Here is a 72,089-nt window from a genome sequence, read left to right as displayed (position 1 = left end):
TATATTGGCTAGAAATATCTGAAAGAGGACTTTCTGAAACCCTCAAACCTCTGAACAGACAGTACCTAAAGAAAAACAAGCTCCACCTCATTTAATAGCAAGGCATTTAGTATATATTTCTCATACCATGAAATTTCATGTCCGCGTTGACTTTTAAGACTATGTGACAAATGTATCCAAGACCACAGCTCAGATGTTCTTAGGTCATATAAAATCAACAAATGAAGAAAGTGTATTACACTAATGATTTACCTCTTTTAATCTCTCTTTTTCACAGTTGCATAAGAAAGTCCCAAAGAGACAACTGTACAGGTGATCCAGAATGGTGATCAAAAACAACTCATTGAATTCAAAGGCTGCAGGAAACTGAAATTAAAAAAAAAATTGGTAAAATTACTTTAAACTTTTTTTAAGCAGTGTAGAATGGAAGAAACTCAGACATAAGAAATAACCAAAAGATTCAGATTTTTTTTTTTCTTATTTAGTGATTATTTTCAGGAAAATCCAGCAATTTCAGTAACTCCCATTGCAATAATACACTTCACCTACATACTTCTTTATAAATACTACTCGGAGACAAACCTTACATTCATTATTCAAGTACAGCAGAACACAAACACAGAAACATTAGCTAATGTGAAACTGGTGACACAAAGCAATCCATTTTAAGGAGCTCTAACAGTATTCTGTTCTAACCCACCCCAAGCTGTCTTCAACATATGCTTTATTTCTCTTGTTACAGGACAATAAATCATTTGGGGAAAAAAAAGAAAAAAGATGACATTTAAGTTTTATTTCCTATTCTAAAATGCAATGAATTGGGTAATAAAGACTACTGCACACACAATGTGCTTAGCATACGTTTAAAATGTTTCTTTCACTTTCTATCCAAGTAAGTTACTTTTCTCCATTTCACCCCTTGAGTTTACCATCAGCTATGTACAAGAAGCCTTTAATCCCTTCTCTTTTATATCAGAAAGTAAGTCCTGTACATCTGAAATGAAAGAACTGTTATTCCACTGAGCACCACTAGGTATTTTATTCACAAGCAGAGGTTACCTGACACATTCTAGGAAAAAGAGTTAGAAATTTGAAAACGCTCTAAATGTTTAAGTTATATCTTGATCTGTACTGTTCTAAAAATCATAAAGAAAGAAATTAATGCAAACTGCACGAGCCGCTACCTATTCAGATGGAAAAGGTCCTTCTTCAATCAAATTTTATGATAGGACTACATATGGCAACTGCTTGATGTGTCAAAATAACTTTGCGCTCAGCATGACAAGGGTCTCAAACACAGATACGGAATGATAAACATTTAGGAGAAAAAAAATTAGAAGACTAAAGGAAAATTTAAGAACTAGCATTTCTCTCATTCTCTCAAGAAAGAGAATGTTATAAGAGAATAATTTTCAGGACGAATTAAACAAATTTTATTCATTCCCACTAAAGGAGTAAATCTTTACAGAAGTCTAAAACACAGACTCGTAAGGAAGAATTTCCTGCTTTATGGAGAAATCTCCAGTCAATATTTCAGATCTGAAGCAAGCAGTGGGCTGGTTTCTGTTATGTGCCACTGAAGAATACCGAACACCTTGGCATGAGTCACTCAAGAGCTACTTTAAATAAAAAAAGGAGATGACAAGTATAGCTAGGAGGAATAACACAGCAACTGGGACTGCGGATGAACTAGCTCAGCCAGAAATTCCTCTTCAGTGTCATCTGTGATTTATGAAGGGCAAATGTTTATTCATGTTGAAAGTAAAGAGTTGAATAACACACAATGGGTGAGCTTGTATTAAAGCCAGAAAGAGCTAAGTTTTAAGCAATGTTTTTTTAAAAGAAGATTGATTTAAGTCAAACTTTGCAAAAACATTCTCTTTCCAAGACCTCTCAAGCTAAGATATACCAACTTTCAACTGAAAATTTTGAGTAAGGAAATTATCAATAACATGGCTCACAAAATGAATGGGAGCCTTCCTTCTGACTCTGCTACGGGTTACACACCATTCAACAGCACGGCGTGCTCACACTGGGGCTTCTCTCCCAAATCACTGTTTTGTTTTCAGTCACCTAGCCATTTTTTTTCGTAAAACATATAGGAACTTAAGATGATGAAACTCTCTTTTTTTGGTCATGTTCAAAAGTTATCACTTAACAGCACTTCTTTCTCTCTAGGAGATCATGCTAAAACTCAATTACAATACAATGATACTAACAACACAGCTATGATTTTTAAAAAGTATGAACAGAACTTGATAAGCAGGAATGCCAAACAAAGTCAGGAGAAAATTCAGGGGGCCTCAGACCTCAATCTCCTCCATCCAGCCCAAAGCAGCAATCAGATACAGAGAGCAAAAATAATTTGCAAAGGAACAAAATGATATTTGGAAATAACTTTGAAGACAAAGCCTCTCCTAAAGGGACTCTCTTTAACTGAAAGCACTTAATGAGCCTTGTCACATTAGGGTTCTGTGTGGTGACGGGTCCATACTAATCAGATAGATGCCGACATGGACGCTATTCCAATCCAGTGAAGCATATTCAAAATTCCATACATCAGTGGTTGCACTCCAACTAATTTATTAATAAGTGATAGCACTTTATTGAAACCCTGTCCTGGATACAAGAGTTGTACTGTTGGAGCTGCTGTATCAAGACTGTAAAGCTTCTATCACTGCTGCTGAAAAATCACTGACCTAAAAACGCTTTCCTCTGTAGTTCCAAGCCCATTAGCGTCTGTTTGAAGATTCAGGTGGAAAAATTCCCCAAATGAAAATTTACTTCTTGTCACATCCACTAATTGTGGGAGAACACATGGGTCATTAAAATCTCCCAATTGATGCTGCTGGAGTTGTTGGGGGTTTTGTAAAGGAGGTACTTAGACGAATTCTCGTTTTTAGAAGTCTGATGATGCCAAAGCGGCACCTGATTCAGAGACACGAAAAATAAACTTGCTTTTTAATCAATGAACCCATTCTCTACTACAGTAACATTTAAAGTTGAAACACTTTGTGGAATAGCTCTTATGATTGTGGAATTGGACTGAATCAGGCTAACTGAACATAGTTATCATAACAGAGCACACTACTGAAAATAGTGAAAAATGCATCTCGGGCAAGAGATGACAGCCAGGAACAAAGAGGATGCAACTCTCTACCAACTTTAAACATACCTTCCTCCTATGTGGGCACTGTGCAGAAGCAGAAAGCTACCACTTGAGCTGCAATGCTACCTGCAAATTTTTGTTTTATTTTTAACAGGGCATCAGTATTTCATCAGATCACATGTGGCCTTTGCAGTTTGACATTTGCTGTTCAAAATCAACAGAATTTACTAACAGAGGAGGGAAATCACTTCACCACATGTTTTTTATTAAAATCTGGTATCAAAGTACTCTTCTCAAATTCTCTATTACTGTGATGAAGACCATAAAAAACAAGAGAAAATACAAGGCTGTCAGGGATTAAGTTTCGTTGTCTGAAGTTATCTGGGAATTTGTAGCTTGGTGGGAAATTAGAGATTCTCTTGCTGTATGAAGTCGACTGTTTTAAGAATGTAATTCACAGAATGCAAAAGAGAAAACTTGCTTGCTTTGAGCCCATGCCCAAACCCAAGCCCTTACACCCTCCTGCAGTCATTAACACTTATTTGTGCTTCAGAACATTTCACATATGTTTACCACGGATTCTAAAGCACGAAATCAGCACTGTTTTATGAGCAAGTGATCTATGTAAGGATAAAGCAGAATCCTGTTTTTCATAGGTCCCTGTCAAGATAATCACAGTCTTTACATCTATTCTCTAGGTGTTGAAGTCAACTAAAAAATAAAAATAAGTGGGCAAGAATTCTTTAAGAATGACCTTTTCATTTTTTTTTCCTGCTGTAACATTAATGATTTTTCAGTGCCACTGCTGTTCATAAATTTCAGAACAGTTTCTGGATCCAGGTTTTGAACAGATGTGGCATTGGCAAAACGTTTCACAGATTCTCACAGATTCCTCCCGCCTCGTCCCTTTTTTTTTTAAAAAAAACTAACAAACTACAGGGAACTAAGCTGTTTATAGCAAGAAATAGGAGGCAGCAAGGGAGATCACAAAAATAGAAGAAGCTGCTCTCAATTAAGGATCTCCCCAGAGGGCTTCCTTTCCTTCCAGGTGTTTAGAACTGCTTCTCTTTGCTATTGTTATTAGCTTTCCTTCGAGAGAGGGGCAGAATTTTTCATTTATTTTCTCCAGCCACACTAAACAGTACATTAAAGCTGAAATACAGATGCATTGAAAGAAAAAGTCTTCAAGTGACTCTAGGCAAGGGCCCAGTATTACAGCAGGGACAACAGTTTTGAATACAAGTTTTGGAAAGTATGATGTAAGTTTTTAAGAACCATGTTCAGAACAAGAGGACTAAGGTAAGGGATCTGGGAGTGCTAGCATCATACGGAACCAGACTGTTACCCTCCTCTCTTCCAAACAAATAACATTCTATACAGACTTCATTATAACAGCTTCTACCATAAGAGCACAGATCTATGTCAGTGTTCAAGGAGAAAAAAAAAAGAGGAAAAAAAAAAAGGAGTCACTCACTTCTGATTTATTTGGAAATGAAGCCTTCATGCGGACAACGTATTTCAGTATCCCCATTAAAGAACAGCAGTATAAAAGCTCAGAAAAGTCTTAAGTTTATGCTCGTGGAGGTACAAATAAGGAAAACAAAAGCTAAAGCCATTCTATAATTTAACATATCCAGAAAAAAAAGAGCATTTTAATGTTTTGATACCTTAAATATCACTAACTTCAAAGATCACTCCTGATCCAGATGTAAAAGCAGCATTGGAAGTAAGAAAACTTATCTTGTACGTTAGGCTTGTATGAGAATAGGCTTGTACGTTAGAAATGCTGCCCTGTACGCACAATGATGCCAACATGAACTTACATTTCACATTTGAGACATACGTAGAAGAACCCTCTCCTCCCCCCAGTTCACAATCAGCCTGGATTTTTCTTGTTTCTTAAGGACAATATAAACCCATACGAACATTTACTCTACCAGTGAATATGCAATGCAAATCATTTATCTCATCAATAACCCTCATTTATGCACTCAGAGAATCCTTTGAAAGCCTATTTTAAACAAAAAGGATTCCTGGTATTTTGGTTTCAAGTTAATACTTCTACTCTTAGCTCCTCGTACCTCACTCTGAGCAAAACGTTTCCTTATGTGTGCATGGTGTCATGAGTCACACAAAGCATGACCAACTTCAGGAAAACATGCTACTGCTCTGCAAAGGAATGTGTTCTCCTACATGAATTACATTTCCAAGATAAAGTCCAAGACCTCATAGAAACATACTCTTAACCATCTTACCTGCTTTGTCATTTGCCAAACACAGTCGATGAACTGAAGGAAAATGGGAGATCTGTCTGCATCAGCATGGTCATCATCTCCATGTCCTACTCGCTGAAAGACAAAACAAACTTTTCATTTCAGTCCGGTGTATTTACAGCACCATCCCAACACTCTAAAGCTGAGTAACTCTTAAATATGTTCCAATCGTGAACAAGACAAGCAAATCTTCTGTAATGTTAACCTGTATTTTTCAACTACCAAAAATGCATCCCGGTACTCACTTACAGACATGCCTTTGCTGCTGAGCAAAGCCGGAAGGACATTTGGTCAACAAAGCTGTGCCAGTTGTTTCCCCATCTTTCACTGCACAGCCATTTATATCTACCAGTGGGTCAAACTGGTAGGTATTTACTAAGACTGTACTGAAACAATGATTATTCCATATCCACCTGCCATAACTACATGTCATTTCTCCTAAACCATCTTAGAGTCAGAGCCCACAAAATGCCATAACAATTTATGTCCTAATTCCCCACCAGCCCATGTGTTAAATAAGCACTTCAACCTTAAATCAGCGTAATGGTTCCACTAATTTTACCTTCTAGACACCTTAATTGTTTTCCTTGTTTCTCCATTCATAAGACTGTTAAAGATGAAGCAATGTGTTACAATGCCTCTTCCTCATAAAAAGCCATGTGATTTTTTTTTTAACCATTATGTTCAAGCCACTTAATTCCTATTTACTTTGTATTATACGTATTATACCTCACACAGAGATTTCCTGTTAAAAATGAACAGGTCTCAATTTTCTGACACACTCACACCATTAAAAAGGATACCAGAGACAGTAACTAAAATGCAGCACAGTACTGTGAGAAAAACATGCTATTCAAAATAAAAGGCTTAAAGGTGACAAACTGCACGCTAAATCTTTCAGCTTACCATTGCAAACCGGTGTCCAAAACTTATCCATTCCTTCTCTATAAGAACTTCAAACCCCTTGATAGTTCTGTAATAGCTGTCCAGCATAAGCATAGCCAGCGCAGTAAGCTGTGCAGTTCGATCCCAACCATCACTGCAATGTACCACTACAGATGTTTTACCAGATTCAATTTTATCCGCAATTCTTACTGCTCCGGCAAGAAGCATCTTAAATAAACAAAAATAAACAAACAAGCATATTAAATACTAACCAAAACTGTAAAAAAAAAAAAAAAATTCTAATTTTACACCTTAAGGTTAATATCTTTTAAAATTTCAGGTTAATTACATAATCATCAGGACAACATTACTTCAAATTACAGATTTCCAGATGGTGGTATGCATGCTCCTAGGGGTACAAAAACTCTGCTACACAGAGTGGTTACCAGCTCTCCATTATTAGTAGCACATAGCGAAAGAACCTGGGAATCCCTTCTCTAAATTCAATCTGAAATTCTGTATCATGATGAAAAGACACAATGTCTGAAGGTTCAATGACTCAAATAGTTCAAATAGGCTGAAGGTTCAATGTTTTCAACATTCATTTTCACAGTAATCAATAACTCTTCCTCAGCTTTCAGTTCTCAACTACTAAGTTTAGAGAAAGGGACAAACCACTCAGCTAATCTAAAACAAAACACAACCCGAGCAAACCCAGAAACCCCTGGCTGGCAGCCTGCGCTGATGTGTTGGTGCCTGATGTAAATATTGTGTTCAACCCATGAGCAGACCCTTAACAGCGTGGATTCAGAAGCATGCAGGAGAGCAAAGGATAGAGACGGCACAGGACTGAGATCACCTGTGTGAACTTGTCATTCTTCTCCCCCACAAAAGAAAATCTCTCTTGTTCTCTTATGCCGCTCTGTTGTTTTGTAAAAAACTTGAATAACCTCTCTCCTGTGAAGATTTGCCTCTGTAACATGACCTATCATGGCACTGAAAAATATGTGAAAAAAAACATCCACTGGAATAGGACCACAGGAGAAATTCCTATTCTGCATTCCAACATCAGAAGATGGAACCTTCCAAAACACTTGCATTTTTCCCTTCCCAGGCATGTAAAAACATCTTCTGGGAAGTAGGAAAGCCAGCATCCACTGGAGAAGCTGTGCACAAGACCAGTCTTCAAAGCTATTTCAAGAAACATGCTTTAGAGACAATTTTCAGTGATTATATCTTTCATTGATCGTATCTTTTACGGTAAAATTGAAGGATGCCAGGATGGAAATATCAGGAAACAATACAAAAGCTTCTATGGGAGAATACAGCTTGTGGTCTGATACTAGTTAATTGCCAATTACTTCACTTACAAAGCTCTACTGGACTAAAAAAGTGCAAATATTAAAACAGTTTGGTCTTAAACACATACAGAAAATTAATCTATATAACACACAAGTATGCAATAGATTGCTCTAAGCTGTCCTAAAGAGAACACAGATGCCTCTGAAGGAGTACAGCTGAAAATGTAAGGATAGAACAGATACAGGCAATAAGCAGAGAATGGAAGAGAGAAAACAGAATTACTATTAATTCAATAAATGTCTGTCATGTAGGTGAAACATTCTATTCTGCTTTGGACAAAAGCCTTTAGAAAACAGCTTCCTCCACAAACTATTATTATTCTTTCTAGATGTTTCAAAACTTAGCAACCACCACAGTATTTCAGTTAGGGCTCCTAGTGGAACACTGGCTTTGGATTGGTTTAGAAAATGAGAATTGGTTTAAAAATAATTAATAGCACAAGTTGTACCCTGAAAGACAGAAAATACCCTGGACGGCATGAGGAAACATCCTGGGTGTGCAAAAAGCACCAAGTGACTCTACTCCTGCTGTTACTACTGTCTTCACACACACAGAACGTTACTGGTGCCGCCCCAGACACTCCTGGACCATCTTCAAAGTGCTGTGGGTGCCTGGTGCCAGCAAGGTGAATTTCCAGTAATGCATCACATAAACTGAGACACGATCACACTGATCTGCGCCCGGAAAACAGAAGATGCATTAGAGTAAAGCAGTGCATTTGTTATTTGCTATTACAGGCCAAATCAAATAGGCAAGGAAGGCGAGCAATTCTTGGACAAAACCACAGGGAGATACTATCAATGCTGTCAACACAGTAATGGCAGCTTTTAAGAAATCAGGCTGCAGTTTGCGCTGTCAATACCATAATGTGAAGTACCATGTAAGGAACAGATTAATGAAGAATGTTACATGTGTGTCAACTCTTTAAAACAATTTAAATGAAATTTCAAATTGCTGTGCTATTGTCATCTATGCAACAGTGGTACCGAGGTCCACTTCTGACACCATCTAAGCCCAAGGACCCCACTGAAGTCAATGTCAATAAAAGGTGATCACTGGCCCAACTATCTCCACTTTTAAAAATAGACTACTGTATTTAAGGCCAGGCTGATGAAAAAAGGTTTCCAAATATTCAGATTCCCAAAGGTATTTGAAATAGTCCAGCTTCAAGAGAACAAGAAAATTAAACTGTTCCCAAAAGATTATTAAATTTGTTTAATTCTTCATTTAAGCGTTTGCTCCCTCTACTGGTTCTCCTGCAGCAGTTAGCAAGCACTAGTTAACAGAAAAGTAAAACTAATGAACAATCCCAAAAATGCTTTGCATGAGTGACATTTGAGCCAGTTGCTAATAAAACAAATTCCACTCCATCCATATTCATCATAAACAGAGCAGTGAATGTGGTAATGAAATAATCTATCCTAAAAGCATTTCAAAGGTTAGTGAAACAGACTGTAAAACTGAGTATGGTAGTGATTTATTTTAATATTATGTTAAATAACAGAGCAGATTATACATCAGTAGAGCACTGACTATAAACAGCCCGTGAAAATGTAGGTGCCTGATGCATGAACACTAACACCGCATGGAAGGAGGGAAGGATGAGAAAGACTGCAGAATTTATCGTCAAGTCCTTTTGGCAGTTGTTCAAATACAATCTGAAGTTCCCAGGGCGTTCTTCCAAAAAGCAGGGATAACCCTGGACTGCTCACAAACATTCCCTCTCAAGAAAATAAAACATTGTCCAACACTAAGTACTATACTGTGCTATCAGGAATTAACTCATTACCCACCAACACATAAAACTGGAAATACAAAGCTATTATGGAATGCTTAAAATGCTATGCTCTAAGTGACCATTTTAAAACCAAGCTTTTTTACAAATTAGCTGATCAAAGCAACATCCTTAAAACTAAACATTATTTTAGTAATATTTTCAGAAATGCAAGTTAAAAACGTATTTTAAAAAACCAATTGATTTTTCACATCAGAACTGTCTTACCCTTATATATTCCAGCCAATGTGTGGAGTCCACATTTGATAACCACCGAGTCTCATCAATAGTAGGATAAACTATTTCTTTAAGTTTACGCAGGGATTCTCTCATTACGTGTATATTATGAATTTCCAGAAAGACCAGCTCTGCATTTGGATAGGCACTTTCACTTTCATATCCTCCACCTTTTGCCTGTCATTCAAGAAGTAAAAACAGACGAAGAAAAGAACATGTACAGGACTTCAGTATAAGGTTGAGACAGTTATTTTGGTCAGGTTTCAGGATTTTCTGAGAGAAAGGATTATTTTAGCACTAACAAAACCATATTTTTGGCATTTGTTTTTCTAAGAAGCACTACAGCATTTTTTTTTAGGTGAAAGAAGTTCTAATTGTAACAGGCTACATTTGACAATACAGCCATATACCCTCCCCTTTTTACTAGTGAAACCTCTGATCTTCTTTACCGTGTCATTTCTCAGCTATGTCTTCATGCTGCCTTCAATTCCTGCCAGCCTTTCCAAAATGCTACAAGCAACTTCCCTTTCTTCCCATGACCTCTTCAGAGACCTTGATCTCTTTTCCACATCAAGTTCTCCTCATCCTCATCTCTCACACAATCTTCAGCCTTGTAATAAAGACAGAACTACTAGTTATGATACCAACCTACCTTGTTTGTATCCGCAACACTATTCTGTCTGGCATCAAAGATGATAAGTTTATGTGACTGAGCATTGGCATCCATTATCGTCTGCAAGTATTTTTCATCTTCTTTGCAACGCTTATCATTTGGGCCTACCGATGGCTGACTGCATCGTGTTATTGTCGCTTGGCTTTCAGGATGAATCCAGGATAACACCTGGAATAAAAGAAAATTATTTTAGTTTACTACACTGCTATAAGAGCAGCAGGCCGGAGTGCAGTAGACAATCACACTGCCTACATGGCCTTATTTCCCGGCAAATCAAATGCAAACTTAAGGACAAGCTGATGTAAAACCATATTGACAGCACACTAGCACTGCTCATCCCAAATCTGAGCTTGAAATACAAAGTGATTCTAAACATCTTAGCTTTTATTTCTAATAAAAACTAAGCCTGCTACTGCATCTTACTGATGAGAAAAAAAAAAGAACACTGGAGGAAGAAAAACTGCTCCCCTGTGGAAGTCTATGGACCGGTACACTACCTTGCTAAGCACATCTGTAGCACGAAAACTGTCACCATTAACATATTTCAAGGAGTTCTTACGCTACCTGCAAAACTTGTCTGCTCTCAAGAAAACCGTTATGGCTGTAACACATTTAAACAAAAATTTATTACGTGGCATGAAAACCAAGCAATTAGACTCACATTTGAGTCGCTCTCTTCAGTTCTAAACATGCCAAGTCTAATTCTTCTTTCTGTGCCCCCTCCTTTCAGGAAAAGAGCCAGCCCACTGTAATTTAAGTTCTTATAAGCTACAAACTTGTAGAGCACTTATATCTCCTTGCAAAATTTTCACTTACTGGAACTCTGCCTTTTGCTCTAAATGCTGCCACTTTTGAGAGGTCATCATCCTTTACACTGGTTGGCACAACGAGAACAGCAGGATATGTATCACAAAGCTCATAGGTGCTGTTAATTTTGGATATTTTCCAACTCTCATTGGGCAAGCCCTGCAGGAAAGCAAAACATTTTTGTATTTTTTAGGTTAGACCTTTACAGATCTGATTTTGGGGCTATGAAAATTGTTATAGGCTACGTACATTTTTTAAAAAAGTGTGACCACATTTTTCTTTTAAATAAGCTATAAACTCTAGGTCTTCATCGTGAACCATAAACAAAACCACTGAAAATCTTTCCTATTTATTATCTTTAAAACGGATATGCAAAATAACCATTGGATTGGCTGCACACTCAGGTAAAAAGTTATCATATAGTGAAACAAAAACACTTTTGCAACTAATATTTGTCATGTACAATGACAAACTACAGTTACTCTTCTGTTTAATGCTGCTTATTCAAAACCAAACTTTTCTACTTTCTAGAAACAGCACATGGAAAATGTGGATTTAAGAATGCATGTTAAGATAGACCAATTTGCTCAAGTACTCGGCCCCTGTTATGTCCATCAGCTTTAGCAGGTGCTCAACATTCTCAAAGTCGGGCCACTTGCATTTTCTTACATAAACACGAGACCTAGACAGTCTCTGTGTGTAGCCAGAGATGAAAATGATGAGTTTTCTTTAATTTTTTTTCTTGTTTAAATGGCTCTGAGGGAGATGGAGAAAAAAAGTACACCAAGTACTTATATAACTTACCTGCCTCTTATATTCTGCCATCGGATCATATACTTTCCAGCCATTAACAGCAAACTTTTCTTTATAGCTGAATGCAAAAAGAGGCTAAAGACGAGAAAGCAAAGGCATAAATTACTGTCTGATGGGCTGTATGCACAGTAAGCTCCAAAACACCGAACCTTCTAATACTTCAAATGTAACACTTCGAAAACTCTTCAACAGCAGACAAAAAAATTTCAGTCAAAGACTGGACAACACTGTGCTAGAAAGAAAATGAAGGACAGTTTCCTCTTTCAAGTATATGCTATATAATTAACAAAATCAAGACAGGAAAACGAGTTTAAGTTACTTGTCTGTGATCATACACACATCAATGGCAAAGCCAGAATAAGCAAATCGGTCTCCTACCTCCCAACCAGTTCCTTACCCATACAATCAAATGAGATTGCATTCTGCAGCTAACTAATAAGATGACTAATTGTTCGGACAGAACTTCCAGACTAAATTATCTACTGCAGAAAATAAGAGTCGATACATACATATTTTTAATCAGCAACATTAGGCAAATCTAGATCTCAAGGGTTATCTACAAATTAACTTCACCAATAACAGGTCATTGCATAATGTTTTACGAATTAATGCAAAAAGGAAACGGGCTCAGAGTAGCTTGCCTGCTCTGTAACAGATTTTATGAATCAACATTTCAATGTTTGTTATACAGCCCTTGAATTCCCCCACCTACACTTTCCAAAAAGAGGAGAGCCAGTGACAGCCTTCTCTGTATCTTAAGACTTACCAGCCCATTAGAGACAGGAAATGCACGTGTTACAAGGTTTTCAAAAATCTCCAATCTGTTCTGCTCTTCCTGCTTATAGGCCAGCCGCAAATTTCTCATATCCTGTCAAAGGTAAGTTACACTATTTTACTCTATGACAAATTAAAAAAAAAAAGCAGTTGTAAGAAATTTGATTGAAGGAAGGCACGTATGTAGCACTAAGTCACTGACATCACCTAACCCACATTAGAACAGAGTTCTGTACATGTTCATACCAGATGACTAGGATCGTCATTAGAGTTGCTAAATATAAAAATAGCCATTTTTCCTTTGAATTCACTCTTGAGACAAAAGGCAGAAGTGTTTAAGGCTGCAAGTATCGTAAGAGGAATTGAAATATATAATCTAAATGAAGCAGGGTTCAAATAAAGGGAACCGATTAGACAGAAAAACAGCACGTGTGCACGCAGATTCCTCTTACAGAAAAGCGAAATTAAAACACTTTAATAGTAATAAATCTCTACCCTGCCATACCTTGCAAACTATTTCTATACCACATGAGTTGTCTCCGTGGCTCTGTACTCCGATTTTTTCAACTCTATTTATGACTCCAAGGGGAACATCAACCACAAAAGGTGGATCCTGAAATTTGTATAGAAAACAAATGAATTTTCTTATATCAGGAGGAATAAAAAACATATTCATGTACGTTTCATTAAAGTCAACTATAATTCATGTTTAATGGACTGCTGTGGAAGATCATACTTCACTTAGACCAAATTTGTCACTTTCTGAAATCTAATTCAGCAACATTCCTACCTGAAACAATACACAGACAGATAGCGAGGTCTTACCCTTTCAACACTTTTGATATACATTCTGAAGTCCGTCACTGTTAGTGTACCACTGACTGCTCCCATAAATGGACAGATATACATAACATCTTTAGCTGGAAAACAGACCAATTAAAGCTTTGTTTTACTATTACAGACATTTGTTCCATAAAAATCCATTTCCATTTTAAAATAGCACAATTTATGCAGTTCCATAAGATTCTGATGCTTGACCTCTATGGGAAAGCCTACTCTTCAGATGCTGTTGGGACTGGAAGAGCTGTCTTTACCTCAACCACAAAACCAAATTCCTCATCCCACCGCTCCTCAGCAACTGCTGAGCAACCGGGGCTGGGCTCAGCTAGCAGGAGCTGCAGTAAGGGCAGGCAGGTAACAAAGCACCTTGCCGGCATTCTTAGCTGCAGGCAGCTCTGGTCCCTGCCCTGGGGTGTGATGCACCCACACTCACCTCAGAGAGAGGATCCAACTGGCCAGTTACTGATGTGTACACAACTGACCTCCAAGCAATTCAGTTACATGCCCATACCTTCATTTTCACTTTTAATTTAAAGAGCTAGTATTCTTTCCCAGCCCAGCACTGTGCTGCTAACGCAGAGTTTGTCTTCACAGGCCAAAGCGAAATAAATCTCATTAAGAACTGAAAACCAAGTTTTCTATAAATTCATCTTCTTTGCTATCACAATTTTGAAGCTCTTGAATCTATGAAGCATCCTTGGCATCCCCAAGCAGAAATACAACCCATACACCTACAAGGAACAAACTAACCCTTGAAAAAAAAAGATTTATCTATAGGGAGCAAGTCATCCTCTGGAACTGATTTCTCCTTCCTACATTCGGATTTAAAAGACAAAAGAAATCCACATCAAATCAGCTAAGCTAAAGTGGCATTAAATTAAAATAACAAAAGTCAAAAGGAAACAATATTCTGTTTTTAAATAAACAAACTAGTGATTTAATAGTATTCAGTGTAGCACTCCATTGTATGCGTACCAATCACTTTGATTGATTCTCCAGGAAAAAGTGGAGCCTCTTCCATCTGTGCTAGTTTGTTTCCATCCCGCAGTGCCTGGCAGAGATCCAAAACCACGAGTAAATCTCACTTTCCATCTGTACTACAGCAATACATTTTGATGCAAAGTGCTTTTACTACCAGATTACTGGAACACAAGAAGTGTATTTTTTTTTTTACAAAGCACAACTGTATTAAACAGTACCATAGTAAAAAAAAAAAAAACAAACAACAAACAACAAACACAAAACTTGGTATTATAAGTATTACGCAGACATACGTGTTACTAACATACTAGTAATAAAGCATTTATGCAACAGTTAGTTTCACATGCTCGCTACATATAGCATACAAAAAACACGAACAATGAACCCAAATGTGTAATTAATAGTTTGTTAGTCTTTTGTTACATGCAGGTATTATTTTGGGTATTTTATCTACTTGAGAACATTTTAAAGCGCTTTTTTTTTTTTTCTGTTCTTAATGTTGTTTATTTAATATTTGAGTACTTTCATCTGAGATTTATATGGCAGAATTTCTATTTATTTAACCTTTTAACTTTGTATTTTTGATAAGAAGTCAGAAGCACCCCACAACGCTCTATTTCAATCGATACCCTACTGAGACTGCCACAGGTTATGGAAGAAGTTCATTATAGGAATTTTGGATCCAGAAGGTCAGATTAAGAATGAAGTAATAATGAAATACAGAAGAACAATTAGCAATTTTAAAATAAGTGCTAGTTCCATAAATTTTCATTTAGGTAAATGGCTTCATTCCTGAATTATACAAGATTGATCCCTCAGGTCCTTCGCTGGCGGCTAAGATTTACAATGTACTAAAGATTTTAATTATGAATAAAAGGGATTGTGGAACTTCTAAGGACCATGTGAGAAAGTCATCTCTCTCAGGTCAACATGTTGAGATATTAAGGTTTCCATTTTTTACATCGTGAAGTGAGAATAAATATAGCGGGCTATGTTACAGTAAACAAGTAACTCTTCCCTTGTATTACAGCTCTGATCCACATACAAATAATTGGCGGGAATTGTCTGGCTCTAAACAAACTACACCAAGCCCTCCTTAATCAATAATTTCTAAAGATATTTAAATTGATCTCTGGCTTTAGATTTTCTTGGAAACTAACAGAATTTTATATTCAGCACCCAATTACAAAAGATGATGTGTAGAGAATTAGCCAATACTTACAAACTTGGAAGGATGGATGTGTTCTGTCAGACAGGGGCTTATGTGCAGTATTACATTTTAGACTACGTGACATTACATGAAAACCCTACCTAGTACATCACCAGTTAGCACACTAAATACTTTCTATGGATTCTTTTGCATGAGAAATATAAGATTTGTATGTACTGGACAAGTACTAATATATAGTACCTTGCTACACAGTTAATGAATGAAAGATGAGTAAAACTTGCCACCTGATCAGGTTCTGCTTCAGAATGATAGCCATTGTGTCCATCCTGAATCTCCTGCATTGCATGAGGCAGCAGTGGGGCAAGAGAGAAGTAACAGGAAAAAACATGCAGACAACAGGTGAAAGGACAGAATCTTTTCTTTTTTGTTTCCCTTTTTTTTTTTTCCTTTCCTTAAAAAGACAGCATATACTTTAACTCCAGTTTAGCTGTTCAAAATCTTCCACTCCTGGCACAAACAACTTTCTACAGAAAGGAATCCAAGGTACTAGCACCACCCTTTTAACATTGTTTGGCACAACACAAAATGAAAAATTTACTCCCTTTTTCACAAAAGAGTCAGTGCTGGTAGATAAGAACATAAAAGTATGTACTGTCTTTTTAAGACAAACAACCTTATAGTGAAGAAAATTAATTCAAAGTATGCCACATGCTTATCAATAGAAGAAATTGAGTACAGCTTGCAATGGTAGCATTAGGGGAAAACTCATGCAATCTTTCAAGGAAAAAATAGGTCGACATCAAATAGAAGTATCTAGACAATTTAAAAAATGCTTTACTGTGTAAAACATGTTCATTGAACTTTCAGTTTTATGGTTTCACATATCTTCAACCTAGTCAGTAACTTTACAGAACCTAAAATTACTCCTCATAGCAAAACAGGCAAACAATTCACATTTTTATGTTAATTTATTTTTGCATCATATTGGCAGCAATTCCTGAATATTAATTGAATCTCTTTAAAAATATAAGATCCCTATGCGCTCCAGAGTGAAGCACAAATGTCATAGGGTCATATGAAGTAATTTTTTTAACATGTTCAGCCAATTTTTCTTGTGTCTTCTCTCTTTATTAACTGGAGAGAAGTTGTGTTCATGACAGCCTATTATTCCCAGTTCACATGCAAAGAACTTCTCACTTGGTGGACTGTAAAACCAGCCTCAGTTTAAATTTGCAAATGTTTGTGAAAGTCAATTTTTCTTTTTACAGTATTTCTACAGAACCCTCAAAAAAAGAAAAAACTTAGAAGAAGGACTTCAGATATCTTCAGATAATTTAAAGTGTACAAGAGTTAAAAAAGTTATAATTAGTTAAAAAACCCTTTCAAATTATAAAGGACTCCTAACATTTACATATTGGATGAATTCTGTTAAATGGCAATTACTTAAATTTCAGACCATAAAAATGTTCTGAAATTAAAGCAAAGTAGATAGCGTGATCTCTGGAAGAAAACCAGAAGGACAACCAGCAAACACACCAAAAGATTTTAAATAAATGAAAGAGAGAGAAGCACAGCAGATGACTCAAAGATCAAAGCCTTTACAAAGAACTATGAAAAACTGAACGAAACCATCAATTTTTGTTACTCAACCCAGACCAATTATTTCAAGAGCTATCTATTTTAAAAAGAAGAAAAAGATCAGCTTGCAGATTTGTATGATTGGACTAAACACATAATCTTCAAATATGTAAACAACAGATGAGAAAAAGAAATCATTCAGACTTCATCCCTTGGTTTGGGACTAACAAGAGGTCTTTGTTTGAATAAAAGTGTTAGACACATTTCATGAACGACGTCAGAACACTATCCAGATCATTTCTCACTCTATAAATGTTACTAAGAGAGCGGGACAAGAAAACAAGGCATGCCCTATTTGTATCTCAACTGAACAATGGGCAAGACCTCAAAAATTATCATTAAAAAGACGCAGCCCATTGCACCAGTGTCTCACTTCAAACCTAACTTTCAATCCTACTGCAGGGTGGTAACAATTAAGCTAAAACATGTACAAAGGCAAGCACGAATTGGTATCTTATTTAAATAGGATAGACAAAGACGTAATGCTTTTACCGCTAATAATCTTCAGCACAGATAACACGTTAGAGCTGCTAATACAGTACTCTGTAGTCCGAAGCATGTAAGCCTCAGTTGCAAGCATCCATTTTGTCAAAATTAATGTAATAAAACTGAAGTTAGTATTGCACATTCATAACATAATTTAAAAATACTGCTCTCTTACACATTGACTTTTATTGCTCATGAAAACATTGTAATGTATATAAAGCGTTTCTATGGCAAAGAAGCTGTTGCACTGCATAGCAAAATGGTCTGACTGCTTCATAAAAACCATTAATGAAGTACAGAAGAACGCTTGACACACCAAGATCTCACACAGCACAAAAGACAAACAGGTAGGAGGCCATTTCACTGCTAGCCAAAGGTAATCTTACCCGTATAACAGGCCTCCTGTACACCTGTTAGTTAAAATATAAAATGTTATCCAACAAAATAGACTGTTTTGATTTGTTAAAGATACTATATCTTACTTCATTAGATTTTCAGAGGAACTCTACTTCCAAACATTTTCATTATAGCCAGATTTTGAAAGAACAAAACAGAACTACACAGGTCTAGAATTGTTGGGCCTAAAAACAATCTAGACACTCAATTTCAGTGATGTAACAAATGCCAAGCTCTTTTGAAACATTCATTCCTAATCACCCTTTCCTCCAGTTACCATGTGCTGTTGTGAAGAGAGAAGAAAGAGCCTGGTAATCCTTCTAGGTGGAAGACAATAAGCCTGCAGTAACAGCCATGCAGTATAACCACCATACCTTTTAGATTCAAATGGCAAAACAAGGATAGCGACAACTCTTCTCAACTTATTTCTGAAGGTGTCTGTATTCAGCTGCTATAATCTGAGCAATTTTCATTTATATGAACTATTCAAGAATAGTCTCCAGGCAGAGAGTCTGTCAGAGAATACGTACACAGCAGAGTTCAAACTCAGAGTGAGATCATGTGGCTGTAGGGTTTAGCTAGCAAGAGCTCGCTCAGTGCTCTCCAGTTTTGATGATTTCATTTGCAGCCCCTTCGCTTCCACTTGATTCCCCCCTCCCCTAATCTATGTTCTGGTAAGGTAAGTTACACAGAGTAACATGAGGAACACCATGAGATATAAGAATCATTATATTTACCTGGTTTTGCAAATATATTGATTGAAACATTAAAAAAAGGATGAAAGAAAGAATAAACCACTGAGTTCCTAGTGAATCCAGCAGAAAACAACAGAATTGCCTGACCAGTTCCAGAAGCAAACACTCATCTGGCCCTACCTGAAGTTTCTGAGTTGCTGTAAGACAGTCTCTAAATGCAGCAATGTGATGTAACCAGAGGCAATGAAGACCAAGAAAATTGACAAGTGTGCATCAAAAGAGAAAGGTGTCTCAAAGGAAAACTGCGTTATAACTGGGCATCATCTTTTTACCTGTGAATTCCACAGTAACAATGAATAAGCCAGCCTGTTAGGGGGACTGACTAAGCAACTAATTGTACCGCTGAACTTCTGCAGAAGCTAAGTGCAAATGAAACCCTGTCCTAAAGCCACTTCACAAGATATCCATCCTGAACGTAACTAAAGTGACCCTAGGATAAAAAAATCCATGATGTTATACACAAATACGGCATTTCAAATCACAGCAATGCAATGATGCCAAATACAATTTATACACAAAAATTCTGAATACCACCAAGCTTAATTTTTTTTAATTTCTAAGAAAAAGATAATTAAGTAGAATTTTAGTCAGGCATTAAAAGACTTATTCCTGTTAAATAATATTCAAGACGAGTTTGGTAGAGAGAAGGAGGCTATTTAGAATTAAAAAGTGCTCTTTATTCCAGAGGACTTGTGTTGTAACTCAGAGATAAACTGAACACCAAGCTTACACACTTGGATTTTACGAACGTGAAGTCCTTGATCTACAGGGCAAATACAACATCGACAGCTGTAATGCAAGGTTTCCCACAATGTTTTATCAAAGATGTTAGCCTTGACCTGAAATAAGCATTTGCAATTCAGCTGCCATAGTATGGAAGAGCTACACTTTTTCAAGAGTATAAGCTGCTGACTCTGCCAATAGTGTGAAACTGTGAGGTGAATTTTTAACTAGACCATGGTCAAAAACATTTTGTGGATTCATCTTCAGGCTTGGGCTGAACCTGACCTGCTGTCACAGAACCTAAAATACGCTGTTTCTGGACAACAAACTTTTTAATCATTGAGCATATTAGAAAAATACTTAAAATCTAGTTAAAACCGAAAAAAAGATAAAATCTTCATTTGGCCATTTCGCCTGAAGACCATGAAACTGTTTCAAATCTAGGAAGAAAAAAGGATCTAGATAACAGCAGCCTGGGTTTCTTAAAGGGACTTGAAACAGGTGAGTTTTGTCAGTTTGTAAGAGAAGGAAAGCTGCACATGCAGCTCTTGAACTGTTCAGCTGGCTGGCTGCATATAGGGAATGGCAAATGAGCATGACAGAACAGGGGCAAAAAAGCATAAAGGAAACTATCAGGAAACCCACACTGTGCAATCATTACCTTAGCGACAAAAATGTTGCTGGGAGGGAATGAAAAAGGTGATTTGTTTGTTTGATGTTAAATTCTCTGTCTCTGGTGAAACCTCATGAAAAATGATAGTCATTTATGTTCTTTGCACGGTAACAAAAACATATGCATTTATTTTGTGTGAAACCTGGAGAGCTCAATTCTGTACTCTGAATGACACATGCTACAAACAATTTCAACCTGTAACTACTAATCTAGTTTACCAAGATTTTTTAATGTAGTAATCAAAATAAAAGACACCGCACTTTTGGCATTTTATTCAAAACGTTGACTTTTAATTTTCCTCTCACCTCTCTCTTAATTTTTGTTCTGTAGACGTCAGTGTCCACTATGCTAAATATGGAGGAAACCACAAAGAAGATTCAAAAGACTCCTAGGCATAATGAGATGTTTCTAGTTCTGAAACATTCAAAGACCACTTAAGTACTTACCACCTGATAACCAAGGTAGCAAGGACTTTCCCGATCATTCACCCTTTTATCTTAAACAAATCAATGCATTCCTCAAGACACTTACCCTGTAGTCTCTGGACACACCTTCCGATGGGACAGACCCTGAAATCTGACTAGAAATGGTTGCAGCTATCAGCTGCTTACACCATTCCACATGGGATCCAGTCGGGCTACAAAAACAAAATATTTTGAATTATTTAGAAGTAACTCAACATGCATATTGAGAATAACATAGCAACTGAGCACACCCAGAAAACAAGACCACCAATGACCAATAGCATCACAAAAATTTGCTCTGTTTTGTGGGCAGAATGCAACTATTTCACTGATCAAATTAGGGAATAGGATTTTACTAGATCTTATCAGAGATGCAGAGCTCTCAGTAGGTTAAAAGCGAGGTTAGGCTCCTAGGAACTTATAAAAATGTTGGTTTCCTTATCCAGTGTAATTTTTTTAATCATTCACACTTTTTTTCTTAAAGCCATCCATGGAATGAATTTGGCCAAGTAACAGGAAACTCCTTACATTTTCCTTTTTATTTCTTGATGATTCAGTAAATCCTCAAAATTAAATTACTCTATGCTAGTATTTAAAAATTTAACCCACTCTAATGTCATGTTCTACATTAATATTAAATGTAGAAAATACATGTTAAAGGTAACTTCTAGTTAGCCATATTTTTTTCCTATCCATAAAATAAGCTCTGAATAACCTTCAGGATGGGCCTTTCCATGCCACAGCAAGGAATTCTGCAGTGCAGGGTGTTCGTAAGAACCCTGAAGACAAAGCAACTGAACAGCAGAATTACACTCAATCCCAGCCGATGCGTTTTGAGAACAGTCGCCTGAACTAGTGCTGCTTAAAAATAACGTAGTACTGAGAGTGAGAAGCAACCACACAGTTTGTTGCCAGCCACTTTGAAGTGCGCTGGGTCTGCTTCAAAACAGGCCAGCATCTGACGAAAAACTGGGAATGCCAGAGGGAACTGCTCCCTCAGTGCCATGGCAGCCTCAGCTGATGCCTTAGATAACTGCCATTTCTTCAAACAGTTTAGTTGGGCTCTTCTACAGGTCTAATGCTTATTCAGAAGTCAAATACAGAAAGAACATTTCCATTTATTTTTAGAATTCACTCATAAACTAGCTTTGGGTTCTGTGAGTATCCCACGACGTCGAAGTGAATCACTACACGTGCATACCCAGCACCCAACAGGTGCACCACAACTTGGACATGAAGAGGGCAGGATAATGGCATAAAATTACCAACTACTGCTTAACTAGAGCTCTTTTCTCACATTAGCTCTGCCAGCACAGGTAGATATAAGGTGAAGATGCACGCAACCACATCATACCTGAAATGAAAGCTCTTTCAGAACTTTCCCAATAAATTTTAGTAGCTTTCTCCCCACCTGCAGAATTCTACACAGTACTAGATCATAAAATGTTGCTTTGCAATTAAAACACATCTATGGATATTCCTGCTGAACAGTGAAGATACCACTCAGGTTAGTGCTGAACTCGAGTCCAGATTCACTTAGAGAAACTTTTCACTTAAGTTTTGCAAAAGAGTACATGAGCTAAACCCTCCAGTAGCCCTTTTCTGATCTCATTTATTTCTCCTTCTCTCACACCCCTTAATTCCTAGTGCATCTCTTCAAGGTGTGCCTAAGTTTGTTTCCAAATAAGCATTTACTTGTTAATCAAGAAAAGGATGTATTTTTCTGTGGCTTATCTTCACCCAGAATCACTACATCAACGAAGTTAGTAACAGCAGGAAAAGGAATGTGGATGCAGGTCCCTCTCCTACAGTCAGTGTCTCAGGATGTATCAGTGTACCACAGGACACTGATCATACCAATGTGACTTATCACCACCTGTCAAGCGGGACACATACTGGTACATGTCTTTTCATTCTGCCTCATCTGAGGGCATGCACATTAGCATAGCCTGGTACAACCATACTGGCAAATCAGTAAGTTATGTGACAAATGGATGCTGTAACTTTACCAGGGTAGAACAAGATTAGGAAAACAAAGAAAGATGAAAATTAAAATGAGAAAGTGCATTAATAAGGAATAAAAAGATGCAAGTTTTGGAGATAGAAAAATGGACATCTGATTTCCATCTTCACCAGAACAATGTAAAACTCCAGGTTTCTCCTAACAGAAAAAGAGAGAGAATGTGGAGACTGGGACCTGGCACTGTTTTTTAAATACAGTTTTTTTTTTCTTTCACCTGGATGAAATTTCCATTAGTTTCTACTCCTTGTTTAAGGATTTTTAAATTCACCTCTGAAGCCTCCCTCCAGCTGGAAACCTGCAAAGGAAGGAATTACTCTGCCAGCGGCTGCTGAACTACATGGGGAACACCAAGCTCCTGGTACCCAGCCCCAGTGAAGCGCCGCTGACCTGCAGCCAGCCGAGCACCTGCCGCCGCGACACAAAGCCATCCCCAAACCTACGGACACACCGACACGGCTCCGGCACAGGGACACCTCTGCAGATGAAGTACATAAACGGCACGAAAAAAGAAATCGGGATAAAGGCTTAAAATCTGAGAACGGCCTCGCTTGAGTTTGCGAAGAGGAGAAGCTACGCACTGCCCAAAGCAAGCCGGGCTAAAATCCTGCGGGCAGCCCCAGCCTCCGCAAAAAAGATGACGTTAATGACGAAAAACACACAAGCAGGAAACTTTGACGACAGCCAGTTCCCTCGCCGAGGAAAATCTGGCGTTATCCCGCGCGGCCACGCAAAAACAACCCCCCAGATTTGAGTTCCCCGGGCTGGCCCGCTCCGCGCCGCGGCACCCGCCGGCGGCGCCGCTCCCGCCCCCGCGCCGCTTTCGGGGCGCGGGGCGGCGGTGGGGAGCCCGCCCCAAGGCCGGGGGAGCCCGCCACCGCCTCCCGCCGCCCGGCCCCGCGGGGAGGGCAGGCCGCGGCGCCCCCGCCGAGCGCGGGAAGTGGAGCCCCCTCTCCCGCCGCTCCCCCCCCTCCCAGCCCGGGACCCGCCCTTCGCCGCCGCCGCCGCTCACCTGTCCAGCGTCTCCGTGCTGGCCTGCCGCGACCCTGCCCCCGCCGCCGCGGCGCCCCCCGCCCGCACGGCTCTCCGGCTCACGCCGCCGCCCTCCACCGCCGGCCCCGCCGCCGCCGCCCGCTCCATGTTTCCGGCCGCCGGCGGGACTCGCTGCGCCGCCGGGATGGCGGACTCCCGCCCCTCCGCGGCGCCCCCCCGGCCCGGCGCGGCCCGGCCCTGCCGCCTCAGCCCGGCCCGCTGGGGCCCCGGCGGCAGCCGAGAGCTGTCACCTGGCAGCGGAGCTTACCCACAGGCCTCCGCGCCGCCGGGAGGGCGGGCAGCGGCCCCGCGCGGCGGGGGAAGGCCCGGCTGCTGCCGCCCCGCGCTCCGGCCTCCGCGGGCCCGGCCCGGGGCTGGGGGCGGACAGGGCCTGCGGGCACCCCCTCACCCCCTCCACCCCCCCACCGCTGGGAGAGAGTCACGGAGCTACGGACCAGGGGCGGTGTTCCATTAAAACGGCTGTCAGAGGCAACGAGTTTAAAACTGACATCTTTATTTTCATTTTTCGCCTTCACACGTATACATGGCAGACGGATGTTAAGCTCTCCCCCCCCCCCGCCGCCCCAAAGTCGCTTGACAAATCCCAGCCAGCTCCAGCGCAGTCCTGCAGTACCCAAGGAGGGCAGCCAACACTGTTACCTACGGAGCAGTAAGGAGGACGTGAGGAAAGTCCTGGTCAGTTATAAAACCTGTTTTCTCAAGCAAAACGCTCATTGTGAGACAAAAAAACTGAACTCAAGGCAGTTTAAAATTACATCAGAAGGAGGTAGTACGCAAACCATTTCTAGGGTATACCCATAACAGTGATGCTGGGGTGGATAAGGCATAAGCAAATAAAGAAGGCATTCAAAAAATAAACTTTCTAAATAAGTGACTGAAGCCCAGCACAAAAACTAGGTAATCTCCTCGGGTCCATGGAAGTAAGAATACAGAAAGATAAAAACTACAATAGCATTCTAAGATGGCAATTTCATATGGGACACTGGGCATTTATAGCTGTCAGTGTTCACATCCCCGCCCTGCTTTTTTACCCCTCCAGGAGAAGGCACTCAAGGCCTGGAACTCTCTCATTCGCCACCTCCAAAGCTTCCCCAGGTTTGTTCTTGGCACAGCTCAGGGGTCAGCTCTGCCCCTGGGCGCAGGGGGCTGGAGGGGCTTGCAGACACAGCAGATGCGCACAGAGTGACAGCCCAGATCACACCTCTGAGGGGGGAGAAGAGTTTTCTGTTCACACTGATCAGTTTGTATACCTACATTCACCACTTTACCGTAGGATTTTCCAGAACGTATCAGATTAAAAACACCCCTATGTTTGCCATGTAAAAACAGAATTAAAACAACTATCTGTTGACTTGAAAAAAAATCCAAGCCCACACAGAGCTATGTTAGAGAGTTTCCAAGACTGAAATTTGACTGAACCAGTAATATGAAGAATGTTATATATGTAATGAAGTAATAATCCTTTCCATTATATTACATGTTCCCAATGCAGTAGGTTATCATGTAGTGTTTACACAGTAAAAGCTATTAGATTTTCTGAACTTCAACACTGCTCAGAGATGTCACCAATATGTTCAACTCAAATACAGAAACTTCAAATATTCTAATAAAAATAGCTTTTTTTTTTTATAAACCACAAGTAAGTAGAAGGCAAATTACCAGAGTATGCATAGCTTTCAAAACGTAGAGTATATCATGAACAATTGAGCATCCTTCTTCATTTACCTGATGTAATTCATCTTATTTACCTTAACAAGTCAGGATTCTGGGACAGTGTTGTTATTTTAGAAACACATACTGAAGAACATTGATGGGAGAATGAAATTTAGAGGACAAAAATCATATAAATCATGTGTGTTTAGAACACACATGCCACGTGCTCAGAGCTTCCCTGAAAAACAATAGTGCAATTCAGTGTATATACTGAATTAAATCAAGAGGCGGTATACTTTTATTCCTTTGAAAAAATACTGTTCTAAAAATATTCAGATGTCCTCTAAATTTTGACTTATTTTATGGAACTATAGCTTTAAATTTAGTTTTCATATGCAAAATATTTACACTTCATAAACTTGCAGAATTTCTAATAAACTATATTATATATACTTACACAAAACTTAATTTATATATAATCCTATTTCATCTTGCAGATCAAAACTCACCACATGTACAATAATTTACAAGGACAGAAGCCTCAAGCATCAAAATATCTCCTTTAAAATAAAAATATTAGATAGAGTCCTCTACAGATTCTGAATTGCAACATTTCCTGGATTGCCTGAATATCATTAGACTTCTGAGAATATGCAAAATTTTTATTAAATATCAAGTAGCAATGTTTGTGCTGTCATGAGAAATGCTTGTGACTATTTAAAAAATACCTGAAAGGAACAAATTAAAGGTATAAAAGAAGCCTCTGAAATGAAGGCTTGAAACTAGAATTCACTGGAAGGTTCAAAACAAGTGCACATACTATATGCAGATCTTGTCTACTGAAGTCCCTTAAATACTTAGGAATAAATCCGTTGAACAACAGTTAAACAGTAAGATATAAACGCACAAGTTTTCAACAGTATTTGTAACTGAAAATTTTTGCCTACTTTGGTATAAAAGCTCTTTTAAAGAGGCACATTTACTTTTAAAAGTCAAACACAAGCTTTAATACTATGGCTAATGCTGGATATTTAAGCAATGTCTCCATGGGTCTGTTTTTGATTTATATAAACCTTCTTTAGAACCATTTTATCCTGTATTAATCCAGAGAACCAATACCACCAACAGTGATAACTTGTAATATACTTTACAGCTGAACAGTTAGCCAAAACGGGACTTCTCAAAATCCAGTACAATTGCCATTGGTTAAAACAAAAAGTATAGTAAAAAAATAATTTTTCTTTTATTTTCATATGTACTGAGCTATATGAACTTGTTAATTAGAAGCATGTCAGTGAAATCTCTTCCATATTTTTGTTTATTTCAAAAAAGGAAAATTTGAAATTCTCAGGTAACCAGAAAATTTCAACACTCCTCTCTGAAATCTTACAACAGAATTTATTTTTATCTCATGAACTCCACAAATGTATTCCTAACAGGAATACACACACACCTAATTTTACACACTGTGAATATCCCTATTGCCATTAATGTGTTTATTCACGACATGTAGGATTGAGCATGAATTTCCCTACAGGAACATGATCTACAATGTAATAAATTAAAGCATTCTTATGAGAACAATAAATCAATTTCATTTCAATTGTACCAGACTTTCCAAAATAACTCTTAAAGCCCTCCACAGCTAGAAGTTGATTAATAATGTTCCCAGTCCACAGGTTCTGAAAGGCACGTAATTGAAGAGCTGGTTTTGTTTGGTGTGAAGTCCTCCTCAGATGAGCACAGTCTAAAACCAATTTGTGTTAGGACAGTCTAATGTAAGGCATTAAAATATTCCTCTTTATGCTATAGACCTTTGTTAAGCACCACTTGCTATTACAGCATAGAACGAAGCCACCTTTTTCTTCAAAAATGTGTTTGTACTTGGGACATCATCTGTGAGGGAGATGCTGATGAGGCTGATGAATTTGATATCTTAGAATTACTTGTGATCTGTAGTTCTTCAAGTCTCCTTATATAATCATCACGTAACGCAAGGAGCTCCATGTAACGCTGCTCCACTGGATTTGGCTGCTAGAAAGAGATTTGTATTAGTCTTATCACTTCAGTCCAGCTACCCCTACACAGTTCGGCTGCTGTATATCTGTGTTTTTCTGGCATGACTCAGTATTTGTAGTTTCCAACATACATAACAAGTTGTAGCTCAACAGAAAGATTGATTTCTATAATACACGAGCCCTCTGCCTTCCGGTTGTTCTCATCCAAAGAAAATCTTTATACAAAACAGTTCTTTCTACCTCAATAAAATCAGCCAGCACTTCCTGGAGCATATGGACTTAATTTTCTTATCGTGTGGAATTCTCATATCGTGTGGAAGATAGGTATGAATACCTTGTCTGAAGCTTTTCTCTTCTTGCCTTATTAAAAGGTTTTAGATTCCAGAGGTCAGATGTCTCATCTTCCCTAAAAACAGTGTTTAGCCAGATGATTTTAGCTACACTGATCATACTAAGATGAAATGCATGTCTTCAGTTTAAATAACTTCCCTTACTGACGAAATATACTTCAGTTTTTAATAGTAGATTTGCAACTCCGTGTAAATAAACAAGTGACAAATGCAAAACTTTCAGCGAATTCTGTAAGCAAACCTGAATCTGTTCAAAATCAACTGCCCTAGCTTTCAGCAGGTAACTCACAGAAAGAGCATCTTAACTGTTTCCATTTTAAGCTTAGCTTCCTTTTTCAAATAGAATAACGAAACAAATGGAAAAGTAGTATTACAAACGCCCAAGGCAGGTACAGAGCCTAAAGTTACTTTCAGCTCTGTACACCTACAAGAAGTCGCTGCTGTTTCACAGTTAACTGCCTGTAATTAACAGCTATTAGCAGTACAGTTTCAGAAGCAAACGTAAACGCCTCACCAGTTCAAAACCAGCTGAACCAGCACTCTTACGTGCACCACTCACTACGCATCCCAGATGAGGACAGCGATGAATGTCGAAGCAACTGTGGAAGTTGGATCAATGACTGACTGTAGTTACTAAGATGATTAGAGATGTAGGGTTAATGATGTTGCTAGCGACAGGCCAGACTCTTCATTAGACTGAAGTCTGATGCACAACATGCTTCTGCGCAACGGCACTAAGAAAGGGTACCCCAAAACTGTTTCATGCCACATATCCACTATTCAGTTGCTTAAGTCAACATGAATGTAAATTCCATGTGCAGCAAGAAAACGCCACACTGCTGCATTTTGTATATAAAAATGGTGAAAACAAGGGACCAGCAGTAGCAGTGTAGAAGATTATCACACGGGTTTGCATTTCTAATAAGTAACTCCTGCCAAAAACCTTTCCTGAATAATGGCAAAGTGCATTTTTAAGTAGATTTACAGCTAATTTGCATGCCCTACAATCCTTCACTTTCTAAAATAAACCTTTGGATTCACCTTTTGCAAAATGCCCTCATCTTTCACAGCAAGCAACAAGAGCTTTAAAACTAGAACTTCAAATTAAAACTGGCAACAAGCTTCTAAGAAAATACAGTAAACTGCCTGGCTATCTTTCAGCCTCTAAAGTGTTGTAAATAATACAGGAGATCAGCTACGGAAAAGGAAGTGCATTGCTTGAAAACTCCTGATTCATTCCAGGGGCTGGACTGTGAAGCCTGCTTCTGTCAGAGAAATTGCTCCTCTATCTTCTCCTACTCAAAACTCCACAACTTAAGGAGGACACATAAGCCTCTGTACACTCTTTACATGGCACATTGCTGAGATTTCTAGCAAGATTGTAACAAACACTGAGTCTCCATGTATTACAACGTTAAAAGCAGAGAGCCAAACTATGTGTAACTCGATAAAAGCTTTTCTGGGCTTCCAATCTGATCCACTTGTATAATTTTCAGTAACAGCTTTCATCCAACAGTTACACAGCAGAAATAATGTTGGGTCATCAAAGTTAGATCAAAAAAAAAAAAAGTATCTTGCCATTAGCCATCAATGCAGATAGCAGTTTTGAAAGAGAAAGGACCGAGTAGCTCATCTTCATTTGTAAAAGACTAAGCAAATACAACTAAGCGTGTTTGTGATGCTAATGCCCGAACTCTTCGGGGATGACTAAGCGTTGCCATTCACCCTTTAGCAGCAACAGACTCCCTTAAAACACGCTCCCCTAGCCCTGTCCCCCAGAAAAGGGGCTAGAAAGAGCTTGAGGATGACGGGATACTAAGCAGTGAAATAAGCTCAATGTTCTGACAAGAGCTGAGTGAGTCAAAAAAAAAAACCCCAAACCAAACGAACTGAATAATCATTTTCACCTTTTTTTTTTTTTTTCTATCTTAAAAACCTGAATAGATTACAGGTACTATTCTACAAGACACAAAATCCTATTTACGAAGCCTAAAAGCATTTTGTACATTACAGAGAATTTACTTACTTGTTGCCGAATTCTTGGGTTCCACCTGATGTAGTAATTGACCCACAGCTCTAAATGACGCATACTGGCTACCGGATAGAGTGCTCGATTTAGCTCTTTAGTATAAAAAGGATTGGTGTATTTAGATTTTTCACTGTTTATCAAAGACCATAACGACAATGTTTTCTCAGTCACTTTCTAAAATGAAATTGAAATAAGAACAGTAAATATTTGCACAAACTCAGGAAATCCATCATAGAAGCCAAGGTTACATTCCAAAATTAATACACTTCTGATTTACTTAAAAGCACAATAAGTTACTGTATTAGAAATACTTCAAAACCAGCACTTGACAAGTATTTTAGTGACCTCATAGTCTTTAAGCTACTAAAACCAAGAAGTTTACCATGCAACTATTCTATAATGAAAATAAGTCAGTCCAAAACCAGTCATACAATGAATATAACCAAATACAACCGAACCCAAAACTTCCTGTAATCTTCTAGAGTCAAGATACCAATACAATTAAACAACCAGTGGTTTGACTAACCTCTTTTTCTCTAAGAGACTCGCTGTTATACAAGAAAGTACCAAACCGGCAGCTGTACAAGTGATCCAGGATTGTAATCAAGAACTGCTCATTGAATTCAAAGGCCGTAGGAAACTAAAAGCAGAAAAGACAAATTCATCCTTTACATCATAAAAGCAGGGAGAGATGCACATGCCCTGGTTAAGAGGCTAAAGGTGGTGTTCAGAAGCCTGAATACATCTACAAATAATTTTTAAGATAATACTTTCATATACTTTAAGCGTTCAGATGACCTGAGGCGTTCAACTTGCTCAAACTAGTTACTGAAAAGAACGCTCCTCAAAGTGTTCTAACTGCCTTTGGTTTCTAAAAAGAAGAATGAAATACAGAATGGTGACAGTTACATTTTTACTAGCAAGACAGAACAAGATATCCACAGTGCACACTCTATAGTGCAGCACCATACAGGAAAATAAGGGTTTAGCTCCTAATCCTCGGCCCTAAAGGGACTAAGTTTACTGCTTTATTCATTACTTATTGAAAACACGTTTAAATCACAGCACTCAACAGCTCCCAAGCTTCCTTTTCAAGCTTTGGCAAAACCACGTTTGTCCCTGTAGTTCAATGGGGAAATGAAACAGACCCCATTAAGGAAGTTGGATGCAATTCCTGTAAAAGCATTCTGCTGGTGGGTCACACCTCTCAGTATGTTTCCGAGAAGCCCATATCCAAGACACACCAGCCTTGTGTGTGTAGCCAACATCGTATTAACCAACATAACTAAACTTTTAGAAACAGGGTAGAGAGATGGTATGGTTTAAAAGTAAATACACTCTTTTTGACTACACTATCAGAGCAGAGGGTTGCGCTGTCCTCTTCAAATACTCTTTTTTTTTTTTAAAGATCTAGGTTTTTAATTCAGTAATCTTTTAACAACGTTACCTTCTGAAGAACGATATAACATACCTGTTTAGACATCTGCCACACACAATCAATAAACTGGAGAAAGATGGGCGATCTGTCTGCATCAGCATGATTTTTATCACCGTGGCCTATTCTCTGAAACGAAGCAATACAGCCTCCTGTTAACCAAAACAGTGTATTTGATGGCCAATAGTCATTGCTTCTTATTTTGCACTAGAATATTAATGCTTCTGTAATAGAGCAACCTGTTCTTACAATGTCAAAATTAGTTATTGCACAGAGGAGGAGAGAGATTCAGATATAGAGAAACACTGCAAAGCTGTTCCAATGATGTCTGAGAGAAATTCCAAAGCGATAATCGGTCCTGCTATAAAAACCTGCTAGTTACAGGACAAGCAGAACTGTTAAAGCATCCACTACTTTGCAGATAATCAGTGCATATTTTGAACAATGTTTATGTAATAAGTTTGTCAAAAGTCAAGTTATATACTTTGTCGTCTTCTGTAATTTATGCCACTTGAGAACCTAGATCATCAGACTGTCCACACAGATTCTTCTCTTCCCCCTCCAGACTTGAACCTAAAGATTCACCCTGAGGTAGACAGTGAACATGAGCGAGATCAAAGAAACATTCATGTTCTCGACATAAAATTAACACACATTTTTAAAGTTTGGCTGAGCCGCTTATTCCGAGAAGTCCAAAGTAACAATCAAAGGAATTCTCCCCACAGACAAAAAGTAGGTTTGGTAAAAGCCGTTTCCTTCCTTTTCACATTTGATATCTGAGAACAGATAACAGGGAAAAAAAGATTCTATTAACTCCGTAATTCTGCTTGAATATACTTGCCTTGGAGGAGACAAAAGAAGAGCAGGTACGTTGAATTAAGACGCTGTCTATCTGCCTGTAAGATAGCAGGCTTAATGTCTTAAGGACATGAAAAATGGTAAAACCAGGACACTGCTCTGTACAATGACTTGCAAGATAGTTTAATAGATTTGAATGGCAGGTAGAGGGAGATGAGGGATCGAGGCTGAACTCAGTCAACACTAGCAAATTACTAGAAAAGCACTATAGGGAAGACAAACAAACTGGCCTCCTTGCTCTCCACTTTTCATGGTTTAAAATACATGGTTTCTGTTAACAGCCATACATGTGTTCAGTAAGGAGTGAAAGTCCTTCCACTTTCACTTATGGTTAGCAGTTTTACGATGTCTGAGTATTTTCCATCTATAATTATGTCTATGTCTCACATTTCTTATATTAGAATGCACTATTAGAAAGACATCCCACACAGCAAGCAGTCTTACCTGGATAACGCACTAAGTTCACTACACACAGAAAAGCTGAGGTAGAGAATTCCTTTTCAACAAGGAAACTTACTGTGTGCTTCATTAGACAGATAATACAGACAGGAACTATTTAGTTAAGTATTATTTGTTTAATAATTTCTATTAAGTTTAATAATTTGCAATATTCAGTATTATTTGTTATTAAAACATCCAAATTGCAACCCTGGTTACGTGAAAACATGAAGCTTGGTCTAATCCAAGCAGTGTAAGAAACATCCTACTCCAACGCCCCACTTGAAGGAAGGCATAACAGCAATAGTTTCAGAAGGGAGGTTCAGGAAATGCTAACTGCACCGAAGTGCCTAGTCCTCACTACTAAAACTCACAGTTCTATAAAATTATAAACAAACTAAAACAAAGCACAAAGATCAAAATATTTTCTGCTTGCATTATCTGTTTTTATCACGGTCATAGAATAGTTTAGATTGGAAAAAACCTTTAAGGTCATGAAGTCCAACCTTAACCCAGCACTGCCAAGTCCACCACTAAACCACGTCCCTAAGCACCACATCTACATGTCTTTTAAATACCTCCAGGGACAGTGACTCAACCACTTCTACAGAACATTCCAGAAAAGGACTGCCTTCGCTACAAGCTAAACAACTCATCAAATCAAAATATACAGTACTCTCAGAAGACAGCAGATAGCTAAAGGACAGTGGCTTCAACCATTTCCAAAGATTACTACCTGAGTGAGCAAACTGGGAGAAGAAAATGGTAGTTTAAGAAAAACCAAGCTATTTAAATCACCCTTATTGCTGCTACGTTGTCAGAGATGAACCAGTGGACTGAGCTAGTCATCTGGAAGGGGTGTAAAAGTCCTACCTCACTTATAGGAGAAAAACATCATCTGTTGAGAGAGAATAAACTCCTTTGATTACTCAAACCAAAACCAATGGTTTAATAAAAAGAATCACAGATTATTCAAATTTATTCATAATGGTGATGGACACAAAGATCTGTCTTCTTAAGCTTTGCGTTAAACCATGACATATGCACTAGGCTACAAGTCTCCCAGTTATACAATCTAATTTTATCTGCATCATGACTATAATGTTTTTTTTTAAAAATACAAAACAAAACGCAAGAATAAAAAGGCAAGCCAGTGCTTTCCTGTGGCTGTACCAAGACAGAATACTTCAAACGTTTATATAACACATCACTACTAGACTACAGGTAAGTACACAAACAGCTGGACTACAGCAGATATCACTCCCAACAATCAAAACAAATCTCCTAAACATCAAATCACCTCTAGGATGTCAGATCAAAGACTGTCGCAGCCTACAAGCACACTTAAATGGTGACATGATTCACGCTGAATAGCTGTACGTGAATTTTCAAATAACTGAGACACCCTTGCAAATGTAAAATGGGCATGAAATACACACATAGGTGTATTTTTCCATTTCTTGATTTTTCCAAATTGCCCGTTTTCCCAATTTTAGCAATATTAAGTAGTATCTTTAGAATACTCCACTAGGGACTAATTGTTCAAGTAACTTCTACTGAAGGTGTGGAAACTTCTTACTATGAATTAACAAGGTTCAGCATCAACAAGTAACACTGCTGTAAAGCTCCCAACTTGTTTTATGTTTATATAACGCAGCACACTCTCCCTGGCAACCTATTCTCCTTCTCCACATTCCTCGTACGGATTTCCTGGTTAAATGGTTAGCTGCCAGATTTAAGACAAGTTCCACTAAGACTCTGAAAATTTTCCGAACACAAACACCCTTGACTTTGCATTATACATGGGTAGGACACGAAGGACTTGCTACAGACAATTTCTACTTAAGTTTCCAAGCATCCAGAAGCCAACTGAACAGAACTAGAGCCAGCATTACCAGTGACAGCCTCCTGAGAGCTGTTATGACAAGTTCAGAACATCTGGGAGGAAGCATTCAAAACATGATTTAGAAGACATTGGCCAGACTCCATCTGCCTCTCATGACATTCAAAATAGTCCAAAGGGAGGGTGAGGGAGAAGCCTCATGTCCCAGCCTTATTTGATCTTCTGAAAAGTTTGGGACAACATAATTTTCCTGCCTTCTCATTTTCTTTGCTCAATAACCACAGTAACCCTAGCAATTCTGTGTTTTTAAAAGGGTGTTAAGAACAAAACGCATGTTCTCAGAGAAAGAATAGCAAAAAAATATTAACGAAACAGGTCTAAAAACAAAGGCTCTGCTCAGATTTACCTGGAAATGTTTTCAATCAGAATTCCAAAATAACGAAAAGAATTATCAAACCTCAACACAATGAGTAGTTTAACATTAAAAGCTTTTTACAATGTTAATGTCGCATGGTCCTTGCAATTATCTTCTAATTCTTACCGATGCAAATTTGTGACCAAAGCTTATCCACTCTTTTTGCACGAGAACTTCAAAGCCTTCAATTGTTCTGTAATAGCTGTCTAGCATCAACATGGCCAGTGACGTTAGCTGTGCTGTCCGGTCCCAGCCATCGCTGCAGTGAACCAACACAGAGCTCCTTCCTGAGGATACCTTGTCGGCCACTTGAATAGCTCCTGTCAAGACAAGCTAGCAAAGAGGAACAGACACCAAACACCACAGATTAGTGTTAGCATTCTAACAAAAATAAATTGATTTCTTTGTATCTGCACATCTCTATTTTTATACAAGAAATTTACTTGATCTCCCAGAAGATTCTTTTCCAATTAACTACACCAAGTTCTTTAGATCCTTTAATGGAAAGAGTATCAATTGAGAAACAGATTGGTTCCCTAATCCCTTAGTAAGATCTACTTCATCTCACGGAAAATTCTTAAAAAATGGGGCAGAAAACAGTAACCTTGATAAACCGAAGAACATAAGCTTCTTTTTTAAATAAAAAGAGGATTTACCATAGGATACATTGTCTAAAAAAAAAAAAAAAAATCTGTATTTCATTTGTCTCCTTCCTTTTGAACTAAATTTTGAAATATCTCAGTTGTTGAAACAAAGGAACTTGTACCCTTCTAGTATGCTTATTTTCCAAATAATTTTATTAAACAGGATTCATCACATAATCTCTAAACACTTCTGCACAGCTGTACTTCAGGGAAAAGGTTCAAAGGTCAACTAGTAAGAACATTGGTGCACTTAAATATTGCATTTGTGCTACAAGATGAAAATTACAAAATATACAAATAAATTTACAAGACTTATTTACAAAACCGTAATTAACAATATAAAGTCACAGATACACTGACAACTAAAGTAATTACTAATCCTTCACAATGACAGTTATCTGTAGTCCTGTACTGCTAGAAAACAAAATAAATCAGTTCACACATGTAACTACCACCAGACTAACAATGCATTCCTCTATTAAAGACTGACATTTGACTTAAGGCAGACAAATGCTGAATTTCACCTACTGTTGCTTAGTAATGATATCTTGTAAGACCCTCTAAGACTAGTTGGCAATGCTGGTTTTGTAGTCCAAGGAGTTTGATGTGTTCCATATCAGGATTATCTCAAAGTCTAGCAAATAAACCAAGTCTGATGCAACAGATTTGGACAAACGTTACTTCAAACAAAGCTAACTACCTTTATGTGCTCTAACCAATGGGTTGATTCCAGGCTCGACAACCAGTGTGATTCTTCCACATTAGGATAAACAATGTCCTTCAACTTCTTCAAAGATTCCCGCATGACATGAATATTATGTATGTCCAAGAAGAAAAGTTCTGCGTTGGGATATGCATCTTCACTTTCATATCCTCCCCCAGTTGCCTACAAACAAGAAATCTAAAATTAACTTCAGTCGTATATACACTGTTGTAGCAGCTTTTCAACAGAAAAAGAAAGGTTTGAATTTTATTTATACTTTATTTTGTAGCTGGGCAATATACAATTTCAGTTGCTTGTTTAAAACATCAGTCTCAGACATAAGCTTTGGAGGGACAAATGCTGGACAAGAATACTTGGGGGCTTTCCTCTGTCCAAAAGGACAAAGTGTATTAAGTATAGCACAGGTCCAGAAAGACATTCAAGTTGCTCCAGCTAGTCTAGTTCCTTTGAAAACCTCAAGGGAGTAACCCTAAAAGGGAAAATTAATTGTTTTAGAGTAACACTAGAAGGTTGGATGTACTGTTGGGCCTGGAGACCTTTGAATAGCATTGAACTAGCCAGGTAAGGGACAGTGGGCCAGCATCACATCAGTCAGGACTCTGACTGCTCTGAGAATAAAAAGACACTTGTACCTTCTTCATTACTTTTGAGATTCATGGTGGAAACAGCTTTTCCTTGACCAACTGACACCACAATGTCAATATTTTTTTCTTCATTTATGTTCACTTTTCCCACCAAGGATTAAACAAACTCATGATTCTGAATACAAAAGAAATCAACTTACTTCCCGGACAGATTATTAAAGTTAAATTAAAATTTAAGTACATCCCACAAACCAGCAATTACTCATAACATAACTAGATCACCACTTCCAGGGAATAAAATTCTTTATTTCTTTGTTTCTGTATCAATCAGAAAGAAATTCAGTCAAAAGGATTTGTCTGTTTCTTTACACCACTAATTCAAACAAGAGCAAATCTCAGGTTTACCAGTGCAAACCTGCTACCAAAAAAACCTCAAACAAAACCCCCAAAAAGTCTTTCCTGTGTTTACACTGCCTAGTTATTTACCAATAACATTGAACTGATATTGAAATAGATAAAAATGATAAAATGTTTGGCCAAGAAAAATTAAAAGAGTTAAGAATAAGCTATGTATCATTTAAGAATTAAGTTCAAGAATCTTAGATTCTGCCTCCAAGAAGTAACTTAGCAATAACATTAAAGTTTATGTTAACTTTTCTAACAAATTTTATTGCCAGAGTAGACATGTATTTAGATTGTTAAGAAATTAAGACAGCCACATAAGCAGAAAGTCTACTCTACTGTTGCTCTCTCAAAACGTTTACACAGCAGAGGATGTGCCTGGCCACAAAAGGAAGCAGAAAAGCCACACATATTTTAGGACACTGTCCCACCAATGAGATTTTTCCAAAGACAGCTGCAAAATCACAGCATTTCCTGCAGGCAGCAAAAACATGCCATGCCGTGAATTGTGATAAATAAATGTTGCCTTTATAAGCCATTACAGCCACCAGCTACACATCAGACAACAACCTAAAGTACAGCATAGCCTTTCCCCATTAGTACCACCCACATTTCTGCATAGTAGCACAGCATCTCTGCTCTATGCTCTCTCCGTCTGCAGACGCGTGGGGGTATTCTCAGAGCTGCCAGGCCCTGCACTAAAAGAAGTAATGATTGTATTTTTCTCTTTCCTTTGAGTATTATGAAGTCCTGGTGAGGAATGATTGTAATTTAGCATAAGGGCTGCTACAACTCCTACTGACTGTGTGGTCTTGCCCTGTGCACTAGGAACACAGGAATGCATGAGCAGCACAGCCCAAGAGCTTGCTTATACCAGCCTTCACAGCTCTTCAGGAAAACTGTTTTCAGTGCGAATCAACACTGGTTTGCGCTCTGTACGTCATTGTCCCTCAGACCCAGAAGCGCACGCTACTGCTTTTACTGCTATGATTATTTCATATTTAGACATATCAGGAGTTAATGAAAACACATGGGTGAAATACATAGACCATTTTAAAAAGCTGGAAACTGTGCTTCATACTTCAATAAGTACGTGTATATAAAGTGTGCTCATAATACACCTTTGAAATAAATGGGGTAAGAATTTGAGTTTGCCTAAGAACTGGGGAAAAAAAATTATATTAATACGATAATTGTCATTTCTTCCACAAGGCAAACAGAAGGATTACATATTTTGTTCACCCACAAAAATTCAGTGTGCAGAGAATAACGCAATCTGTAGAGCAAAACGCACGCATTGAGGCAGACCCTCAAAATGCAAGCCATGAGGCTAAAACCTAGCCAAAGAGCTCCTAGAACAGGCTCTCTGAAAGAATGTGTGCTATGAAAAAAAAAAAGTCTTATTTCTTGCTTAATGAATTATACTCTCTTTTATAGTGAAGAGAGCTGTAAAGGTACAGAAACGTGCATTTAAGTTGCACAGAGCAAAGCACTAACATTATTGTCCCTCTTGAATTCTGAAGCAACTTAACATTTGTTACACACAAACCTCTTAGAGGCAAACAAGTTTTACCATTTCATATTCCTTTCAGCACAAACATTGAAGAGGACTCATTCCACTAAATTAGCGTTCATTTTGTGCCAAAAAACTATTCAGAAGCTAGAATTCCTTCTCTCCCAGATAAGCAGAGTCATGGTTTCACTAGGATCTCAAACCCTCTTGAGCTCATATCTCGCGTGCTCTTCACTGTGCAGACACACAACTTGACTAGTAAGTGCTGAAGAGCACGTCCACTTCATCTGTGCTTCAAGTTCAGTGGGTGAGGGACTACCCTAGGCATGGAGGGAGTGAAGTTGGTACATTCTCATATGAAGAAAGCATTAAACTTGTGTCCTTCACCTTCCCTACCTAGGCTTTTCATATAAACATGGAGCACATCTGTGTCTGCTGTGCTCTATGCCAAACGCAACACCGAGGCGCTGTGACTGGCTTTGTCTCAGTATGCCTGAACAATCTGCTCCTCACCGGAGTTGGGGGGGGGGGGGGGGGCGGGAAGAGGGGAAATCAAGGCACAGGGACACCTTTTCCTCTTGAAAGGTTGGACCAGATGATCTTTTGAGGTCCCTTCCAACCTGGGCTGTACTGATTCTGATCCCATTTAGGCTTTGATCGCAGATTAGCAAAGAAATGGTCACTTTGTCAGATGGAAACACTGCTTCCGTTACTGCACTTACCAACTACAGGCGCCTAGGGAGGAACAGGTATTTAGGCATCCAAGATCATACCCATATTGCTGTTTAGAGTGCAAACCCCCAAATTAAGTTATTCATCACTTTATTTGCTGGATACCTGGATAGCTCTGAAGTAGTTCATGTAATGGTTAGGAAGAACCAAAACAAAGGATGCCTATCAGTGGGCTTGGCTTTATGCACACAGGCTTTCCAGGACAGAATTTTCTCAGAGGATATGAAGCAGAGCTGTGGCTTCCACAGAGGTGGCATGTCATTCCAAGAGAGGACGCGCTCTACAGCTCAGCCTACATCTACCTCACAGTGCAGAGTGTAGTCACTTCTGATTTCAGTCCCATGATAAGATCTGTGCTTGACTGACAACAGACAGGGTAAAGCGTGTCTGGAAATTCACACATGGTCCTGAAACCCTGCTTATGACCTGCTTGAGGCACTCATGTCACTCATGTCCTTAAGCCTCAGTATTTGATTATGCACATATATTTGATGATGTAAATTTATCTACATTAAGATTACTATTGTACCGAAAAACATCCTTACAGAAAACTTCAAACTAAGTCTCCTCCCCAGCCCCCTTCACAAATAAGGCTATTAAGCATCTGTTTACCTTATTCGCAACTGCATTGACATTGGGCCTAGCATCATAGATAGTCAGTTTTGAGATTTGCCCATTAGCCTCCCTGATGATGTCAAGATATCTTTCATCATCTTTATTCCGCTTGCCACTCATTCCAACAAGGGGCTGACTGCAGCGCATAATAACAGCTTGAGTCTCTGGATGAATCCATGACAAAACCTAGTCACATGTTAAAAACACATTAGAAATACAGTTTATTAAAAAAATCATAACTTTAAATTTTAAAGTCATATCCTTTAAAACAGGTAATATGAAAATTAACACATTAATCTCTTCAAAAGATAACCCCCAGACATCTCAACTGCTTCCACTTTAGTCTCATAAAATTTAATAATAATAATATTTAAAGGAGTTAATTCTCTTACATATTTAACTTATACTGAAACTATACTTACCTAAATAATCCAGTGTATTTTAATATTTTCCTACAAGTCTTGGGTTGCACAAATTGTACAGCATCAATTTACAGGGGAGAGCAACTGATGTCATCTATCCAGGCTTGTGCAAAGCCTTCAACACTGTCCCACACAACATCCTGGTCTCCAAGTAGGAAGGACACGGATTTGACAGATGGACCACTCAGTGGATAAGAAATTGGCCGGAAGGTCACACTCAAAGAGTTGCGATCAATGACTTGATGTCTAAGTGGACACCAGTGACGAGTGGTGTTCCTCAGATCAGTACTGGGACTGGTGCTATTTAACATCTTTGTTAGCGACGTGGACAGCAGCATTGAGTGCACCCTCAGCAAGTTTGCCAATTACACCAAGTTGTGTGGTGTGGTTGACACACTGGAGGGAAGGGATGCCATCCAGAGGGACCTTGACAGGCTGGAGAGGTGGGCCCAGGCCAACCTCATGAAGTTTAACAAGGCCAAGTGCAAGGTCCTGCACCTGGGTCGGGGCAATTCCAAGCACTGGGTGTGCTGGTGGATGATAGGACGAACATGAGCCAACAGTGTGCACCTGCAACCCAGAAAGCCAACCATATCCTGGGCTGCATCAAAAGAAGTGTGCCCAGCAGGTCATCTACTGTACCCATCTACTCTGCCCTCGTGAGACTCCACCTGGAATACTGCGTCCAGCTCTGGAGCCCCCAACACAAGACAGACATGGAGCTGCTGAAGCGAGTCCAGAGGAGGGCTACCAAGATGGTCAGAGGGTTGGAACACCTTTCCTACAAGGACAGGCTGAGAGAGTTGGGCTTGTTCAGCCTGGAAAAGAGAAGGCTCTGGGGAGACCTTACAGTGGCCTTCCAGTCCCTGAAGGGGGCCTACAGGAAGGCTGGGGAGGGACTTTTTATAAGGGCCTGCAGTGACAGGACGAGGGGTAATGGTTGGAAGCTGGAAGAGGGCAGGTTTAGACTAGAGACAAGGAAGAAGTTCTTCACCCTGAGGGTGGTGAGACACTGGCACAGGTTGCCTGAGGAAGTTGTGGATGCTCCATCCCTGGCAGTGTTCAAGGCCAGGCTGGATGGAGCCTTGAGCAACCTGGTCCAGTGGGAGGCATGCCTGCCATGGTAGGGGGGGTTGGAACTAGGTGATCTTTGAGGTCCCTTCCAACCCAAACCGTTCTGTGATTCTATAAAATAATTCTGAAAAGCAAACTGGAAACAAATATAGCAATGCCTGCTGAAACTGAGGAACAATTCAGAAGAATGAACTCATTGTAGAAACGGTGACTAGGATGCTCCAATTCTACAAACACAACTCTTCCCTTTTTTCGATAAGGAAGGAAAGTTGAACTTTTCTGCAGTATCTTGAATGTTTCCCTTTCTCTTTAAAGTACAGTTTGTTCCGCAGCCCTCTTTACAAAGAGGCAGCACTGGAGCAGAGTGCATGTTGACTTTGTTGTTTTTCTGAGCCACAGGGAACTTACCACAAACAAGAGATAGCGAGCTGCCCAGGGAAGAGATTGCAGGGCAAGAGAATAAAGATAAGTACCCTAAGAAGCAGACAAAAAAACTACAACATCATTGAACAATATTAAGAAACAGTATTGTCACCCAGTCTGAAAGTTGTGTGTTAGAGTGAAAGATTTAAAAAAAAATTCCTCAGAAAGTATTCACTCTGAAATACAATCCTTAGTTGTATATCTAGAAACAAGACCTGTCAGCGTGTGTGGGGGTGAGTATGATTAGTTATTTCCTGACAAGAATAAAATTACTATCACCAAGGAATTGACTCTCACTGTACAGGCATACAAAAAGCCCTGTCATGAATTTTGGAATGACAGAGAAGATACAGGTATGTTGTAAGAACTCTATGCACACTCTATATATTTCACATATATATTTTATACACATGTGTGTGTATATATAGTAAATTTGTAATTATAGGCCTAGCCCGTCAGTAAATACCATACCTAATAAATATTTATCTTATCGAGTTTCATATGTGTTTGAAATTAACTGAGATTCAAGGCAGTTTTCTGATATTGGCTAAGAATCTAGAACCTCTTCTAAGTTTGCAAATTGAAATATTAGTTAAAACACATTGCATTGTGATAGAAAGTAATATTTTCTGTAGTGCTGTAAAGAGCTGATACATAAAAATTCTCAAAGACTTTTAGTTACAGAAATGCACCCAAAAAGTCAAATGGGTTTATCTTAAATTCCACAGCCCAATTTAAAGGACTAAAAAGCCCAAGAATTCCCTACAAAGACTATGCATGAGGTCTTACTTTAGGACTGACCACAGGAACAACGTTTAAATGCCAAGCAGTTTACTTACGAGGCTAACATTTGCGATCACTTTTTAGGTGCATCCAACAATAGCCAAACTAGTACATATGGCAGTTGAAGGCTCATACTTCATTAAGAAAAGTGAATCTGCAATGCTGGCAGCTGTTGCTAGCAAAGTCAAGCTAAACCCAACGAAGTTTGAATGGGTGATTGTTGTGGGGGGAAAAGGGAAACGTGGCTTGGCCAAGACATTAGTTTCAAGCAGTAAAAACAGCCAGCCAATCAAAACTATTTTGCTGCAACCGTTTCCAAAAAAAGCATCCCCTGTTTCATGTTCAGCAAAGAGTTGTTTGGATTTGTATTTAAAACTAGCTACACTATAAGGTAACTTTCATCACATAATACTCACCGGGATTCTATTTCGGGACCTAAAGGCAGCAACTTTCTTGAGATCGTCATCTGTTGCATTATACGGCACTACTAAGAGCGATGGATATGTGTCACACAGTCCATAATGTTCATTAATAAAAGTTACTCGCCACCGTTCATTAGGCAGTCCCTAAAATGTAACAGAAAGTTTTTCAACGTATTTTTGGCTGTACAAATAATAATTCTGCTCTTGAATTTTACATGACATTATGGCCACATGGTGGCAACAACTTACCAATTTAATCTAACTACAGTGCTATTTCAAAACAATAGAAGAAAAAAAGATTAGAAGTCCACACAGAACAACTCATGGCTGATGGATTCACAGCCTTAAACAACTGCACAGCTACCTCATACACACAATTCTATTATGATGAGTTTCAAAACAATGAATAAAACTACCAGATGTATTGCTTCAGCTGCAGGATTGAGCAAAGAAAATAGCTTTCTCCCTCAAAGCTCTGCCTTTCTATTTTGCCTGCTGAAAAGGAACTATGGTGCTGAGCAGGAGGAAGTCTCACTTCAACCTTTCTTCCCTGTAGCCTGATACTACCTCCAGGTTGAAAATAAGATTCAGGGTAGCTTTTTTATTGAGAAACAACAATTTTTAGTTGCAGTCTGTTCAGTAAGGCATTTCACAAACAGCAGCCAGGAAATTGAGAAAGACTGATAAGCCCTCCACACACACACAGTGGGGTTTGTGTGGGTGTTTGTCTTTTACCTTTTTTGGGTCTTAGGCCTCTAAACCTTGTACCAAAAAACCATGGAGGAAAAAAAAAAAACAAAACACACAAACCAAAGGAAGTCCTTATTTGGTTGCTACTTAGGGTTTTGGCTTTTTTTTAATGTTATATTTAAAGCAAAAATAAAATTCTCTAGAAGACATCTTAAAATTAAATACATCATCCTCTTTCATTGACATTTTTCCAGAAACACCTAAAGAGCAAGGTAGAATACTGATAAACATATAAATAAGTTCTGTAAAGCAACGTTGTTTCTAAAATAAGCTGCTTTTTTTCCCCACTTCACTTCAGGAAGAAGCAGACCAAATCAAAGATCAAATCAAATCTGTATTTAGGACACTGTAGCTACATATTTGGCGCATTGTCCCCACCCTCTGCTCATTTAACAGTAAGAGGTGTCAACAGCTTCCTTCAAAGAGCAAAGACTACCTTCCTGGGACAGTCTAATTTTTTTAAAGGTTCCAATTTATTTCTTTACTTTTTTTCAAGTTGTATTTTCATCTTCTCCCATTCTCAGCTCCCCCACAAAAAAGCCGGTAAGAAAAATGTACAAACAACAATTCCTCTATGTAAGCTGTCAGATACGAAAGCACCAGGCAACTGTAACTTTAATAACTCACTTGTCTCCTGTATTCAGACATCGGATTGTACACCATCCACCCATTTTCGGAAAACTTTTCTTCATTTGCAAATGCGAAAAAAAGCTGTAGGATGTAAAAGAAGCTTATTACACCAAACGGACTGAAAGGGGCAAACATGAGGGCTCCTTATCAGTTATACCCTAAAGCCCGCCACAAAATGACTTTTCCATGCCAGCCTCATTCTCTTCATTTACATCTGGTATTTGTAAGACGGCAAAGCAAGGAGCAAGAAGTAACAAACAATACAGATCTCCTAAGGAAATAATGAAAATGTGACAACAGTTAAAATAAGAAGTGCTAAAATAATAAAAATTAGAAAGCTTAAAGTGTTGGATTTTTTTATTGCCAGAAGGTTGAAATGTTTTTAAATAGTTCATATCAGTTTATTTCCCATATTCCACATCCTCACCAAATAAACTACTGTTTTCTCACAGAAATTTCTCCAGTAGCTACCACTGCAATTACTACATAAAATATTAGTCACTAAGTTGAAAGTGCAAAAAAGGTTTTAGTTGTTATTCATTGCCGTTAGCAAGCAGCCTTCTTTCTGCACCCCCTCCCCAACTGATCTTTACTAAGAGAAATCCAGTTTACTGTAGAACTTCATGAAAATTAAAAAGTTGCCACTGGAAATGAAACAAAATGTGTTGCTAGCAAGTTACACTATCTACTTTTCTCTTGCTTTGTTGCTCACTCTTAAGACTTATGCAACACAGCATCCTCACTCAGGATTCTGACAACTTCCTCGTACCTTTTAGGTTCTCCTTTCATCCAATTCCACGTGGGCGTATTACCTAACTAACCCTTTTTTTCCTTGGTTTGCTTTTACAGTTTATGATGAAAGTAAAAGTAATGTTTATTTTAAGAATCTTCATTGAGAAAATTGATTTTGGTGGCTTATGAATTCTTCAGATGCCAACTAGAGCATGAAACTAAGTTGTTTTTTTTTAAAAAAAAAAAAAGCGCAGAAGAGAATGTGTTGTCTTGAGCTAACTGAGCAACAGCAGCCCGAGCAGAAAGCATTCAAGAGCCCATCATAGCTCACTTGTAACGACAAAGCTGAAAGTCTCCTACCTATTCAAAGACCTTAAAAGAAGAAATTGAATGCTGAACTGAACATCCCAAATCTGCACCATTGTCACAGGTGTAGACCTGAACTAAGCAGAAATGCAGAAAACCTGGTAAGCAAGAAAAAACCCTGTGGTTCTAAGGTGCCACGATTACATCTGCAGAGGTAAGGCAATGCTTCGTAAGTGCACCATAGGCCACATGGAGGTTTCTTCAGATCTGCAGGAAGGCAGACCCTAACGGCTCAAGGCAATTCTGTTTAGCCTAATGTGTTACAATGGTTTAAACAGTAAACAGCTCTAATCAAAACACAGAACTGAATCCCTCCAAAAAAGGAGACATATTTTCCTCAAGTATTTCAAACCAACAAGTATTTTAAAGGGATTTTACTGCTCACACAAGATACTTTATCCCACTCGTTTTAGAAACTAGCATTTCAAATTACATCAGTATTTTAGAGCAAGTACATTCATTGGCAAGTTTGCAGAGATAAACAATACATTCCCAAGTTGTGTTTTCTGAATGTCTTCATCATTTTTAAAGGGGTAGGCCTTCAGTGTAAGTAACATTACAGATTCTTTTGACTAAGTAAACTGCTGTCAAGTGGGATAGAGGGAGAGATGAAGAAAGGAAAAGGAAAGAGGTGAACATTAACTTACCAGAAAAAAAAAATTCCATTAGAATCAGATGCAAATATCAGAAGTTAAGCAGAAAAGCTGAAAAAGGTTTTTCGTTTTAATTGCAAACCAGGAATACAGCAAAACAGGAATATCACTATCTAAAGCAGTAGATGCAACTGATTTGCTGAACTATTAATAAACAGCTACACAGGAGAACCATCCCCTCCTCCCCAAAGGAATTTGCTATATCCCAACGAGCAGCTATGCTAGGAATTCACCAAGGAGCCAGAGACAAAGGAGAACCTTCTAACAGTTGGAAACAGAAACACTGGAATCCTAACAGATCACTTAAAAGATGTCTCAAAGGCAGGAATATGTAATTTAAGTTGCTACTTACTCCAGGTTTCTGGTTAGAACTGAAAAATTACCCAGCTTAAGCCCGATAAGTAAAATATATGTTTAGTACAGTGCACTGTGATAGCTGTTACATAGATTTTACTAATAAAAATAAAGAAGGTGCTGCTCCAAACTAGAAATAAACAAACAGCAGCTATGCTGCTCATGTCACCCACAAAATAATCCACAAGAAATCAGATGAAAAAGTGTTTTCACCTTTTAAAACCAGGGTTAAATTTACTATGCACGAGGAGGTGATGGACAGAAGTCTTTCTGAAAGAACAGTGTCCTATGTGCAAGAGGTTTCATTTAAAAAGCTTAGCTACAGCAGCTTTACCACATCTGCCACAAAAGCTTTCAGTCACACAACCACAACTATTAAAGTTGACAATTAAGCTTCATCAATTCTGTTGACATTCCAGGTAGTGCAAATTCTTCCCGTATTGCTCAAGAAAAAAAAAAAAGATCAGTAGCATGGATCAACCAGCAAAAATCTGAAGTCTAACAAATAACAGAACACTACAAGAATGCAAAGGTGTACTGAGCAAAGTTTGTGCTTAGATTTTTATATCAGCAATTCAGAGAAAACTCTTTAAGTATTCTCCAACAAGAGCAGTATTTAAAAAATGAACAGTATCTACAAACCTGAAGACTAAAAATTATTTTTCTTCTGCAAGAGTTAACTGAATTATAACAAAAATTTATATATGCACATTTATGTGTGTACTGTGTACTGACTGTATAATTAATCTGGTTACTACTGAAAGTCTTACTCACTGTACAAAAGAGACTGAAGATTGGAATCCTGCCCCCACCACCCCCAACAGCCTCTCACTTAAGACCTTACATTTCAAGTCTTGAAATACTCTGTGAAGATGGCCTGAACTTTAGTCCAGGCTAAATGCTACAGTCTGAAATACAGCAACATCCCTACCCTACCTTAGGCCCGTCTCTCACAACAAAATAAACAAAACAATATATAAAGCAGTTTCAAAGAGTAAAAATGCTTCCTTTCCCACCCTGACAATCATAGCACGGTTCCATTCAACAATATACAGTTAAAAATAATTTCTCAACATAAGACTTTCATACATTCATATCCACTTAAGCAGCTCATTAGATAAAGGTAAAATTTGTATACCTCTCTACATTCCAACATGACACAGCAGAAAAGTCAGAGTAGGAGAACGTGCATTTAAAACTCTGCATACATTTACACTAACTCCATACAGTTCCACATAATTTCAAACTACAGCGTAACAAGCAACCCACATTTATAGCCATTTTAATACCAAAAATCATCCACTCAAGCAAACATAAGATATATGCCTGGATACAACTGTATTTTCTTACTTGTGTCAGTACAAGCCACATTTAGCACACATTTGTGCATTACTTTTATTTACTAGAAACAAAACGTGATAATGAGCAATGTGACGTAATTTATACGGAACAACATCTTCTGTGGAATCGGACCTTTTATTATTCTGATGCATCAAATCGACAAACCCCATTACAGCGAACAAATCACTGTGATAAATACATATTTAGATCACAGAAGGGTTTGTTATCATTCAGGTAAGCTTCACATCTGCACAAATGACCCACATATTTCCATTTTTGTCCTACATAACCCAAGCTTACAGATTAAACGCTGTATGTTTGTATCTGTATGTCTCGATTAACTTAACATTGCTGAAGCTTTCACATCACAGTGCACGTAATCTGAATGTAACTCTACAGTGCAGCAGGCAAATGGGACAGAAAGAAATTACATCATTTACCATATATTCTGCATAGGTTCTCGTATCTTTTGACGTAAGATTTGAGAGGTACTATCTTAGTAAAAATACATGGCTTAGCTTTTTGTGGATACAGGCTCCTTCACATTAGTGCCCCTCCCACACACACACCCCTCTCGTGTCAGGATGAAAACAGGGAAGTCACTTCACTGCCCACAGGCATTTATGATGGACCAGCTGGGTGTGTATTTATAGCCTTCAGAGTGCGGAGGCCAGAGGAAGGCTGGAGAAGCAAGCTCTATGGCCAGCTACAGGAACCGCATGACCCCACAAAACAGAAAAGCCCTGCCAGCCTCTCTCAGTGCATCATTCCGCACACAGGCAAGCTGTTCAAATACTAGAGCACAATAAACAGTTGGCCAGTTCTGCTCTGTGCCTTCTTCACACATCTTTCACTCCACATCTATGGTTATATCCCTGCTAAACCCTCCTTCTCCCCAAACAGTATTTTAGGTACTCTGAGCCTCCACCCTGACCTCCACACACAAAATTCCATCCCCTTCTCTCATCATTAATCCTGCCTCTCCAAGAATAAGCACTTCTCCACAGCTCCTATTGCACCCAGCCTATTTTCCCAGGAATTAAATCAAGTGCAGCTTCATTAGATGTGTTCGGATTTGACAAAACGGTTGGAAATTTTAAAAAAATAAAACCTAGACTCAAGAGACATTCTGCTTCAGAACAATATTGCAGCAACATAAAAGTGTGGTTTGGGTTTTTTGTGTTGGTTTTTGTTTGTTTGGGGTTTTTTTAGGGGTTTGGGGTATTTTTAGATCACGAACAGGCTTTTTAAAATCATGAACATATACTCAGAAAGCATACCTGTGCTTTGTACAGGTATACCTGAGCCAACTCTAGACTCATTTGGCTGGATGCTAAGTACAAGCAACAGTACAAGTTTCAGGTTGACTACCTGCTCAATAAATCAGTGTTTCAGGCAGCGAGCCTGAGCTGGCCTCCCTCCTCTCAGTGCTAAGACCAGCTAGCTGAAAGCCACTTGAATAAAGCATAGATTTACCTTAAGTTATACTGATTATTAGTTTTATCTCAGATCTTGGGTTCAAAGAGGAATAGTTTGCAATCACTTCCAATATATCGACCATACCTGTTCTAAGTTTGATGGAGATCAGTGCTACATGCCTGATGGAAGCCTATCAATTCCTTTTAGTCTACCAACTAATTAAAAAGCAGTTTCAATTTTTTTTTCAGCTGCCATGGGAAACAGAAAGAAGAAAACAAGGAATGCATCAAAGAGACAAGAAATAAAAAAATATAGTAAGCCACCAGTGACAAAACTTATGGGGTGCAAGCCTTGTGACTTATCAATAATTGTAGTTGGTAAAAACCAAGTAAGACTTACAACACATCAGTTAAGATTTTTGCAAAAGCAAATCACAAGCCTCTCTGCATAGAATGGAAGTAGGGATTTCACTGCAGATCCATAGTCTTTTAAAAGATGATGACTCCTGGTTCACTTAAAGCAGAACTCTACTACTTCACTTTAAAAAAGGCTTTCAAATCTTGTAACATTTTTGGTAAGATACTTTTTATGCTTCACCGTGCAAATAATTCTGTTTATTTCCTTGCAGGTGCTAACCCGTAATTTCAACACAGCCTCTTTTTCAGTCCTCCTACAGACTCAGTGCTTGCCTTCAACATTCAATTTATCATTTCCATTTTGCACACAAAAATAATATGTGATACGCTGGTTGCTCACAACACAATGTAGTTCTGCAAGATAAAGGAGAGAGCAGCTGCAATCTGACAATACATTTTGGCAAGCAGTCTGTTTACAAATAGTTACATATTTACTCTATGGATTCAGTACATAAATACATTCTACTTGCACATGAGTATATAACATATATACAATCTGTTAAATATTTGACCAATCTTTATGCATTACAAAAGAAGCAAGCATCAAAACTAGAACAAGGTGTTACACACATGCAAAGAAAGTCAATTGTTTTTTTCTGTTTCTAACTTATTGGTTTATGCTTTTCATATATCATAAATCACTAAGCTTTTACTCCGTGAAAAGGCTGTCAGTTTCTCAGTGTGTTTAAAAATAACGATATCATTATCCTTGCCTTCAATATGCCATTACTACAACTCAGCCAGTTACATCTTACCTGTTCATCTAAAAACTAAGGGCAAACATTGCAGTATTTACACAATTAACTTCTGATCACTAGCAAATATGGTAACCTTACAGCATTACTGCACTGAGACTGACATAAATCATTCAGAATGAAGCCTCAAGTCAAGATGTTTTTTGCAAAATCAAATGCTCCATGAGATAGGCACCTATGCCAGGCCTCACCGCCACCTAAAATCATCTTTGTAGATGCAATAGCAACACTGGCACAACCTGACTCTCAGACATTTTAAATTGCCAGGATAACTAGCTACATCAGGAGTGGGAGAGGTCAAAGTCAGACAGCATGACTACCAGTGTCTCTCATCAAAACTGGCATTCCCACAAAGCTATTATGGTTAGAAATAAATACGTATCATGCAGGTATTATGGTGGCGAATAATCTTATAAAAATGATGATGTGTAGTTTCAAGATAAGATCAGGAAGTGAAGCAGCTGCTATGCAGAAACTAAACTACAGAGACTAAATATATCTCATCTTCTGTGGGGTACTACAAACAGTCAATTTTGGGGGGGTTGGTTTCTTTTTTTTAAAAAAAAAAAAAAAGTCTTAAAAACCTTCCAGCAACAACTTTCTTTCAATTACCACAAGTTTGCAAATGCAACAGAGGATTATGGAGAGCAGCTGTTTGTTCTATATCAACAAAGCCATCAGTCAGATAAGCTATCAGATTTCACATCATGTTATTGATTCAAAGAGATCTGAACCCAACCTATGCTCAAACAGGAGAGACACAAGAATCAGCTTCTGGAAGTAAGCACATAGGACAATGCTGAGACACTGTCCAACAGTTGCAACCAGACCACAGGCTCTCAAACACTGCTGTTGGGATGGCGATGGAGAAAAATCTTGAAAGCAATTAAGTACGCTCCACTCAGAAGTAATGTTTTGGGCTGTACTTACCATCCATTTGTCTGAGAATGGCACAGCATGAAGAAAATGGAAGCAAGGCATCTCTAAAAGTTTTTGTTTAGCTCTAAGTTTCACTACAGCTAAAAATCAGCCAGATAAAAATCTGACATAAAATATAAAAATACAGATAAAAATCAGGACAGGAACGATTTAGGCCTTTATTGTCCTGATGATGCCTTCTTTCCACTGCAGAGCTGCACAACCATCAGTGTTGCTGAACTAGCTGAAGATCAAGGAGGCAGTTCACAAGGTGGTCTGAGCAAAATTACCAGTTTAACACTGCTAAAAAGGGGGCAGCCCTCTTTTTCTCTCCTGCCTGCTCCCTGTTCCACTCACCTGCCCTCTCTTGCACTGGCTCTGGTGCACACCGATTTCAAACCAGATCTCAAATTACTAAAAGTGGCACACAACTAATTCAGAAAACATAAGATTTTGTGCTGGATAATTGAGCTACATTGGCTTACTTGGCAATTATACAACTGTCAGTTTGGTATAAGAGGAATAATCAACCACATGGCTGGAAGGTAGAGAGAAGGAGACCAGAGAAAAGCAGGAGCTCGGTGTTTGAGTAGCAGAGGGCTGCCATCTTCACCCAGCTGTCATACAAAGCCGTAACATATTCTTTACAAAAGATGTCCCTGACTGAGCTGGCTGCATGGTCAGAGTGTCAGCATATGTTCAGAGGAGAAGGCCGGCACGCACAGCCCAGACCTACAGTTATATTCAGACAGTGAAACCTTGTTCTAAACCAGCCACTGAAAGAGGCAGACCCACCATTCCTCTTCATTCACACCCACCCGTAGATGCCCTGAGTCCACCCTCGCATCGGGCTAACAAGATTGAGGAAATGACTCAGGGTAAAGCTTTTATTTTTTTTTTCCTTGTTTAGCTTTAGTGCCTCTCAGTTCCTGATCTGGTTCACCATGCAGCAACATGAGGGAATCTGCCTCGCAGGAAATATTGAAGAGTAGGCTTCACCATGCCCGGGATAACAATCTAAGCCTTACTTGCAACAGGAGCCTGGACCAGATGATGTCCAGGAGCCCCTTTTGACCTAAACTTCTCTATAATTTGATATTTCTACATATAGCTTTCTCTCTCTTTTCCATCACCCTTTCGAAGTCCGTATACCCTGCTATGCTTTCAATCATTCTCTACTGCAAGATGCATAAAATGCCAGCAGTACATTTACAGATACACTCACTTCCACAACAGTTTTCTTTGCAAGTACAACTCCTCACACCTACGCAAATGTAGAAATCTCATTTCATTTCTTAAGATGTATTCATCAACACTACAAAATATTCTAAGCAAAAGCATTTCTTTTTCCTTATGCTTTCATTACACAGACTGTTTGCATACAGAATGCAAAATTTCTGCAAAAACGTTTTAAAGAATTAAATGTTTATACAGTCCATTGACTGACATGTCAGAGATAGAAATCAGATTCTTGCTGCAGCCTCATATACTCAAGAATTCTCTGAAAAAAGTTCAGTTCCAACATTTTGTGAATACAGCTCTTACAAAATTATCCGAAATGAAAGCACCTCAATAAAATGTAAACTTAATTTTATAAAAAGACAAAATAAAGCATTTACTAAAGGGTTGTCAAAATGATCCACACCAAGCACAGTACACAGATTTCAAAGAAACAGAAGATAAAGGTTAGTTAACAACATTGTCGCTCAATTCCTTCCATAAGATTTTTTTTTTACCTCAAATAAAACTGTGTAAATTCATTATTGTATTAGCTGCCTGTTACATTTTTCATCTGTTCCATCAATAAAACAAGTGTTATCTTACCATGTCTTCTGTTCCTGAAGCTAAACTTTTGGTGATTCATATTTATCATTGCCTTGAAGGCTGCCTAATAGTTTAACATTTTCAAGAAATCAAATAAGGCATGTATTACTATATTTCCTAATAAGCTAGGACAACTTGCAGTCTTCAAGCAATAAAATGGGTATGGATCAGGAGGTGCTCAGTAGTTTACCTGAAGTACAGCATAGACCATCCGTAATTTTACAAATACATAGATGTAAGCGTTGTAAGTGTACAAGCTAAAAACATTAATTCTCTTTAGTTTATGCTGACATCAGATTCTGTGGTTATTCTTTTTAAGCAGCCATGATGTCCATTAGCAGGTCAAACAGTTACAGTTAAAAGTTAATTGGCAAAAACTCTGCATTAAGACAACTCCATGGTATAAATGACGTAACTTACCAAGTTATGTGACTGGGGAAAAGCGTATTTTGTGAGGACTTCAAATATATCTCTTCTACTGTGCCCTTCTTGTTTTAATGCAAACCGTAAATTTCTCATGTCCTAAAACAAAGGCATTGTCTTTTAAGCGAACCAAAGTAGTAAGGTACTCTTATGTGATGTACAAATGCTATATTACACACTAAACATGATTTAGAATCTGCTTGCAACACACCTCAAACCATTGTGAATGTTCACTTTTATTTCTTAATCCATAAAATACAATGGAGCATAAGAATTCTACAAATGAAGCAGTACCACGCTCTGTGTGGTGCACATGCTGCTTTGGCATAAAGCCATCAGAAATGACTGCATCTGATTCACTAAAGAGTCTCATGGGCTACTGAATGTTCGCGGGATGGGAGCTACTCTATGTTTTCAAAATGAAAATTTGCAATAATCTGTCTAGACTACATTGTCCCTATCTATTTCCTCATCACTAACATAAAAAATAAGCAATCTGTGTGTTAACTACTAAGAATCAAATGTGTATACATGCTCCATTAATGGGTCAAATAAAAGATCCTGAATTATCCACTGGGAGCTCCCCTATGACCATATTTTTTCATGGTAATGTTTTTTTTGTGAGACTAAGGAAATAGAGATAGCTGTTATATAAGCTTTTCACTGCCTTTACAGCTTACAAACCCCCCACATGAGGTGTTCTTCAGATTTTAGCACTATAAAAAAAAAAAATTACTTTTAGAACAAATGAAATAATGAAGAAATGCAGGAATAATGCCCTAAACCAAGACTACCGTGCAAAATTGTCAATTAGTGATTCAGAAAGTAAGACCAATCCCTCTCCTTGCATGCAGAGAGGACAGCTAAACAGCCCTTTATACAAAAGGTATTTCCCTGTCCAGTTCCAAAAAGCTCTTTTCAAACTCAGTTGTGAGGAACATGTGTTTTTTCAGTCCTATAAATAGATAAGCAGTGAGGAAAGGAACGTCCAGATTTCATTTCCTACTGAATTATTGGAAAGTCTTACTTTACAGGTTATATCTAATCCGTAAGAGTTCTCTCCTCTGCTGGAAGCTCCTCCCATTTTTTCAATCCTTGAAATTACGCCCAATGGAACATTCAACACCACGACTGGATCCTGCAAGGCAAGTTTGAGTAAGAAAGAGATTAATCTAAAGACTCAAGCAAAACGTTCTTATGCATTCTAGAATAGAAAGCAGACGTGAAACACATGTAGGAAGCAAAAGGACGTTTCAGCATTTGACTGAATCTCCCTTCCCAACAGGTTATGAAGTAGTCACTACCACATAAGAGTACAGTCACTCTACACCCTGTCACCCAATTTAACATGCAGTAAAAATACTTCATGCCTAATACAGTATTCAGGGAAAAAAGGTGGCAACACCATAAAAGATGTCTTCTGCTACTTCTGATTGCCTCTGCTTGCTAAGACTGCTTTATTGATATACAGAATAAAGTAGAACAAAATGAAAAAGATTACTTGTAGAGTTAGCTGCAACCACAAATAGTTCAATAGTTCTAAAAACTTATTTTTTAAAAAAATAAATAAATTAAGAAACAGATAACAAGCACGTTTATTTCTCTTTCATGTTGCTGCTATTTCCCCCACCCACGTGAGGTTCTATTGATCAAAGTATTTTTCTTTTCCAACAGCAAGGACAATCAAAATCTTGGTTTACTGATAGCCATTTTAAGAACTATTGCACATCATTAGCTGCTGCCTTTGATCTATCACAGAGTAAGTGTAAAGGGAAAAGCTATCAAAAAAGCTCCAACAGACAAAAGATAAAGGTAGCAGTCCAGCCTAAGTGATTAAACTGTAATTTTACCAGGCAAAAAGTGTCACACTTTTACAACACATTTAACTTTAAAGACCTTCCACTTTTATACTGATTTCTCAGTGGCACAAAAGCAATTACTATTTAGTCATTACACAATTAAGATATGGTTATTACAAACATTACAGGCCTTTTCAAGTGAAAAGCCTCCCATGCAATTCCACAAGTACAAGTGTGCCAAAACTAAAACAAATTTGCCACAAAATAAATCAAGGGTAGAGGAGGTGAAGGGAAGGGGGTTTAAAGCCAACTCATCCCACGGAAGTAATTGTGGCATATTACTCACATTTTCCACGCTTCTTAGGTACAGCCTGTAGTTTGTGATGTACACTCTTCCTTTAACAGGGCCATTAAATGGACACATATAAATAACATCCTTGTCTGTAAGAAATGCAGCATTTCTTAAAGATTGTGAAAAGAAAAAAAATCAGAGCTAAGGACAGCATCAGTTAAGTAGCAGTAAAACAGAGAGCTGCACTCGTAAGAGTCACTCCGAGAGATGAATGAATTTAAAAAGTAACAACTCTGAATGTCGTCCATTTGAATTAGTAAGAAAGTGTGAAAGTTTCATATACTAAACTCATCCAAATTAAATCAGCAGATTTCAGTAGCCTTCCCTAGAGAAGAACACAAATGTAACTTTCTCAACACTACATGCAAGCGGGCAGGACACAGAACCATGAGTAGATTTAAGTCCTCTCTGTGATTACTGAACCCATCTATTCGCTATCCCAGAACACATACATTCTTCTGTTGATAGTATTACAATTTCAGTGCTCTGCAACCAGTTCTGCATTGAAGGACACAGTTCAAGTTGTAAAGTTACTAGGGCACTCACCAGCCTGAAGAGAAACATTACATTTCAATTTGAAGCAACCAACTACAGCAGGGCCATCAGCAGTGCTTCAGCAAGGGCAGTAACAAAACGAGTACTAACACATATTACTCAAAAAAGAAAAATTTAACTGAAGCAATGCCATTAAAGACTTAAGTGAAGGACTACAAACCACCTACTTCTCCCTGTCCACTCATTTCTTTAGCCCAATCTATTTATCTGCCTTTCACAGCAAGCACCCTCCTTCCAGCGTGCTGCCCCAAAGCACAATTTTCATACGGATCATACCAAACATTCGTCTCAGTCCCACACCTTCTCCCTCATGCCTTCCCTACAACTTTTCTCATTAAAACATAACTACATCCTCTGAATCACCACTTTGGTTTCACCTCAGGCGATCTTGGTTACAAACCCACCTAACAAATCTTTGGGCAGGGGGGAAGGAGAAGGTCCACAAATAAAAGCCAGACCACTTTCAGCTGCATTCTGACACCTCAACACAAACGTCCATGAGCAGAAGGCTCCATTCCAGGAGGAGCCTCCAAGTAAGAAACCATTGATCACAATACACTGATCTTCCTTGTACCACAACAGTACGGTATGTGAAGGCTAACAAGCGCATGGCAGCTACATGCATGCCATGTTGTGTCAAGGGAGTATAAGACCGTACTTGGGGTAGTCACAGTTTGGGCTAAGGTTCCACACTACTGTACTAGATATCAATACATAGTGGGTGGTTTAGAATTAATTCTCTTGACTTCGGAAAGCTTGGAGGGGCTCTTATCACTAGACACGTGCTACTTAGTCCATAGATTAGTTATGACACACCTTGACTTGCAATTTCTTTGTATCGGAGGATCTGCCATGTGTGGAAACCACAATTTAAAAAGTTATTCGTGATAAGTGATGAAAGTCCCTATTGCAATTACTTAAAAAAATTCATGACATTTTAGCATAACATACCCCCACCCCCAGCCCAAACCAGTTCAAATTATGAAACAATCCAGTAAGATACACGTATATGCCAGACTCTTAAACATACATAGCATTAGGCAGCTATATAGCTTCATACCTGTAACTCTAGTCTCCCCTGGCAGACGAGGTATTTCTTCATTTTGTTCCCAGTTAGTTCCATCTTTTAGAGCCTAAAGAAAGATAAGTACAACAGCACATCGTATTGTATTTACAATTCCTTCAAGTTCAATATCTAAAAAAATAATCTTGAAGGGAATTTCTGCATGGGAAAGAACAGGTTTTTCCACAGCAAAAACTGACAGACTGAACCAAAACACATCGCTATCCTAAACTGAAACTACTAAACTAAAGGCTGAACAGATCTGAAACATGAGCATATTTTAGCTTTTCTCCTTCTAAAAGAATAGTTAACTCTATTTGCATTATATTGGAATTAAAATTCTATACTGTAAGTTCTCTGAAAGCTTTGTGCATTTAATTTTCCAAGTATGCTGGGCCTGGAAGAACAAATCAACTGAAAATCCTTAAGCAGTGTACTCACACAATCTACTCATTTGTGCCTTTCCCATGTTCAGCAGTTTTTATTAACAGAAAATAAACTTTCTTTTTGAAATGCTTAAAATACTAAATAATACTTTAGTTTCTGTTTTCTTGCACATAGGTTACATTTTCTTCAGCTACACAGCATCAGAAAGCAGAGGGGAATGCCATTTAGATTGCTTTAATGTATTTCCCACTACAGAAGAACATTTTAAAACTGAGCCAGCAAATAAATAGGTATAACTTATCAATTGCAGTACAGAATCTTTCCGCAGTATCAAAGCGCCAAAAATTTTCAAGAATGCCACAGAATATTTCAATGTAGAAAGCAAGGATAAAACTAAGTATATTAGAATTGATTTTAAGGAGGCTCTCATAACTTGTGATAGACTGTTTTGCCCATCCACTCTGAAAGACATTTAAATCAACTCAGTTAACTGCAATAAGTACATACACTCAAGAAAAAAGTCATTCAAATACTCATTTTTCTACCCAAATAGGGAAGATAATCATCTCTGGACCTCTGATGTAAAAAACATGAAAAAACTTGCACTCACCCTTTTACTTGAGGAACTCTCCAAGGAGTTTGAATTATATTTAGGGGTTGATGATGCGGCCATACCAGGTATCTGATGAGAAAGCACAAATTGGAGACTTAACATTCCTCCTGGACTACATACTATTTACACAGGAGCTTTTAGACTTTGGAGGTCCACAGGTAGACCACAAGAGCTTCCAAGAACGTTTTGCAAGTTACTATTAATTTAAAAAAATTACACAACGCCTTGTAATTGAAGGTCACTATTTAAAGCATCCAAATCTAACAAGAAATCCATTACCAGCTGTGGGACCGGTTCTTATTACAAGGAATATTCTGACTCAAGCTGTATTGTGGAATTCAGTTGTTTGAATTCTATTATTAGTTCAGTCAACAGACATCACAGTGCTTGTTTTAAGCGGCAGGATACACATACTATGAAATGCAACCTACTTGGAGCATTCGCATTAAGACTTTTCATTTAAGAGAATGGGAACAAACCATAAAATTATTGCACAGCTCTTGAAATCACAAGTATATCAACACACTCAAGTGTTTCAAGTTTAAAAAAAAAAAAAAAAAGAAAGGAGAGAAGGAAAAAGTAGGAGTTTCACAGTGCTTTTTAAAAACAATCCCTCATTTCCTAAACTGAAACTTCAGTTAGCACACCACAAGGGGGAGTGTCCAGCCTTCTGGTTTTAATAGCCTTGATATCTTTAGAGGAAAAAGGATTTACTTTTTTAAAGTGGTATTGATTAAAGACAGAATCGCATGATACAGGACTCATCTTCTTAATCGTTTCCTGACATTGCACAAGGGATCTCCAGAACAAACACTAGGAAAACGCTCATACTTGAAGTTACTCCAAACAGTAACTTCGTACCAAATCTCACCTCCCTTTCGCTAGTGACACACCCTTCACCACCCCATCTAATAATCCCACAGCGATCCTGAAAAGTTTTTCATTGGGAGGGGGGAGGTGATTAAAGACCACACAATCTTTGTTTCTATTCCATAAATGAAACATTAGAGCCTTAAATAAGCACCTTCTTTCCCCTTTCAACACTGAAAAAAGTTTGCACAGATCTCTGCACATGACAAACCAGCCCACGCTCCTGCCTAACAGTGGGCTCAGTGACACTGCAACAGTCCTACGCAAGCAACAGATCGAACTGCAAGACCCAAAATGCTCTGAAGTTACTATAACAACACTGGAATGCGTCCGTGCAGGAAAAAGGTGGAAAAACCACAACCTGAAGCTCTACAGGTTTGTTACCTCCTTACAGTGCCCAAGTCTTCCATATCTCATAGAGAAAACATAAGAAACCTGGCATTGTGTTTAAAACTGTAATATTCAGTGATATAGCTCATCAGTATTAAAAAAAAAAAAATAAAAAAATCACACGCCTCTGCAAAAAAAAAAAGGAACCCACATTAAGGTGAAAAATGAAGAAAAATGATGTTTTTGAATGCCGCAGAGCCTGTAAGACCCTGTCACACGGGGGTATTACTTCCTTTCTGGGTCTCCGGCAGTGTCAGCTTTCTCCAAGCACTGAAACAGAGGGGTCCTGAACTAATTTTGGTGCAATGCCAACAATTTAACTGAAAAGCTATTAGCTATCAACATTAAATCACTGTTCTTTCAAACTACCCTCCACAGAAAAACTGTTGCAACATTGGAGACTAATGTTTTGGCTATTAAATTTAGAAGATTCAGAGAAGATATTTTCACAGTTTTTCCTTCCTTGAAATATCTTACCTACTATAAAACTTAAGGTAGATTTAACTTTTTCCTATATTGCTATGTTAACTTGTGAACATCCAATACTCGTAGAAGCTTAAGTTTTAAAAATATCTGATTATTAGAAAGGTAAAAGGTATATTTACTCAGAAGCTTGTTTTAAAATGTTTTCCAGATGAAGCAGTTTTTGTTGGCATTTTAAGTGATAAATGCCAGGTGACACAAAGAGACAAAGGCAAAGCAGCCCCAGTTTTTCTATGTCAGCACAGAAAGCTGTTTTAACTAGAGCTCACATAAATTTAAATTAAGGCTGCACCATGAGAGACAAGTGAGCATAAACAAGCCCTAGAAAAGTGACTTTTAGAAGACGTGGCAACCCTGAATAGATCTACACTGCAAGACGGAAATTTTGACTGCAGCAGGTACGGGCAAACCCAAGCTAGCTGTTGATGCTGCAACCGCAGCTACTCCACCAGCAAAGCCACAGCAAGACAAGCTTCAGCAGAGGTCACACGACCCCACCCAAGATCCCGGACACTCACCTCGATGCGAACCCACTGCCTAAACTCATAAGATTATAAGCTCATTTGGACATTCCTTACGCCTTTCACTACTGTCTGCAATCGTAGCGTACTCCTGCTGCTCACACAGGGAACGTACAAAGTGTTTTAAAAGCCTTCCGTTTCCTCCTTTGCTCTGTGTATGATTTCCTCCTTTACTGCACATTCACTAAGTTTTGCCTGAACTGTCGCACCACATGAGGTGAGTTACGATTCTGAAATAACCATCTGACTCCAGAACACTGGCTATAATTTACACTGAGGTTTGGAAAAGTTAAAAGGAATAAGCAGAGATCCTTTCAGAGTCTCAGAAAAAATTTCTCTTCGTAGAACGCTGCAGGACAGACACAGAGCTCGTCTGCCCCCCACGCTGCCACCCCACTAGGCCAGTTCAAACCAACAAGATGTCTGCGCAGCTCTTGCCGCAGCCCTTTGTGTGCGTGTTTATGTGTGTGTAAGTTTATGTCGTGTAAAATTCACCCAGCTCTCCATGAGACTGATTTCTTTAAACCCATTTCATGGTAAGAATGAATTCACTCACTGACTTCAATTTCTATAGAATATTTCATTATAGAATTACAACCAGCTACTCTATTTCCAACACTTTAATGATGCAAATTAGACTTATTCAGAGCTAATTAAGTTGAATAAACGCGTACTGAAGGTAAGGTGTTGACAGATTTTATTTTTTTTTAAATCCATCAAACATTTTCACTAAAATTAATGCAAGGTATTTCATCAGTATCTAAGTGGAAGAATTCTTTTTAATGCTACCTAAATTTTGCTTTGAAATAAAAATCACACTTTAAAACCCCAAATACTAATAAACACATTTATAACCACCCACATTTCCTTGATTTCTATACGTAAACTATGGTCAAGTAATTAAACTTTACATTATAAAACACCCATTAGACAGCATTTAGAACAGTGTCCACTTCTGGATCCTGGTACAGGACAGGTATTGATGAACTGCAGCGAGTTCAGCAGAGGGTCACCAAAAGGACCAGGCCCTGGAGCACCTGCCCCATAATGAGAGGCCAAGGGTGCTGGGAGTCGTTCAGCCTGAAGAGAGAACTTCACTGGGACCTCACAGCCACCCACCAGTACCTCTGAGATGGTTACGGAGAAGACAGAGCCAGAGTCCTCAGAGTGGTGAGTGATGAGAGGACCTGACACAACAGAAACCAAAACAAACTAGATTCCAGCTTGATTTAAGGGAAAAAACCCTACTTTTGCACCGTAAGGGCAGTCAGGCAGTGAGAACAGGGCTCAGGGAGGTTGCAGCCTCCATGCTCAGAGGTTTTTAAAACCCAACTGAATAAAGCTTTGAGCAACTGAGTTTGATGCTTCTTCGAACAAGGGGTTGAACTAGAGGCCTCCTGAGGTCCCTTCCAACCTGAATTACTCTGTGCTTCTGCGATCTTCAGGGAACAGACAAAATTAAGTTCTGTTTAAAAGTATCCATGAAACCAGGACACACCCTTAAAGAAGTGGACTCCTCTATATCAAAAGAGCAAACAAGTTTTCAAAAGCATTTAAAATGAACATGAAATATTTCCTTTTATAACATTATTTATTTTTCTGTCAAATTGTAGAAGCAGCTTCTGGCAACCTCCCAAAGTAATATTGCCATGAACAATTCAAAAACATACCCCACCATAGTCTTAAAATAGCTACAACTTTCTCATTATCACAGAGCAGCAGTACTCCTTCCACACAGGGAAAAAATTTGCAAGTAGTTTTCCACTACAAACACATTTTATTCCCCAGTTTCACCCATAAATACCCCTATACTTGCACAAAAATTGAAAACCATACAAACCTCACACTTGTCAGCAGCTGAACAGAAGTACAATTACCGTGCAAATTTAAAACAAATCAGATAACTTTGTTTATGATACTCTGCAGTTACAAACAGTTGAACATTCTTCCCTGAATCTAGAATAGCAGGGAGACAAAGCAATTTTACTGGATTTAACTTGAATTAATAAACAAAGCTTTGTTCAAGTTACCAGAACTTAATATAGTAACACTACCAAGAAATGTAGGCTCCAATGATCTTACGATAACAATTAAACTACTTGGGATCCGTATTTTCATTAAAGATTATATTTATATTCATGCTTCCTAGGATTCATGGGAATGGAGGCACAACAACATTTGGAAGGGCAGGCACTGAATGCCAGATTTTACAAAATCAATTCAAGGATCCTATCTGCTCTTTATGAATAAATGCTGACAGACACAAGCATATGCCCATGCAGAAAATCTAAATAAACTTTAAAACACGTAAATAAGCTCTTCAGGGTTAAGAAACCTGAAACGACCAGCTACTCTTTCCCTAAGGTTCTTCACTGCCAACAGGTCAGAGGATGTGTGCAGTGCAGCTTGGAAAGACCACCAAGCCTCTCATAAGCCATGTTTAGATTGACAACAGCCCAGTGAAACTCATTCTCATTGTTTATGATCCAGGAACAAATAAAAGCTCATCTGAGATTTTGCTGGTCCTTTTAAGGCTTCATCTTCACACCAGAATCACACCAAATAATCTGTAATTATTGTACAGCTGAGACTATTGTATGCTTGCATCAACCTAAAATCTTTACACATATAATGATCTACTTTGTGTCCAAACACAACATAATCTGCATCTGCCAAAGGATTACTAGCGTAGAGATCTGAGATCAAGTAAACTGCATGAAGTAAACTGCGAGTGCTGCTTTCCAGATATCTAATATTTGTGACCCTCTATCACTGGATTAAAACTTTGGAAAAACATGCTTTCAAAGTTGTACCTATATCAATCATTTGGAACAACAACAATTTTGACCACACAATGTAAAATGTAGTTTTTACCTTTGTATGGTCTATAATGTTCAGTACGTTAATCCGGAAAGACTAAGAAAATTAAACTGCTAAATTACCATACACAGAAGACATTGACAGGATATACTGAGTAAGAGGTAAATGTGATGAAAAACATTAGTGACATGTTACCATAGCTGAAACAGTACTTTTGCACATGTGTGTGTATATATATATACACACACACATAAAAATATAAGGGCAACCGGATAAGCATAAGAATTTTTTGCTTTTACCAGAATCAGATTTATCAATATGATAAAACGAACAACAAAATGTTTGACTGAACATTTTCTAGAGCATTGTGATTTCTGTCACACATCAACAACCATGACACAGGATAATGCCAAAGTTCTCATAATCTGGCTCCAGATAACGATTTGTGCAGAATGAAAAAAGTCTGTGCATCTCCAAAGCCTCTCCTAAAAATATATTTACAAAATTTACTAAGCCACTTCATTTGCTGTCATAGTAATTCAGAAAACAATGAGAGCACTTCTAAAAAGAGTTACAGTTACAACTGGACAATTATATGACACTTGAAAGTGATCAGTGCACTGGGTTACTCATTCAAGATCTGTAAGGTATCTGCCAGTCTTGATAAAAAATGATGTTATTTTCATAGTTAGACCTGATACCAAATAAGGAATTATTTCAAAGAGAAGAAAAATACTATTTTCACTGTGTTTGAGAGGTAAGTGTAAGTCAGTGGGGGTATATTAAAAAAAAGCTGCTTGCATCCTCATTTAAACAGAAGACACAGAAAATGGAAAAGCAGGTTTACAATGACAAGGTAAGCTGGCTTTACACAAAGATTGTAGAGCTTTATTTGGTACAGTAACAACTTACAGAGCCAGTATGTGTGTCTCCCACAATAAAATTAAAAGTATAATATACAAAGTCCTAAAACCAAAATCACATCTGTCAGCACCACAACTGCACAGAAGAGAGAATACATAATGCATAGGTTTTAAGAAATAACATATAGAACAGAGCAGAACTCTAGGAATTTCTAAGACAGTAGCAAAATTAAGCTAAGACAACCATGAAGGGAGAAGGGAAAAAAAAAAAAAAAGTATTTCACTCCCAAGTATTACATAGAAGGAACATAAATCCTTTATAAGAAAAGTATGGAAAAGCAATAGCCCTGAAGTGTCAAGCCAACGACAGTATCTAAGTTACCTATCCAAGTCACTGAAATAAGCATCAGCATCTTTAACTCTAGTAAAGAAGCATTTAATCTAATGAAGTCAAGACAAGTCGTTCATCTCATTAAAGGTTAATAAAATTTTAGAATTAGATATAAAGATATACAGGGTTACAAAACAACTCACAAGAAAGGTCTATAGCACTGCACACAGTTTTCCAGACATCAGCTGTCCCTAACCAAATAGCACCAATCAACCAAACAGAAACAGTGAGACCGAAGTACCACAACCAACTAATCAAGTCCATAGAAACAAATCTTTCGCACTCATTTAACCAGTTACATTTTGGCACAAAGGAACTGTCTTAGGAAATATTTCTTTACTGAAAGAGCGGTCAAACATTGGAACAGGCTGCCCAAGGAAGCAGTGGAGTCACCATCCCTGGAGGTGTTCAAAAAACGTGTAGATGTGGCACTCCGGGACACGGTTTGGTGGGCATGATGGTATTAGGTCAACAATTGGACTTGAGGTTCTCAGAGGTCTACTCCAACCTTATGATTCTATGATTCTACACTCAATAACAGAAATAAAATAAGGTAGCAGAAGTCTCCAAAGTTTAACAAAGCTACGAAAAAAAGGCAGAGCATTCCAGTTTCAGATAAAAGTCTAAAAAAAAAAAAACCCACTAAAAAACCCACAGAAAACCCAGAAATACAAGCAGAAATACTTGCTTATATTTATTTCTAAAGGAAATAAAAAAGCCCCATAAAAACCTCCTGCAACAGTTAAAGATCAATGCAGACGGGTTTTAAAGGGAAAACCCTATTTTTTTAAAATAATCATATAATAGTTTGGGCTGGAAGGGACCTTTAAAGTCCATCTAGTCCAGCCCCCCTGCAGTGAGCAGGGACATCTTCCACCAGATCACGTTGCTCAGGGCCCCATCCAACCTGACCTTGATTGTTTCCAGGGACGGGGCATCTACCACCTCTCTGGGCAGCCTGTGCCAGCGTTTCACCACCCTCATCATAAAAAATTTCTTCCTTACATCTAGTCTAAATCTGCCCTCTTTTAGTTTAAAACCATCACCCCTTGTCCTGTTGCAACAGGCCCTACTAAAAAGTCTGTCCCCATCTTTTTTATAAGCCCCCTTTATACTGGGCAGTACTGGAAGGTCGCTGTAAGGTCTCCTTGGAGCCTTCTCTTCTCCAGGCTGAACAACCTCAACTCTCTCAGCCTGTCCTCAGAGGAGAGGTGCTCCAGCCCCCCCATCATTAATCATAACAATGTTGCTCATGTTCTCTGATCTGATATGTTTAAACTAGTTAACTAAAAAACAGATTTTAATATTTAAAAGTCATACAGTACTGACATCAAAAACATGCCTAGAGCAATGCCAATTCAGGCATCAGTTACAGGTATTTACTTGTGGACAGTAGCAATTACCTGTCACTTGTTATGCAACTGATGGCACAGAAAGAAAGGAAAAGTGACTTACCTGTGAGATGTAAGCACGATTTAAACAGGAAAAGAGGCTCTACTAAATCACTCAAGAAAGCCCTTATGATTTCTTACCAGCGTTCAAGGACAAATCATACCATGATGTACACCAACAAACCATCTTTGCACATCAAGTCATAAGCTTCTACCTGCACTTATTCCAGAGAGATCTTTGGAGTCAACATGGATTGCTAGATCACGGAATCTCCTATTTCTTCTTTACCACCGCAGTTACAGGGTGTATAACCTTCCAAGTGTAACCTCTGAGTAATGGAGTCTGCAGCCCTTACCTTTCCTCAAGTGGATACTCACGATTCTGCTGATCTGAGACTACATTATGCCACTAGCAGGTGTTCTCCCTTAATGTCTAAATATTCCCCATCAGCATGTACTTACTAAATCCACATTTTCCAGGGAAACCGTATGAGCTCACAAGTCTCTTTGAAAGCCTGCTCAATTCAAGCCATAACTAGAACACAAAAAGCATGCCAGCAGTACAAGCACCAAAGGGATACTGTGCATGTAGAATACATAGTGGTATTTGCGCTTCTGCACTGAAGTTTCGAAGTCAAATTCATCAGCAATGCATAAAAATATAATAATCTGTACCCTACAAAAAAGCATCACTTAGAAAAAAACGTTGCAATCTGGAGCTACCTGTTTGCTAAACACCAATTCTCCACCAGGCTTCCTGCCTGGGAAGAAAAATGCGCTCCAGAATCCCTCATGTTGCCGGGTCTCTGCTAGACTGCAAACAGCCGCTGTACAACTCAACATGGGCTGCTGAATTTGTTTGCGAAGAATCAGAAACGCTCCCCCTCCCAGAAAAAGAATTCTCTTGTTCCCTAATGTGCCCTGTATTTGAAAGGGCAAGTCATTGTCCCCAGAGGACTCAATACGAACAAGTGCAAACGAACAAAAGTTCACAACAGTCAAGCGACTGCTAATTCAGCAAACAAATTAGAAGAGCGCCAGTTGCCTGCCTGCTCCTATTTCATAGGCTCACTATACCCGGCAGTTTTGAAGATACCAGAAGGAAAACCTTGCACTAATAAAAAGTAATATCCTGACAATGAAGTTCTACAAATGACAGCAGGTAGCAACAGCTTGGCAGAAAGTCCGGCAAATATTTTCTCAGTGCCGCCGGATCCTATGCACCTCTGTGTATATGTTTCTTTAATAAAAACTAAATAACCCTGTAGCTTTTACATGGGGGTCAAGTATTGAATAAACTATAGCTGGGGGGAGTAAAAAACCTTCAGTTCTGTCTGGATTGATATTTCTCCCGTCTCCATTTGAAGGTTTTCTTTTACTGTCTTAACTTCTCATGGAATTTGACTCCCACCCTATTTTCAAAGTAAATCACAACTTCAAACAAGACCCAACATAAAAGTTTGTAACATTACTTTTTCTAATTATCAACCCAGTTGCTTCCTCCTGTCAAATTATATTGAAAATGTAGCTCAGGGTGATATCCCCAGCTTTTATCCTGGCAAGCTTTCTTGTAAGAGAATTACAAGCTCTCTCACAAAGAGAGATGATACAGCAGGACACGTGCCATCATGGACACTAAGTAACTTACCTGCTGATGGACTCTGATCTGTTAGTTAGATATTTCTTACACTTTATATCACAGTAACAAGGAAAAGCAGCACCTATTTCAGCAGTAATAAACATAATTATTTGCCAAGGCCTGTTTTCTAGCAATTGTCAGAGATCTACTCCTTGTAATTTACACTAACAATTATTTCTGTCCACTTGTACTTGCTTATTGCTTTGTTCTATGCTTAATATCTTTCTCTTGCCATGATTATCTCTTTTCCTGACTTTTTCTTAGTATCTACTCCGGTAACTAAGTTCTAGAGTGGAAGTTCAGCCTTGTGAGTGGATCAAAGAAAGTAGTAGTTTTCCTCTATGCATGCAGCCCTGTACAGCAAGTAGCTGTTAAATCTAGCTAGATTAGGTGGCACGACAGAAGTGAGTGGGTTTTTTCAGAAACCATTTGTCACATTACCTCTAGAATCAGCATTACATCTGTAGGAAACCTATGCCTGAAGGCAGATCCGTGGTTTTCTAAACCCACCCAGTCTATTTTCTCTACTCTACAGCCCCTTCAGGGAACGTATACCTCCCACACTGTCAAAAGCTGATGCGGTTGACAGGAAAGCCTGTGGGATAGCAAATACAGCTTCAAAGTTTTCTATTAAGAAAGCCTTCAGTTGCTCTCTGCTCATTCTTCTTGAAAGATATCCCCTTAGGCCACTGTAGTTCCACTGCTAAAGATTTAACTGATGATTCCACAAGAGAAATGGAAATTGTATCTGTTATATAATGATATACTGGGTAAAAAAAAAAAAAAAAAAGACACTGTAACAGTTAAAATGACACCCCCTACTCAGGCTTTCCTCCAGCTTTCCTCTGAGAAAACATACAACTGATGCATCAGCCTCATCCTCTTTCATCTGCTGTGTTTAGTTCCTTCTTCCACTACATGAATTGCTCCTCTGAATACACGTAACACCACAGAGAAAGTACCACTCTGAGTTTGTCTTCGTTCAAAAAGAAGCAGACTAAGGACTACGATGAAGTCATCAACAAACTGTTCTTTGCTTCAGTCCCTAAGAAAGGGGAGATCAGGATCATCTTGCCTCAGGCATTCCCGGGGCAGCATCATACTTTTGGGCGTGCCCTCTTTCAAGTAACAGGCAGGTACTTCGCAGGGGCACAGAAAGCTTGATACTTCTGTATTCCGCATCTCTGGCACACAGCCTTTCCACTCATCACATGCAACAACCCAGCAAAGAGGTTACGCATCAGTTACTTAGATTTTGTTGAAAAACACACACCCCATCTTACACAAAAGTGTAACCCAGTCTACTTGACAACACTTACTTTTGTTTTCTCTTGCTCAGAAGCCCCCAGGTTTAATAAGTCATTTCAGTTGTAGAAAATACAGACACCCACTTCAGTGTAAGATGAGAGGATAACAGTGTGTTCATTCCTTCAACTTTCACACAACATTCGACTTTCGTGCTGCAGCTGGCCCCTGACAGGAACAGAACAGGTAGGAAGACATCGTTAGCACTGCCAAAACACTTCAACTGACATTACTTTTTAAAAAAAAACTTCAGAAAGGAAGCAAAAGCCCAGAATAGTTGTTACTAAAAACATTCTGGAAAAAGGAAGCAAACAGTACTAGTTCGTTTTGTGTTTTATCTTGTGTCAGGAGGTTTGGCATGAAGTAGTTGGAACTGAGACGAACTTTCTCTTCTAAAACTTTGAGAAACAGTTTTGAAGTTTTTTCTAACCTGTAAATCTTACACAGACGTTTAACCATGCTTATGTTGCCCATACATGTTTGGGCATCTTTCTGCACACAATCAAGCATTTCCTCTCTCACCCCTCAAAGAATACTACCATTTATCTGTTTCTTTTCCCAAATACATTCAGGAATGACTTTCATATGAGAGCTGCTATGTAACTTGGTGAGGTTGGAAGGAACAAAACTCATTTTTACACAATTCAAGTTCTTGGAAAAAAGAATATGTTGTCTCCTTTAAAAGAAAACACACAACGTTAAAGATTTACAGTTACTTCTCATTATATTAGTCTTGCATTCCAAATCAACTATTGTTAGTTACACCATAACTCTGTGTACCAGGAATACATTAACACTAGAGTCCGTTCAGCCTCAGTGATGCTACAAGCCTCTGTCTTTGGCAAGTGCATCTTTTGGAAGTTTCTTTCTGACCAACCATAGGATGATAAATGGTGCAAAAACGGAAAGTTCTGCATTTTATTGAAAACACCTCTGTATCTCATCTCTTGTGATATTCGCCACACAATGAAGCTACATACAGCCCTAAAAGTTCATGTTAGTGCTCATTATGCTCACCAGCTTTGTTAGTAACTGTATGGTCTAACTTTTTCAACCACCTAAACCACAAGTTAACATTAAAAAGAAACCTATAGCAGGAAAGAGGTTCTGGTTTTGCACAGTGCTAATCCTGTACCATGAGATACCTGCCCTTCAAATCTGGTTAATGACAAGCAAATACATGACTCAAGCAAGCAATGAGCACAATACTGCCCCAAAACAGGTATTATGCAGTAGATCCAACATACTTTTAAAACACATATAGTTTAGATTAGTACCTACCGTGACAAGTCGATCCACAGGCCAACTGTAGAACACTTAACATCCACAGATTTTAAAACTGAATTTGCCTATGTTGCTTTCTGTAGTACCAGGAAAAAACGGGGCTGTGAAAAGAAAAAAGTGAATACCCTTAATTACATGTACAGCTGAAAAAAACCCACAAAACCAAAAAACACCCATCACACAAAGTAGGAATTACGCTTTTTGATGGCCATAGCACAAAGACCAGCAAACAGAAACAGTATATCATCTTCAAGAGTCATTTCTTGTTTTAAAGCAACTAAAAACATTTGCTCTGAAATGGAAGGTTTCAGCTTTTCAGCCGTGAACACTGAAAGAAGTCACATGCTTCAGAACAAAATCTGAGCCAGTCAGAAACGAATGCTACAGGGGCTTAAAAGTCCGAAAGCAAATCAAGAGCACTTGGAATATTTTCATATTACAGGAGTGATGGTTGGTTTTTTTTTTTTACAGGAAAAGTAAAAATTACAGTTCAAAGGTGTCTTTCCTAAGCCATGACGCTGGGCTACGCGCTTCAGCGACGTCTCGCTTCCAGACCGACTGAGCGCATCAGGGCGTGAGCCAGGAGCAGCCGGAGCCGAACAGCAACAAACAGCCCCAGCGGCCGAGTCCCACCGGCCGCTCCGCGCTCGGCGGCCGCAGGTGACCCCCGGCCGGCCGGCTGGCACCGCGGGGATGCGGGGCGCCCAAAGCGCTCGGGGCGGCGAGGGGGGCCCCCACGAAACCCTCCAGCAACGCCCAGACCACCCCGGGAGACGAAGAGGCAAGCGGGGGGGGGGGGGGGGGGGACGACGACGACGACGGACGCGAGGTGCGCCGTGCCCTGAGGGAGGGGAGCTGGGCCGGCGGGAAGGCCCGGGCCGGCAGCAGCCACCGCCTGGGCATAGCGGCGGGGGGACGGGAGGGGCGGCTGCCCGGCGCGGGGAGCGGCTGGGGGCGCGGGGACAGGCCCCGCCGCCCAGCCCGGGCCCCACGGAGACTCACCGCGACGCGGCCGCCGACGCCGTCGCGGGCCCGAGTGCGGCGCCGAGCGCTCCCCGCCCCGCGCGGGCCCACCGCGCCCGCTCACGTGACGGGCCGGCGCCCGCCCCACCCCGCGGGGCAGCTCCCCGGGGCCTGCCGGGAGCTGTAGTCCGCGGGGCCGCGGGGCCTGCCGGGAGCTGTAGTCCCAGAGGGCGGGGGCGGGAAGCGGCGGCCGAGGCTGTGAGGGGGCGGTGGGGGAGCCCTTGGCCCCGCGCCCCGCCGCAGCTCGGGGCTGTCGCCAGCGCCGTCCCTCGCCGAGCTGAGCGTTCCCACATGGAACAGCCGGGGAAAGAGGAGAGGAGGGAAGGGAAGGAAAACACGGGACATGCGTCCCGTACACAGCAGATCAAATTGATCGATCGATGGCCGTAAATGATCGGAGACATCCCAGCGGCCCAAGCCTTCCTGACTACACATAGAAATTGATAAGAAGTAAAAGGATTGGTGATTTAGATGC

General features: G+C 39.0%; 2 protein-coding genes across 10 annotated transcripts in view; both read right to left on the bottom strand.

Annotated features, from left to right (window-relative positions):
* Positions 1-23,994, bottom strand: part of MTMR1 (myotubularin related protein 1) — a 38,460-nt gene extending 14,466 nt beyond the window's left edge. The window contains exons 1-15 of one of the 8 annotated variants that reach the window (XM_086470525.1): positions 23,867-23,994; positions 20,902-21,007; positions 18,210-18,233; positions 15,981-16,034; positions 14,523-14,598; positions 13,533-13,627; positions 13,213-13,320; positions 12,700-12,801; positions 11,925-12,008; positions 11,130-11,279; positions 10,293-10,481; positions 9,632-9,817; positions 6,289-6,495; positions 5,365-5,457; positions 253-366 (exon numbers count right to left, since the gene is read on the bottom strand). In XM_086470525.1, coding sequence (XP_086326651.1) covers positions 253-366; positions 5,365-5,457; positions 6,289-6,495; positions 9,632-9,817; positions 10,293-10,481; positions 11,130-11,279; positions 11,925-12,008; positions 12,700-12,801; positions 13,213-13,320; positions 13,533-13,627; positions 14,523-14,598; positions 15,981-16,034; positions 18,210-18,233; positions 20,902-21,007; positions 23,867-23,994 — 1,716 coding nt within the window. Of the gene's footprint in view, positions 1-252; positions 367-5,364; positions 5,458-6,288; positions 6,496-9,631; positions 9,818-10,292; positions 10,482-11,129; positions 11,280-11,924; positions 12,009-12,699; positions 12,802-13,212; positions 13,321-13,532; positions 13,628-14,522; positions 14,599-15,980; positions 16,035-18,209; positions 18,234-20,901; positions 21,008-23,866 lie in introns of those variants that run through there. The other 7 variants (XM_086470526.1, XM_086470527.1, XM_086470529.1 and 4 more) reach the window with 7 other exon arrangements.
* A 2,866-nt stretch (positions 23,995-26,860) lies between these two features.
* Positions 26,861-70,619, bottom strand: MTM1 (myotubularin 1). 2 transcript variants are annotated; one of them, XM_086470249.1, is made up of 16 exons: positions 70,589-70,619; positions 69,322-69,475; positions 58,632-58,703; positions 57,632-57,704; positions 56,011-56,105; positions 54,893-55,003; positions 53,863-53,964; positions 44,662-44,745; positions 43,279-43,428; positions 40,158-40,346; positions 36,291-36,476; positions 35,073-35,279; positions 31,429-31,521; positions 30,484-30,597; positions 29,955-30,131; positions 26,861-27,594 (listed from the first exon to the last, which is right to left on the bottom strand). In XM_086470249.1, the coding sequence occupies exons 3-16, from the start codon at positions 58,692-58,694 to the stop codon at positions 27,427-27,429; spliced, it is 1,812 nt and encodes a 603-aa protein (XP_086326375.1). In that variant the 5' UTR covers positions 58,695-58,703; positions 69,322-69,475; positions 70,589-70,619; the 3' UTR covers positions 26,861-27,426. The 2 variants fall into 2 exon arrangements, with proteins under 2 accessions (XP_086326375.1, XP_086326376.1); XM_086470250.1 differs by having other exon boundaries at positions 26,861-27,591.
* Positions 70,620-72,089: the final 1,470 nt, after the last annotated feature.

Source organism: Leptosomus discolor, chromosome 9, assembly GCF_034619465.1.
Source record: "Leptosomus discolor isolate bLepDis1 chromosome 9, bLepDis1.hap2, whole genome shotgun sequence".
Taxonomy (NCBI): Eukaryota; Metazoa; Chordata; class Aves; order Leptosomiformes; family Leptosomidae; genus Leptosomus; species Leptosomus discolor.
This window is presented reverse-complemented; position numbering and strand designations above follow the sequence as displayed.

Coding starts and splice junctions, on each gene's coding strand:
- MTM1 (XM_086470249.1), bottom strand. CDS start 58,694: ATGGCCGCATCATCAACCCCTAAATATAATTCAAACTCCTTGGAGAGT. Junction 53,965..54,892: donor GATTAGATATAACCTGTAAA/GTAAGACTTTCC, acceptor CCTTTGTTTTAG/GACATGAGAAATTTACGGTT. Junction 35,280..36,290: donor ATTGGTTAGAGCACATAAAG/GTAGTTAGCTTT, acceptor CCTCTTTGCTAG/CTTGTCTTGACAGGAGCTAT.